At 44.2% G+C, this 70,517-nt stretch overlaps 3 protein-coding genes across 6 annotated transcripts in view; 2 read left to right on the top strand and 1 right to left on the bottom strand.

Annotated features, from left to right (window-relative positions):
• Positions 1 to 16,249: 16,249 nt before the first annotated feature.
• Positions 16,250 to 24,737, bottom strand: DYDC2 (DPY30 domain containing 2). 2 transcript variants are annotated; one of them, XR_006194652.1, is made up of 4 exons: positions 24,093 to 24,737; positions 21,433 to 21,516; positions 20,090 to 20,724; positions 16,250 to 16,750 (listed from the first exon to the last, which is right to left on the bottom strand). XR_006194652.1 is itself a non-coding variant. In XM_042908777.1 (3 exons), the coding sequence occupies exons 1-3, from the start codon at positions 20,733 to 20,735 to the stop codon at positions 16,616 to 16,618; spliced, it is 426 nt and encodes a 141-aa protein (XP_042764711.1). In that variant the 5' UTR covers positions 20,736 to 21,054; the 3' UTR covers positions 16,252 to 16,615. The 2 variants fall into 2 exon arrangements, 1 of the variants encoding a protein (XP_042764711.1); XM_042908777.1 differs by lacking the exons at positions 21,433 to 21,516; positions 24,093 to 24,737 and having other exon boundaries at positions 16,252 to 16,750; positions 20,090 to 20,212; positions 20,568 to 21,054.
• Positions 24,738 to 25,126: 389 nt separating this feature from the next.
• On the top strand, positions 25,127 to 40,875 carry DYDC1 (DPY30 domain containing 1). Of its 3 annotated transcripts, XM_042908775.1 has the most exons (9): positions 25,128 to 25,232; positions 25,384 to 25,457; positions 27,509 to 27,603; positions 28,195 to 28,357; positions 29,018 to 29,119; positions 35,555 to 35,647; positions 37,549 to 37,605; positions 38,257 to 38,361; positions 40,795 to 40,875. In XM_042908775.1, the coding sequence occupies exons 4-9, from the start codon at positions 28,211 to 28,213 to the stop codon at positions 40,822 to 40,824; spliced, it is 534 nt and encodes a 177-aa protein (XP_042764709.1). In that variant the 5' UTR covers positions 25,128 to 25,232; positions 25,384 to 25,457; positions 27,509 to 27,603; positions 28,195 to 28,210; the 3' UTR covers positions 40,825 to 40,875. The 3 variants fall into 3 exon arrangements, with proteins under 3 accessions (XP_042764710.1, XP_042764709.1, XP_042764708.1); XM_042908774.1 differs by lacking the exon at positions 25,384 to 25,457; XM_042908776.1 differs by lacking the exons at positions 25,384 to 25,457; positions 27,509 to 27,603 and having other exon boundaries at positions 25,127 to 25,232.
• A 25,334-nt stretch (positions 40,876 to 66,209) lies between these two features.
• The window catches only part of MAT1A (methionine adenosyltransferase 1A), an 18,246-nt gene continuing 13,938 nt past the window's right edge, over positions 66,210 to 70,517 (top strand). Inside the window, exons 1-2 of the mRNA XM_042908102.1 lie at positions 66,210 to 66,521; positions 66,619 to 66,988. Of these exons, the coding sequence (XP_042764036.1) occupies positions 66,895 to 66,988 (94 nt within the window). The 5' untranslated portion in view covers positions 66,210 to 66,521; positions 66,619 to 66,894. The remainder of the gene's footprint in view (positions 66,522 to 66,618; positions 66,989 to 70,517) is intronic.

The following is a 70,517-nucleotide window of genomic DNA, read 5'->3' as shown; positions in this document are numbered from 1 at the left end:
TATGATTTGCTCCGTGACTGGATCAGAAGTTCCCTGGAGACAAGGATGATGTTGGACCAATTTCTCTGTGTGTGCAGAGCCAAGCATGGTACGGACTCGTGCCTGGTATTGGATGGTTTTGTGTTACCTGTTACCACAGTGGCGACAGTGACTACCAATCGCCATACACTCATGACCTGTCTGGCCAGGTGCCGCATTTTACACACACCGTCTCAGGAATCCTCACCTCGGCTCTGTAAAGAAAGCTTTACGGGGGTGCCTGGGGGGGCTCAGTCAGTTAAGAGTTCGACTCTTGATTTTTGGCTCAGGTCTTTGTCTCAACGGTTTCCAGATCGGTCCCCTGGTGGGGGGCTTGAGCTGATAGCTCAGAGCCTGCTTGGGATTCTCTCTCCCTCTGTCCTCCCCCCCCCCCCCCCACTTGCATGCTTACTCTCTCTTTCTCAAAATAAATAAACTTCCGGAAAAACAAAAGAAGGCATTACTATCCTCTTTATTTTAAAAGGGTTTTTTTTACATGTTTATTTATTTTTGAGAGAGAGAGAGAGAGACAGAGCATGAGCAGGGGAGAGGCAGAAAGAGACAGACAGAGAATCTGAAGCAGGCTCCAGGCTCTGAGCTGTCAGCACAGAGCCCGGCATGGGGCTTGAACTCGTGAACTGTGACATTGTGACTTGAGCCGAGGTCAGATCTTAACCAACTGAGCCCAGGTGCCCCAAGCATTACTATCATCTTAGAGAGGTTAAGTGATCTGGTTAAGGTCATAGTGCAAGGAAAACATAGAGATAGGGTTATAATTCCTCTGGAATTCATGGATAGGTGCACGGATGGTCAAATGAAACACACTCGCAGATACATCATGGCTTTTGCAAAATTTCCATCTCATGCCTGAAACCAGCCACGCAGCCTGAGGACAACTGGCCTCTGCCAGACGACCTGGCATAGCATCCTGACGTGGTCTGCCTGTGTGGGGGCTGCCATGGGTCCAGATCCAGGCTGGGGCTGCTAATTTCATAAGCTACTGCCCTGTACAAGACGATCTTCACAGTGGCTTCGGTGCCTTCTCCAGCTTCATCTTCATGGTTGGCCTCAGTTTACTCTGTAAACTCCAGGAGAGCAAGGGCTTTCCCTCCTAGGACAGTGCCTGTACCTGGGAGGTGTTCAATATAGAGCCACTCTTATTTACAAGTTGACCCTTCTATAGTAAGGTCTACTCATAATTTCTTAAAAACATTTTGTTAATGTTTATTTATTCTTAAGAGAGAGAGAGAGAGAAAGCGTGAGCAGGGGAGGAGCAGAGAGAGAGGGAGACACAGAACTGAAGCAGACTCCAGGCTCTGAGCTGTCAGCACAGAGCCCAATGTGGGGCTCAAACTCATGAACTGAGAGACCATGACCCGAGCTGAAGTCGGACACTTAACTGACTGAGCCGCCCAGGTGCCCCTCTACTTATCACTTATTTTTTTATTTTTTTAGCATTTATTTAGTTTTGAGAGAGAGAGACAGGGCACAAGTGGGGGAGGGCAGAGGAAAAGGGAGACACAGAATCCGAAGCAGGTTCTAGGCTCTGAGCTGTCAGCACAGAGCCCCACGCGGGGCTCGAACCCACGAACCGTGAGATCGTGACCTGAGCAGAAGTCGGACACACTTAACCGACTGAGACACCCAGGGGCACCTGCTTAATAATTTCTTAATGAGAAATACAGAGGCTAAAGCAGGGACATTTTACACAAAATTAAGTGGTAAAGAAACCTCCATGGAAATAAATACAAAAAGGAAACCGGTCTGCAATCCATCAAAGATCTGTTCATCTAGGCCTGGTTCTTTGTATAAGCAGACGCGTGGGCCAGATCAGAATCCCCGCTGAAAAACCTTTCAGACGAAAGTTTGTGAAGTGCTTCTGACACCACATGGCTGTGGGAGGAAACACAGGCTGGGGCTTTTGTCAGCACAAAGGGGAGAATGGTGAGGGCGTGGCAGTGACAGTAGGTATCACAACTACGGGTTTATTCATTTATTATTTATCTATTTATTTATGATTTGTTTTTAGATTTTATTTTTGTAATGTTTATTAATTTTTTTAGAGAAAGCTCACATAAGCAGGGGAGGGGCAGAGAGAGAGAGAGAGAGAGGGAGAGAGAGAGAGACAGTGCATCTGAAGCGGGCTCTGTGCGGACAGCAGTGAGCCCGAGGGGGAGCTCAAACTCACAGAACCCTGAGATCATGACCTGAGCCAACGTCAGAAGCTCAACCACCCAGGCGCCCCACAACTACAGGTCTAAAATTACCTGAGTTTAGCATAACAACAACAACAGTAAGGGCAACAGCAGCTGATATATTATGCAGGAGTTCTTATGTGCCAGGCACACTACTCTGTGTGCTATATGTGAATTAACTCGTTTCAGTGTCACTGGGGCCAGTGGAAGCCAGAGGTGGATGTTCGCAGGTCGAATAACCAGAGACTGACTTCTTGACAATGAGACCTCTGAAGGGACTATGACTCATAGGAAAGAGAAGCTTTAGTTAATGGTGGTTACATTAGTGACCATAACGGTAGCCATGGGCAATGGATAATGGCCATTGCAAAGGCCGTTATAATAATTCAGATCTGAAGGGCAGCGTTATGACAAGAGAACAGTTTCAGTGGGTCCTCCCTGTATTTCAGTGGAGTAATGGTTCACTCCTGATTATGTTCAGAGGAATAGGTAACCAGCTAAACTGAAGAATGGGGTAATCTCCGTCCATAGAGACGGACGTTCCCCAAAGTTGCAGGTTGAGAAGCTGAAACAGAGAGGAGGAAGGCCTGCTGAGCCTCTGACACGTACCAACAGGTTCACAAGACCACGGGGGAGGACACCAAACAGTGTGACATTGGATGCATTCAGTCTCCCCAGGAGAGAAATGTGACACCACAACGAGCAGGCACATGAAAATCTCAATAACCAGAGAGGTCAGTTTTCCACCCAGAGAAAGGACTGGTAGAGAAAGTAGCCAGACAAATTACCGTCGCATTCTGGAGGTTGGTGCAGCAGAATCCTGTGGCAACACAAAGACTGGAGAATGGAGCATCCCATCAAACAGTCACGGAGAAGGCTAAGGTTATAAATGCATGTTTCAGGGATGCCTGGGTGGCTCAGTCAGTTAAGTGTCCGACTTCCCCTCCGGTCATGATCTCGCAGTTCGTGAGTTCAAGCCCCACATTGGGTTCTGTGCTGACAGCTCAGAACTTGGAGCCTGTTTGGGATTCTCTAAATCTCTGGCCTCCCCCAGCCTCTCCCCCTGCTCTCTCTCTCACTCTCTCTCTGTCTCTGTCTCTCTCTCACACACACACTCACTCTCAAAAATAAAATAAAAACATTCAAAAAAAATACTGTATATTTCAGACCTCTAAAAGTAAAGAAATTGAACTGCTTAGATTCATATGGATACATTTTACTTTTTTAAAAAAATAAATTTTATTTTCCCAGTGGAAATATTGCTTTATTTCTTTTTAATTTTATAAAGCATTCATAAAGAAGTTTAAGTGATACAGAAAAGTACTCAAAACATAAAAATTCAGCAGCGATCCTATCGCTCAAATGAGCGTCTTTCTATATAGTTCTCCCTGCACAGACACATAAACATATGCCCTGAGATAATACATTTGCTATGTCATGACATATGTTTCTACATGATTGCTTTTAATGGCTGAATTAGAGTCATAGCGGAATGTTTTCGTGATGAATTCGGTAATGCGACTCGTTCTTTCTATCTACCTATTTGAAATACACAAGATATTAAACACCAAATCAAAGCCCTCTTTTTGTGATCCTCTCTTAAAGATTGTCAGTCTATGTTTCTATGTGTTCTCTTTTGTTCTGTGAAGTTATTCAGGAAACGTTCCTATCTTTGTTTTACGAAAAAGTTGCATGCTAAGCATAGTGGAACCTGGGACACAATACCGCGTTCTGCCAGTTACCTAAAACAAAACCCTTAGAGGGGAAAGGTGGGCAGGCAGGGCTTGGAAAAGTTCCCTGAACCTGGAGCCCCTCCCCTGCACCTCTGTCCCGTCCCCATCCTCTGATACTGCCCCCTGGTGGTGGAGATGGGCAGTCAAACTTGTGCCTGGCAATGTCTAGTCTGTCTTTTCCTCCTTTTTCCCTTCACTTGGGTACTAGAAGGACACTAACCAGACAGGAGCAAGAAATACTAAAAGAGAGAGAAGCTTTATTTGTACTTATGTAGATTCTGAGCCTTATTTCATGAGTTTTGGAAGAAGGTAGAAGAACCTGATCCTTTTATAGCATCTTTTCAAACCCCACATCTTTCTCTCCCCCCACCCCATCTCTGTCTCTCTCATGCTCACACACACACACATACACACACACACCCACCCCATATGAGCATTTAACCATGCTACCTCATTCCCCCTATTGGTGGGCATTCTAATTGCTTTAGGTTTTTCATTATTATAAACACATTTTGCTGTACAGCTTTGTACCTACATCTTTACACATCTTGATAAATTAACAAGCTCTTTCTCATGCCTCACTTCCTTTGTAGGAGCAGAGGGACTGCCGGAGGCATAAAGTGGCAAGAAGTTCTTTTCTCTACTGCTACCAGAACTCCCCAAAGGCTCAGAGCTCTGCCTTGGGATTCTGGTGAAGTTTCAGCCCTTGGAGGTGGCCGTGGAGGTGGAAGGGAGGAATGGTTGGTGGCAGGTTCCTTCAAACCATTCTTTAGAGAGCAGAGGGAGCAAATTCACTGAGCAGGAGAGATACTACATGGCATCGTATGTGTGCTGATGTGACATATCACTAGGGATGACAAAAATAATCTAGGGAAGGGTCTGAACTAATCAGTGGAATAAGCGAGACCACTAAAATATGGGTAATCACTTTTAGTTAGTAGTTTTTAGAGGCCATATTGAGCTGGAGAAACGTGGCCCATAGGTACTGTTTATTGAGCACTTATGTATGTTGCCTCATGGAAACCCCAAAAGGACTTTACATGGGAAAGCTTACAAGCATCCTAATTCCAGGGAAGTCAGGCATCTGGGGCACAGAGAGATTAAGTAACTTGTTCACAGCCATATAGCTAGTAAATGCATGCCAGGGCTTGGATTCATACCCAAGTCTTGCTGAACCCAAAATTCTGACCCCTGATCATTATGTTATGCTTCTTTCCATTAAAAAAAAAAAAATTACTTGAGGAGAAAATCAAGTAGAAATGGACCGATCTCATGATCAATTCTCTATTTGTTGTTGTTGTTGTTGTTTCCAATCTTCACTGAGATAAGGGACTATACGCCTCTCATTTCCTTATTAGGTACCCATATAGTTATTACTTTTTCCTTAAAAAAATGTTTTTTTACCTTTTATTTAATTTTGAGAGACAGAGAGAGAGAGAGAGAGCACGAGGTGGGGAGGGGCAGAGAGAGACACACACAGGGAATCTGAAGCAGGCTCCAGGCTCTGAGCTGTCAGCACAGGGCCTGACACAGGGCTCGAACCCACAAACCATGAGATCGTAATCTGAGCCAAAGTTGGAAGCTTAACCCACTGACCTATCCAGGCAGGTGCCCAGTCATTTACTTTTTCTTCTGGAGTTTCTGAAGTATTTGATGCACCTTTAGACTTGATATTTTGTTACATTTTTTGTTGATAATCTAGGGAGAAACAGTTTCTTAGATGATTTCACCATCATTCTTCATGTCTAAGGAGTATCACTTAACCACAGTGGAAAAATGATGGTTGCCTATAAAATAACCACTTTTGAGAAGGAATTTGAATCCGAGTGGGGGGATATGACGAGCAGTCCAGTTTTCATGAACGGCCTCCAGGGAACGTAGCTCTCGTGATGGAACCTCCTGGCGAAGTGTGGCTGGATTTTTCTATCTCTTCTCGCTGATGTCTGTTACCTCCAACACCCACCTCTCCTGAGAGGCAATTTGGTAACATCCCCTCTCAGCTCCCGACTTGTTTCTGAAGGCAGAAACATTTTGGGAACTTCATCCCTTTTTAAAGGGAAGTCTTTGTGAATCATTCTTTCAGTACTGCCTCCTGATTGACCTTGTTCTTTGATGCTGACTTTCATTTTTGTTGGCTGAGAAGTATCGTCTTGGTTGATCTTAGTCTGGAGTTGTCTCCTGTGAAAACCTTTTTTTAAAAGTTTTTATTTAAATTCCAGTTAGTTAACATATAGTATAATATTAGTTTTGGATGTACAATATAGTGATTCAACACGGCCGTGCAACACCCTGCACTCATCATGACCAGTGCGCTCCTTAATCCCCATCACCTCTTTCACCCCCCGCCCCCCACCTCTCCTCTGGTAACCATCAGTTTGTTCTCCATAGGTGAGGGTGTTTCTTGGTTTGCCTCTTTTTTCCATCTTTGCCCATTTGTGTTGTTTCTTAAACTCCACATGTGAGTGAAATCACATGGTATTTGTCTTTCTCTGATTGACTTATTTCACGTAGCACTCTACTGCCTAGCTCCATCCATGTCCTAGCAAACAGCAAGATTTCATTCTTTTTTGTGGCTGAGTAATGTTCCACTGTGGGTATATCCCACATTTTCTTTATCCATTCACCAGTCGCTGGACCCTTGGACCGTTTCCATAATTTGGCTGTTGTAGATCTTGTGAGAACTTTCAAAAAGACTATTATTGAAGTACTAAAGGTAAGCAGATTAACCTTGAAGTGGCGAAAGTTCTTCATGCCTTCATGGCTTTCTAGAAAAGGATCATAGAAAACTGAAGGAAGAGCTCCCTCTACAGCTTTAGCTTGGGTAACACTGTCTACAGAGTTTGCACTTCAAGATGACATCTGTGGGAATATGTGGCCTGGACTTCCTTTACCTTGGTTCCCTGATTTTCCTGAAAAAAGATTAATTGAGATCATGGAACTTTTTTTTTTTATGTTTATTTATTTATTTTGAGAGAGACAGGGAGGGGCAGAGAGAGAGAGAGTATCCCAAGCAGGCTCTGCACTGTTAGCAAAGAGCCTGATGTGGGGCTCAAACTCACAAACCACAAGATCATGACCTGAGCCAAAATCAAGAGTTGGATGCCGAACTGACTGAGCCACCAAGCACCCGTCATGGAATTTTCGTAGGAGAGGCAATTTGCTGAGCACTTTCTCCTGAAGGGTTGCAGGCAGACAGCATTGTGAGCTCAGTGTCAGCTCAGACTTACTTCAAACTCTTCCCTATTCCTAAGACATTTGATCCTGGCTATCTTTCTCTAAAGATTTTTTTCCTTTGGTTAATGTTTTCCAGGGAACTTCGCTGAGTTGGATCCTCTCCATAGATTTTCTGACAGCATATGCTGGGGAGAATTGTCCTGGCTCAAAATATTCATTACTTGTTCCTCTTCTAAAGAATTACTTGAAAGATTTTTATCCTGACTAATCTTATACTTGAAACTTTTAATCTCCAGATGGCATTATTTGACCAGACTTACCTACTAATATTTGTGGTGACATTTGCTGAAGAACTTGTTCTTTATTTAGGATTTTTTATTTAGTAGTTTGACCCATGACAATGATAATTCTTTTGATATTTTGTTCCAAAGGGATATAGAGATGAATAGTGACGTGTCTGAATTCACGTCAGGATATTGTGCTACAGAACCTGGAAACCTGTTACTCCTGAAGAGTAATCCCAAGACACTTTGCCCTTATACATTGGTTTAATTCCTCCTGATGTCCAGATTTGCTTAGTTTTATCATTTCTCAGTGATTCAACAAACCATCTTTCAAGCAAGCCTCTTTTGAGGTTTTGTTCTAAACATCTTGATCGTTGGGGGTTATTTTTCTGTATGAACTTTCTGAATATCTTCTTTTCTGGACAATCCTATGCCATTTTCTCTGTAATTACGTCCTGAATGGGACCCTGGGAATGCTTCTTCCAGACCAGAATTTGGGGAAGGGAGGTGGATTTCTTTCTGGATTTCTATTAATTGAATTCAGCTGCTCCTGAATAGACTTGTAAGAGATCATGTCTTTGTCACGGTCTTTTCTACATGATTGCCTCCCTGAAGAAGCTGCTTGGGGAACTGGGTCTCAATCACATTTGCCCTCTGATGAGATGTCCACTGATGTCACTTGAAGAATGTGCCCCAATCATCTCTTTTTAAATTTTTTTAATTTTTAAAAATGTTTTTATTTATTTTTGAGACCGAGTGCGAGTAGGGGAGGGGAAGAGAGACAGGGGGAGAGAGGACTCAAAGTGGGCTCTGTGCTGACAGCAGCAAGCCCGATGCGGGGCTCGAATCCACGAACCATGAGATCGTGACCTGAGCTGAAGTCAGACACTCAGCCAACTGAGCCACCCAGGTGCCCTCAATCATCTCTTTTTTAAAAAATATGAGCTACACACACACACACACACACACACACACACACACACTCTACTTTTTTATTTTAAGTAGGCTCCACATCCAATATGGGGCTTGAACTCATTACCCAAGATCAAGAGTCACATGCTGTACCCACTGAGTCAGCCAGGTGCCTCCCCCCACCTAAACACTCCTTTTTGAAGAGGCTTGTCTTGAATATCTTTATCCAAGGATCTCAGGCCTCCAAGGGTCCCTCCTGGGCTACTTATTTGGTGGCTAATTTTATTCATGGAATCTCTTTATTCAGCAACTGATTTTTGAGGAGTCTCATAAACACTGATTTTATGCACTGATTGTGACAGTGATGAATATTGAGGAATTTTTCCCTGGCTAACTTTTCTCATAAAGTTGCTTTCTTTTGGTCATTATTCATGAAGGTTTTTTCCCTTGGTCAGGCTCATCTGTAGAATTTATCTCCCCTGGTGATAATTCTTGCAAAGTCACTTCTCAGCTATTTGCATCCATGTAGTTTCAAATGATCTGAAGATATTTTATTCTGGCCCATTATGGTTCTGGAATATGTCCCCAGCGGTGACTTTTTCAGAGAGGGGTGGGGAAGGATTGTAGTCTGGCTGAAAATAGCCATGAGTTTTACCATTAGGGGCCATGATTTGTCATCAATTTCTCCCTTCTTGGCATTATAGGTGGATTTTTCTTTTCTGGTGCCTCTTATGGAGCAAATTTTGTGCCAACAACCCTTATCTCCGAACTGTACGCTCTTTGATTGTTCCAATTCACTTTGCCTAAACTTATCTGCAAGTGTGGTATTTCCGGACAATGATATCTTTGGATCCTGTTTTATTCCTGAAAGTTGCCTTTTTGGACAATGGCAACCAAAGAATTGTTTTCTTTTCTAACCATTTCTTTGGAAGGGGGTATCTTTTGACCATGACTCTAGAGAAGACTCAAGAAACCCCATCTGGTGCCAGCATGACTTTTGACCATGGCATCCAAAGGTCTAGTTTCTGGGAACACTAACTGAGATTCTCTTCTTTCGGTGACATTTGGACTTGCCTTTTGCTGAAAGGCCTCAGAAGTTTCTTCTTGACAAACAGAACTCAAACATGAAAGCAGAAAGACCTGGAGGACTTTCCCTCTACTCATATGACTCAGCTGTAAGCTATCCCTGAGGAGCGGTTGGCTCAAGTATTAAACTGTCTTCATACAAATAATAAATTTTAATCCTATTATGAAAATCACTCACCAGTGTTTCTTTGTTGACAAGCATCTTCTAGCTACATTGTTAGTTAAAACTTATATTAACTTATATTAATACTTATATTTTCATTTTCATGTTCCAACCATATCTAGTTGTGACATCATAGCTTTTGTGTTTGTTCTCCAAAAGTCATTCTTCTCATTCTCTTTCCAAAGAGAGAAGAGGGGTGTTTATTTCCCCCATAGGATATTATTCCACCTTTTGAAAAATATTTACAATCTATGGAAAAATATAAGAATATCACTAAGTACGAGTTACTCAAAAGAATGTTTTCACTGGAAGATGTTACTCTGTCATTGGGAAAAGCTTTAACTTATGGACTTTATCACTTTCATGGTTATAAGTGGCTTTAAAGGATCTAACGTGAATTTTTGAAGTATCCTGTTTGGGATTGCAAATGCTTAGAGCGTTGGTTAATTTTGGCTGATAATCAAGACAATAAAATATACATGAGTGAGCTTAAATGCTTCTGGATAACAATGATCATTTGAAAGCTTTTTGAAGGTTTCATTTCATCTACGAGGTAAGAAAAAGACTGTAATTGACTTGGAGCAAAATGTCCACGGACAGGGGATTAAACTTCCTTTATCAGTAGGTGTGAGGCAGCACAGCCTGGCAGTCAAGTGTGTGAGCTCCTGACAGACAGACCCGAATGCCACCTCCTGGCTGTTTGACCTTGAGCCAACCACTAACCTCTGAGCCTTAGTTGTTTCCTCAGCCATAACATGGAGATTATTAAAGTGCCCAACTCGGGGAGGGGGTTGCTGAGAGCGTTGAATGAGACAATGTAATCAAGCCCTTAGCATACGGCCTGGCACATATTAAATATCCAGCATAAGTCAGATAGTATTCTTGAGAACCAAGATAATGCTTTTTAAAGTATGTTTCTTTCTTTAAACACAGGTGAAGGAATAAACTTAAGGGGTAAGTGGAAATTCGCATATTCCCTTTAGAAAGTATAGAAAGTCTGAGTGAGATCATATGGCATTTGTCTTTATTTTGCTTAACATTTTCTTCTGGCTCCATCCATGTTGGAAGTGGCCAGATTTCATTCTTTTTTATAGCTGAATAACATTCCATTGCATATATATATATATATATACACCCCATCTTCTTTATCCATTCATCTCCTCATATATGGAATTTAAGAAACAAAACAGATGAGCAAAGGGAAAATATAGGAGAGAAAGAGAGAGAGAGAGAGAGAGAGAGAGAGAGAGAGAAACCAAGAAACAGACTGTTAACTATAGAGAACAAACTGATGGTTACCAGAGGGGAGGTGGGAAGAGGTTTGGGTTAAATAGGTGGGGATTAAGGAGGGCACTTGTGATGGTGAGCACAGGGTGATGTATGGAATTGTTGAATCACTATCACACTGTATGTGAGCTACACTAGAATTAAAATTAAAACTTAAACTTAAAAAAAAAAAAGCAAGTATAGAAAGTCTGACTGAATACGTACCCTTTGGGGGAAGAAGTACTCCATCCTAAACCTTTACTCTTTGAAAATGGTTCTGATTTAAAAAATTTTTTTAATGTTTATTTATTTTTTTGTTTTTTTTTTTTTTTTTTTTAATTTTTTTTTCAACGTTTTTTATTTATTTTTGGGACAGAGAGAGACAGAGCATGAACGGGGCAGGGGCAGAGAGAGAGGGAGACACAGAATCGGAAACAGGCTCCAGGCTCCGAGCCATCAGCCCAGAACCTGACGCGGGGCTCGAACTCACGGACCGCGAGATTGTGACCTGGCTGAAGTCGGACGCTTAACCGACTGCGCCACCCAGGCGCCCCAATGTTTATTTATTTTTGAAAGAGAGAGACAGAGTGTGAGTGGGGGAGGAGCAGAGAGAGAGGGACACAGAATGCAAAGCAGGGTCCAGGCACAGAGCCCAACGCGGGGCTCAAACCCACCAACCCTAAGATCATGACCTGAGCGAAGTCGGATGCTTAACCAACTGAGCCACCCAGGCTCCCTGGGAATGGTTCTGATTTCAAAGTCACTTCAAAATCAAACATTACGGGGTGTTTGGGTGGTTTAGTCAGTTAAGCAACTGACTTGGGCTCAGGTCATGATCTCGCGGTTCGAGAGTTCGAGTCCCGTGTCAGGCTCGCTGTTGTCAGCACAGAGCCCACTTCGGATCCTCTGTCTCAATCTCTCTGCCCTTCCCCCACTTGTGTGCCCTCCCTCCCCCCATATCTCAAAAATAAATAAACATAAAAAATTTTTTTTTTAATCAAGCGTTGTTTTGGAGCAAATTTACTCAGCCCCTTAATTTCTTAATTTCTCCCTAAGAAAATAAAAGCTGGGGTCCATTCTAGACTTCTTCCCACTCACTGTGGATACCTCCTCCCCAGCATCTCTCAAATCCAGCCCTTTTCCTGCACCCTGAGCCCCTCTGGTAGTTCCTCCACACAAACCCTGCTGACGCTCTAGTGAGTACTCACTCCTGCCCCTGTGCCTTTGCACATGCCCTTCTCCCAATCTCCATGTCTTTCACCTACTGTCGTTTCTGCCACCATCTCTCCATGCACTGGGCTTACTGTGGTCATTGAACGCCTCCTCTGCCTGAATTACTGCTGCTGCCGGCCATAGCTGCCCTAAGAGGGCGACAGGACAGGTGAAGAGAGGTGCCAACCACAAGAACTAGGAGGCAAGGAAGGCACGGCTGCCTTTCTTCAGGTTAGTCTTCAGTTGCTCCCTAAAAGCAAAGCCAGCTTGGTCAGAGGTGGGATACATAATGTCACCTTAGTGAGAGAGGCGAGAAAGACCATACACCCAGTGGAGGCATCGAGCTTCCTCTGGAGAATGTGTCCATCAGAAAGAGGCAGCACAAGCATTGGCAGTGACCTCCAGGCACTGCCCTGGGGAGACAGAAGGGACTTGGCCATTTTATTTTGCCACTCAGTCCCTGGGCAAAACAAGCTTTTGGTAAAGCCTGTGAGACTCTGGTCACCCGTCTTGACTTTGTCCTGGGCTGTGGACTAGGGCCATCTCTGTTGGGAGAGGGATAAGTCAGGTTGCAAGCCCGTTCCCTTAACCAGTTGATTTCCAAGGCTGCTTTTTTTTTTTTTTAATGCCATGTTTATTTATTTTTGAGACAGAGAGATAGTGGGGAAGCAGCAGAGAAAGAGAGAGAGAGAGAATCCCAAAGAGGATCCATGTTGCCAGCACAGAGCCCGACACAGGACTCAAACCTGTGAACCATGAGATCACGACCTGAGCCAAGATCAAGAGTTAGACACTTAACCGACTGAGCCACTGAAGGGCCGCTCTGAGGCTACTCTTCTGAGGGCGGTGTTGATGAGTGAGGTCAGGCCCTCACTCTGGAACCAAACCGTTGGGGGGGTTTGAACACTGGCTCTGCCACTTCTAGCCACATGGACTCAGGCAGGCTACCTGTCTCTGTGCTTCAGTTTCTTTGTTGGTAAAATGGGGATAATAATGGTGTGTATTTGCAAAACAAGTATCTGATTAGGGGTCAGTATCTGGAATATCTATACAGAATTCTACTGTTTTTCACATATCAGATGGACAGAAAATAAAACTAAAATAACCAGCTCAGTGTGGCAAGAGTATGAAGAAATGGCCACTTTGAAAAAAAAAAATTTTTAATATTTATTTATTTTTGGGAAAGAAAGACAGACAGAGCATGAGTAGTGGAGGGGCAGAGAGAGGGGGACACAGAACCTGAAGCAGGCTCCAGGCTCCGAGCTGCCAGCACAGAGCCCGACGCGGGCCTCGAACTCATGAACTGCGAGATCATGCATGACCTGAGCCAAACAAAGTCAGCCCCTTAACCGACCAAGTACCCAGGTGCCCCAAGAAATGGCCACTTTGAAATGGGAGTGTACGTTAGTCTAGCTTTCTAGGTGGCAATTAGGCAAAACTGATTGCAATTCAACATAAAAGATAACGTTTTCTTTTTAAAATAAATAAAAACCAAAGTACATTATTGGGATAATTTGGGATATTTGAAAATGGAGCGTAGGTGAGAATTGTATGAACTATTAAAAAATTAAACGGTTTATTTTGAGATATGACAGATGTGCATGCAGTTGTATGAAATAACATAGAGATCCATTGATTCTTTACCTAGTTTCCCCAAATAGTAACATCTTGCAAAACTGTTGAGCCATGATATTGACACTGATACAACCAACCAATCAGATTCAAGATTTCTCCAGTTGACTTGTACTTGCCCGTAGGTGTGTTTATTCCAAGCGATTTTTTTTCAGATGTGCAGGTTTGCGGATCTACTACCGCAATCAAAATACAAAACAGCTCCATCAGCACAAAAACCCCTCTTGTTGTTTTTTAAAACGACATCATCCCTCCCAAACCCCTGCCCTAAACCATGGCAACTGCTAATCTAGCCTCCACCTTTGTGGGGTTATCTATAAATGAACTATAGAGTCTGCTGCCTTTTGGGATTAGACATAATTTCCTACAAGCTTTTGTGTCCGGCATGATTTCTCTTCAGATTCGTCCAAGTTGTTCGGGTATCACTCGTTCACTCCTTTTTAATTTTTTTTTTAAGGTTTATTTTTGAGACAGAGACAGAATGAGAGTGGGTTGGGGCAGAGAGAGAGGGAGGCACAGAATCCGAAGCAGGCTCCAGGCTCTGAGCTGTCAGCACAGAACCCGACGCGGGGCTTCAACCCACGAACCTCGAGATCATGACTTGAGCCGAGGCCGGACACTGAACCGACTGAGCCACCCAGGCGCCCCAGTTCATTCCTTTTTATTGCTGAGTAGCATTCTGAGATACGGATGGACTACAGTTTAACTGTTGACCCATTGAAGAACATCTGGGTTATTTCCAGGTTTTGTCTACCGTGAATAAAGCTTTTATAAACATTCACATACAGGTTTCTCTATGAATCTAAGTTTTTGTTCCTCTGGGACAAGTGTCCAAGAGTACAAATGCTGGCTTATGTAGCAACTGCATGTTGAGTTTTATTAAAGACTGCTACACTGTCTTCCAGAGTAATTGTACCACGTTACATTTCCACCAGCAAAGTATGAGTGAGTTGGGTTTTCCTCATCCTCACTAGTATTCAGTGTTGTCACTATTTTTTAGCTCTAGGTATCCTGACAAATGTGAGGTGGTGCATCATTGATTTTTTTAAGTTTATTTATTTATTTTTGAGAGAGAGAGAGAGAGAGAGAGAGAGAGCAAGTGGGGGAGGGGCAGAGAGAGAGGGAGACAGAATCTGAAGCGGGCTCCAGGCTCTGTCAGCACGAAGCCCGATGAGGGGCTCGAATTCACTAACCGTGAGATCATGACCTGAGCCAAAGTTGGACGCTTAACCGACAGAGCCACCCAGGCCCCCAAATATCTTTCAGTTTAGCAATCTATAAATCTATCAGCAGAGATGTTCTAAAATATGTGTACAGGAAAGTTCATTGTAACAACTTTCTGGTAACAAAATAATAACAACAACAACAAAAAGCCAAACTTGGAAACAGTGCAAAAAAAGATTAGTAGGGATTGATCACACTTTCATGGGCCAGGAACGTGATCACATACTGGGGCTAAATAACGGTCAAAGGCAAAAGTATGGGATCCCTTAAAGCAGACAAAAGTTACAACTCACCTCACATGGGTTGTGATGTCCAAGGGACAACCGCTCCCAGGCAGAGGACTTCACCTTCCCGCTGGGGAGCTGCAGATACCATCCCATCCACCGAGGATTCCACTGCGTCCTCTACGAAGCTCTCTTTGCTTCTGTGTGTGGGTTTTTGGATCCTCTGGCTTTTTCCCAGCTACTCTGGAAAGCGTGGCTGTATGTCTACCCACCAGGTGCAAAATTGAAGTAATGACCTCACCACCTGCTTTACTCAAAGACCGAGTGGGTCAAGGCCACTCCCAAGTTTCCCAGGTCTGCCCTCTGTGATAAAGTCTGACTCCACTTTTTGGCGTCTGACTGCCAACAGCTTTTAGGTTTCAACTCTTCCCCTTCCCCACTGTGCCCCACATCTGGGCAAACTGATAAACTCAGGTGCTCCCAACTTTGGCACGGCGGGAGTTTCAAGCCACACAAGCCTCTCCCCGAGGGCGGAACTCCTACTTGGGTCCACCCCTAACTACACTATAAAGCCTAAGCCAGTCTCCTCTTGATATCTCAAGCCATTTTCAAGCGAGCATGGGAAGCCTGTCCTCTTCTTCCCCAAAAGCCTCATCGTGGAATAACTATTCTATACTCTCTAGGTGTATGGGCACACCGAGCTCTACTGTCATTGGAGCTGTTTTAAAATACCTGTCGTCAGTGACATGGGTATGCTCTAGGACACGTGTAAACACTCGGGGACCTGACTGCAAAAATTCATCTAAAGTCAAGACACGGGGCTCCTGCATGGCGCAGTTGGTTAAGTGTCCAACTTTGGCTCAGGTCATGATCTCACGGCTCGTTGGTTCAGGCCCCACATTGGGCTCTGTGCCGACAGCTCAGAGCCTGGAGCCTGCTTTGGATTCTGTGCTCCCTCTCTCTCTGCCCCTACCCTGCTCGTACTCTCTTTCTCTCAAAAATAAAATAAACATTAAAAAAAAAATTTAAGTCAAGACATGAACACATGAAATGGATGTTTTTACTGTCTAAAAAAAAAAAAAAAAAAAAGATAAATCAAGAGAAAAAAGTCTTTTGGTTACTTATTTGAAATCTTCATGAGTTTATTTTATCCTATCAGTAGTTGAAATGTTTACATGATTAAGGGGTTTTCATGGCTATCAGAACAGAACTTTGGCTGGAGAGTCCCTGCAGACACCCCCCTCCACAGTCCCTCAAATTTTGGTTTAATTCACACAGTTACCATCTTCAGGTCAGAGCCCTAGCTGGCCCCTCTCTGAGCTTGTAGCTTTGAGAGAAGCATCATGAGAATCAGCCACCTTTTGATAACTTAAGGAGATTTGGAGCCAGGATGCATTCTGGGAGCAATTTTATGCCGAAAAGCCTAGGAATTTATTTCTTGTGGAGTTTCAACACTGCAGTCAGCCTGGCCAGACGTCTTTCAAGAAGGAATCTATTGAGGCATTCCGGGAACCATATTGGAAGTACCTGGCAAAGATTCTTGCCTCAAGCCATCCTTCTCAACGGGTTTTGTGTTCTCTTGTATGAATACAGTCTTCATTGTGGAGCTAGCTACAGATACCAATGGCTAAACAAAACAAAAAAGGAAAAGAGTTCATTAGCAGAGATTAAAACACACTCAATATGCCAAGAACACAACACTGCCATTTTCACGCCCAAGACTAATAAGAAAATTAAACAGATCTGCTCTCACAAAGTATAAAACAAATCAGATAGGATCAGGATGATTCACCAATAATTTTACTGCCTGCCAGAACAAAACTCAACACAATTTAAAGGAAAACTACATAATCTAGGCTCCCTACTAAGTATCATCTACAATGTTCAGCACATAAGGAATAATTACTAGACATACATATCATAATCTAGGGAAAAAGTATGTAATAGAAAGAGACCTTAAAATGACAAAGGGCTTAAAACACTTATCACAAATATTGTCAAGATTGAAAAAATAAATTCAGTCTCAGTGACCTATGACACAGTATCAAACAGTCTGGCATCTATGTGACTGCAGTCCCATGAGATCGAAAAGAACCTTCCAACTTCAAAGTGCTATGCGTCTACACAGCAAATGTATGTTTTTTTGTTTTTTGTCTTTAAACACAGAAAACATGGGGTGGGGAGAGGAGCAAAGGGAGAGAGAGAAAGAATCTTTTTTTTTTTTTTAATGTTTATTTACTTTGAGAGAGAGACGGGCACGAGCAGGGGAGGGGCAGAGAGAGAGGGAAAAAGGATTCCAAGCAGCGCAGAGCCCAATATCGGGCTCCATCCCGCAAACCCTGAGATCATGACCTGAGCTGAAATCAAGAATCAGGCTCAACCGACTGAGCCACCCAGGCACCCTGCAAATCTATGTATTGATTCCATAAAAATATAATTATAAAACATTTGTATGGCCACATCTTTATATAAAAGGGATCGTTTTCCAACATAGAAACAGAATTATGGTTTACTTACTTAAAACTACCTCAGCTTAATAAAGAGAAATACAAGGGCAACTTTTGCCAGCTTTCCTTTAGGCCTGACTCAAATACCACCTTCTCTTGCCACCTCTTCTTGATGGCTATAATTAGCTATGATCTCTACCACACGCAGTGCTGTCTGTACTCCTCTTTTTGACGCATCGACTGGACCAGGAGTATTCAATCTGGGGCACTCAAAGGCTTTCTAAGGTATATGCAAGCGATCGTGGTTTTAAGATAGTAAGGTAAGTTTAGCAAAGCTTTGAGTAGGTGCACAAAAGCCCATCGGCAGGCCTGCTGAAATCTTTTTTTTTTTTTTAAGTTTATTTATTATTTTTGAGACAGAGACAGAGCATGAACGGGGGAGGGTCAGAGAGAGAGAGGGAGACACAGAATCGGAAGCAGGCTCCAGGCTCTGAGCCATCAGCCCAGAGCCCAACGTGGGGCTCGAAATCACGGACCGCGAGATCGTGACCTGAGCTGAAGTCGGACGCTTAACCGACTGAGCCACCCAGGCGCCCTGAAATCTTACTCCACTCCTCCTGGGCCTATTTGAGACCAGATTTCAGAGTACTAGTGACTCAAAATCTGAAAATGACCAGTAGCCAGGAATAGTCTGCCATTTGCCTTGAGCCGGTGAGAAACGAGAACTTAGAATTTCACCTTATTTGAGGTATCTCCACTTCTTTGCCCTCTCTACCCAGCTCCTTCAATTCATACTCTGAGAGCAACTTGCTTGTGGATGATGTGGCTCTTCAAGGGAAGCGTTGTTTCCCGATCATCGTTGGGTCTCTCTACTTCCTTCTAACAAAGGGCATCACTTTCCATGATCACGATTTGCACACGCATTCTTCCTTGAAACTGAAAACTTGACACTTAGTCCTGGCATCATGCTGGCTCCCCCGCCCATCTTCCCTCACCATCGCCTTTGTCTCACACTTGGCAAAAGAACAGCATACCTTTTACTCATCTAAATCTTGCAAAGGAATATTGCTACAGGGTGTCATAGCTCCTGCACGCAACACAATGGGATGATTCAAAATATTCACGTGAGCAAAGTTTTCTTTAATAAAGGGATCCTAAAACCAGGGTGGAGTTTTGGAAGTCTTTCCCTGCCTTATATATTCATATTTCTATTAACAGGGAAGCGTGATGTTGGAAAAGGATGAGGGGGGCGGTAAGGGGATGACAGCTTCGGCTTCACAACCTCCGCACTACCATCTCCCAGCAACTGCTCAAAGAATGAAATGTTCCCCGGGGCATCTGGGTGGCTCAGTCAGTCAAGTGTCGGCTCTTGACCTGGGCTCAGATCATGATCTCACGGTTTGTGAGTTCGAGCCCCATATCGGGCTCTGTGCTGACTGCACGCAAAGCCTGCTTGGGGATTCTCTCTCTCTCTCTTTCTCTGCTCCTACCCCACTCGTGTGCTCTGTTCTCTGTCAAAATAAATAAATAAGCTTTAAAAAGTTAAAAAAAAAAAAAAAGAAAAGAAAAAGAAAAAGAATGAAATGTTCCTGAGTGAGAGTTCCTTTGGACTATTGACAAACAGGAGTATGAACCTACCTTTCTTTTGACTTGATTTACCTTTAAAACATCCAGACTTAAAAAAAATACATCTATTAATGATGAGGAGAGCTGAGCATATTAGCCTAAGTGTATGTAAGCTAAATAGTTTCATGTCTCTTCATCAAAGGTGGCTTTGGAAACCAGCAAAAGCTAGTGGATTGTACAAAACTGCACTAAAGATTTTAACACACAGGATATGGTGACAGGTGGAAAGACGTCAGATATCAAGCCCAGTAAGTCAATTTCCTATCCAGATATCACTCACTTTGAAGAAAGCGCAAAATAGGCACAAGATGTTTTTCGGAAGATTATGGCAAAAATCTCGGGAGATAAAAGATAAGCTTGGCAGACTAATGAACATACAGCTGTTTCCAACTACAAGAAGGTAACAATTTATGACCAGTATTAAAGCATCACAGAGAAGGCATCTGTGGTTTGATACATAAATAAGTAGTGCAGAGGAAATAAAATACTTAATAGTATATAATGAATACAATAATGTACTTGAAGTATATACTGATAACCATATTTGGTTTCTGGAATGCTGAATAATACTTGAAAAGGGTTCAAAGGATCTTGTAAGGAAACATATTTGTTCTAAGTGAGAGCAGATTTGTTTTTAAATCTGATTTTTTAAAACCAGTAACATCTAAGGCATTTCCTGAAATCTAAAATGGAATTGCCTTTAAACATTTTCTTTTTTCGTTGACAAGGATTGCCAATAAGACGGGTTTATACATAAACATATGAATAAGGAGGGAAAGGTAGGCTTACAGGAGCCGTGATGCACTTTGCACTGGGGCCTAGAGGACTTACAGATTTCCAGATATCCATCACTGGGATGCATACACCCCCACTGCTGAGTTCCTTCTCCCTACCTGGTGACACTTATCATACTTCTGTTGAATCTGACACTCTTCTTGCTTCAGCATTTCTGTCATCTCGGTTTCTTTGAGGCTATTATCATATTCTTCCTTCTGCCGGATCTTCTCTCGGCTATCCTGGGGTGATACGAGAGCTGAATCAGGTCAGTCCCTGGGAAGCCTGTACAAATAGGCCTGCCCTCGCTGGGATAGACCACAGACTCGGGTCCTGTAGGCCTCTGAAACTTGCTCCTGTAACTAGCTTTTGCCTGCTGGTACCTCCAAATCTACCAATTCCACAACTCCTCTGAGTTGGATTCCTTCTTCAGCCCCCAGACGCCCCAGACTTCAAGAATATCTGGGCCCAAGCGATCTCCCAGGTTGAATAAACCAAGAAACCTTTTGGGCTAGCTCTGGGATCCTGCTTTGGATTTCAAATTTCTGTGAGGAAGCTGAGAAGCCATCCCCAAGACGACTCCGTGCACACACATACCTCTTCTTTTGCTCTAGAGGTATTCCTGTAATGATAAAGCCAGTGAGCCAGGTACTCTATGGGGTCACTGGGCCGAACCTTCGCCACCTCTGCCAGTGCCTGGCCCAGGCAGTTTCCAAAGCACCTCTTCAGGTAGTCCGTTTCCATCCTTGTGGGCCTGGGAAACATCAAAGCAGAGTCACGCTACTTTGTGAATTTGATCTGATTTTAAAGATAGACACGTTCTAATCAATTCAGATTCATTTCAAGATAACTATGAGATTCTTTGGGACGCCACCCCTCCCAAAAGAGCCAATAAATACATATTTGCCTATCATTCTTATATTCAAATGGACTTTTTAAAAAGCTCTCCAGCTGTCTTAAGTCAGATAATAATAGATCTTGGGGGTCATCAGGCCCGAGAGGAGCTTGCTTTATTGGTGATTAGGGGAGGCTAAGGTCTCCATTTACCCCCACGTCTCTACCCTTGAGTAGGGAGGAAATAACTGAGCGGGCAGGAGGCCCCAAGAGCGGCTCTAAGGACCCAGCAAGCTGTGCTATTGTGAGGTTGGAAGCTACAGTCATCTGTGACATAGATAAGACAGACTTATTTATTTCATAAGGGACCACTGAGAAGCCCTGGGGAGGAGAGGAAGGGAAAATGGCAGGTGCCACAGCTACCCATAGTCAGGGCCCTGCCAGCACTTAATACAATATTCTGCTGTCTAGTGCTCAAGCAAGAAACTGCATGAGCTTGAGTTAATGCCCCGGTATTTGCTAATAGTCAGATTTCAAGAGCTGGGGCCGTGTAGGCTGAGTCAGATCATAAGTTAGGGATGGCAGTGTAGTGTAGCAGTCTGAACACAGGCTTCGGGAACAGACAGACCAAGTTCCGGTCCTGGTGCCGCTGTTTATTAGCTGTGTGATCTTCAACAATTCACCCGGTCTCTCTGAGCCTCAATTTTCTCATCTGTAGAACAGAATAATAAATGTATGTGCCTCATAATTGTGGGGATTAAAAGAGATAATAAATACATGTAAAGCACTTAGCTTGGCACACAGGAAGTGTTTAATAAGTATTAGCTATTACAGTGGAAGACTATAACATAAAAGAAGATAGACTGACACCTGGCCTATTTCGGACCAACTCTGTATTCCTGAAGTTTACATATCTTATGTCCCAAAGAGCAAATAATAAAGTGAATAATATTTTTATCTTATTTTTTTAATGTTTTATTTATTTTTGAGAGAGAGAGAGACAGAGTACGAGCAGGGGAGGGGCAGAGAGAGGGAGACACAGAATCCGAAGCAGGCTCCAGGCTCTGAGCTGGCAGCACAGAGCCCGATAAAGGGCTTGAACTCGTGAACCACGAGACATGACCTGAGCCAAAGTTGGATGCTTAACCAACTGAGCCACCCAGGTGCCCTGAGATAGGGCAACTAATAAACATAGAAGGAATAATGGAGTATTTAAAAAATCAACATTTTGGGGGCACCTGGGTGACTCGGTCGGTTAAGCGTCCGACTTCGCCTCAGGTCATGATCTCATGGTTTGTGGGGTCGAACCCTGAGTCGGGCTCTGTGTTGACAGCTCAGAGCCTAGAGCCTGCTTCGGATTCTGTGTCTTCCTCTCTCTCTGCCCCTCCTCCACTTGCACTCTGTCTCTCAAAAACGAATAAATGTTAAAAAAAAATCAACATTTTGTACCCATCACAGTATAACTTCATCAAGCCGAAACATCAGTGAGTGCTAAAACTCAGTGAATATTTGATAAACAGAATATTCATATAGCCTCAAAGTTTCTCCTCACAACTTGTGTATTAATTCCAAAAGGAAATACAAGAACTTTACAGTGACGAGACCTGCCCAATACAACTTTAATCAAGCGATCTAAGTAAACATCACTAATAAAGGGATAAAGTGACATCATGTGTCTCCTGATGTGATGCACTTCTTAGTGGGGTAAAATACATTTCTGTGGATCCTGCCCAAAATGGAAACCTCAAATCTAATTGAGGAAATAACAAACAAAGCCAAGTTGAGAGACAGTCTTGCAACTGGCCTTTACTCTTATAAATGTCAAGATCTTGAAAGACAAAGAAAAGAGGAGGGACCATTCCAGAGCAAAGAGGCCTAAACAGACCTAACAACTGCACAGAACACATGATTCTGGATTGAATCTGAACCAAAAAAAAAAAAAAAAAAAAAGAATTTCATAATTCTTTTGAATTATGTTGTTGGGGAAACTAAATAGGAATTGGACATTGCATAATAGAAGTGTATCAAGGTTAAATTTCCCGGTTTTGGCCATTGAAATATGAGTAAGAAAATGCGCTTTTTCTTAGTAGTAGGTCTGAATAATGGCTCCCCAAAGTGTCTAAGTCCTAATACCAGAACCTATGGAAGAGGTTACCTTCTGTGGCAAAAGGGGCTTTGCGGGTGTGATGAAGTTAAAGATTTTGATTTGGGAAGACGATACTGGCTTATCCCGATAGGCACACTGTAATCCCAAGGGTCTTTATAACAGGAACACACTAAGGTCAGACAGGGAACAAGGTGTGATGGCAGAAGTTGAGGGCAAAAATGTGATGTCATTCAGGAGCCAAGGAGCGTGGGTAGCCTGTGAAGCTGGAAAAGGCAAGGAAACGGATTCTCCCCTGGGGCTGCAGAAGGAGCCAGCCCTGCGGATGTGTGGGTTTTAGCCCTCTTAAGACTCATTTTGGATTCCGGCTTCAAAAACTCTAAGAGAATAAATGTGTGTTTAAAGCTACTAAGTTTGGGGGGTGCCTGGGTGGCTCAGTCGGTTAAGCGTCCAACTTCATTCAGCTCAGGTCACGATCGCGCGGTCCGCGAGTTCAAGCCCCGCGTGGGGCTCTGGGCTGATGGCTCAGAGCCTGGAGCCTGCTTCTGATTCTGTGTCTCCCTCTCTCTCTGCCCCTCCCCTGTTCATGCTGTGTCTCTCTGTCTCAAAAATAAATAAACGTTAAAAAAATTTTTAAAAAAAGCTACTAAGTTTGGGATAACAGTGGAAGGTGGGGGTGGGGGTACGAGGTGTTCTACTTCTGTTAATGTGCGGCCCACCTGAACCAATGCACCTGGATAAGCTATCTTCTACACCCCTTTTACTCAAAATTCGGCCCGTGATCTGCAGGACTGCATCACCTGGAGGCTTGTCGAAAAGCAGATTCTCAGGTCCCACCCCCACCTCCATATTCAGAGTCTGCATTTTAGCAAAATCCCCAGGTGATTCTGTTACAGCCCTGCTTGGCTTTCACCACTGGAGAGCTGCCAGAATCACCAACTCTGCATTCCGGGACCACTCTCTCCGCAGGAAAGGAGGGGCAAACCCTTTCTGGAGTGAGCATCTGCTGGACACTGCACCTTTTCAACAATGGTCTCAATGAAACAGGAGACCTGACAGTTACAAGGCCTTGCTGCAAAGGCAGTAGAGCCAGAAAAACAGAACCACCGTGTGAGGCCTCGGGAGGGAGAGGCCAAAGGGACGCCTTTCGCAGCCCTCTGTCCACAAACTCAGGGCACACTTACCAAGGGGGAGGGGGCTCTTTTTCCCAGAGCTCCTCTGAGGGTCTGCTTACACTGCGCCTCCTTGCTCACGGCCTTGCAACTCAGTCGGCATAGAGATGGTCTTTGTTGACACTCTTCCCAGTGCTAAGCACACAGTAGGTGTTCAGGAAATATTTCTTGACTTAATCAGTGAGGGCCCTGGCGCGTGCTAGCTCAGGCAAGAGCCCAAGCTCCCGTCCATAGGTCAGTGCCCAGTCTGGTACTTACTGCCTCAACCAACGTTTGGTGAGGCTTCCCCTGCCCAGCACTGCCCAACATAAATTAAAACAGAACCTGGGAGACGCTAGCAGAGCTCTGGGCCCAAACCACTAGGCCTGGGAAGACTGCAATGGCTCCGCAATGGCGTAGGTCGGAAGGCTTCCGGGAGGTGGGAGCGCCTGAGCTGGTTCTGATAGGAACCAAGCAGAGGTCACCGGCACTCGCAAAGGTGCGAAGTGTCAAAACATCGGGGCCGTCGAACTATGGCGATTGTCTCCTCTGGCTGGGGGCTGTAGGGGTTTCCCGCCCTTGGGGGACAGGTCTCTCCCAGTGACCGCGGGCCTGTCCGCCGCTCCACTCCTCCTCTCGGCCTCCCGCTCCTCCCAGCCTGCAGGTTGCAAAGTCTAGGCTCACCTACGGTGGCGCTGCCCCCTCTGCGTGGCGCCCCCGCCACACCCCGCGCGCGCCTTCTGCGCCCCAGTCTCGCGCAGGCTCCTCTCCGCCGCGAGCTCGCTCCCCCGCCCACCAGCCCGCTGGCGCCCGGACTCACCCAACCTGGGAGCGCCCGCTCACTGCCGCGCCCCGCGCCCCCGCGCCCCCGCGCCCCCGCGCCCCCGCGCCCCCGCGCCCCCGCGCCCCCGCGCCCCCGCGCCCCCGCGCCCCCGCGCCCCCGCGCCCCCGCGCGCCGGGGTCCCTTCCCCGCCGCAGCGCGCCTTCTCGCGTCCCGAGGCGCGCGCTCGTTGCCTAGCGACGGGAGATGCCTAGCGACTTTGAGCGCGCGGGCGCCGCCCAGACCTGTTGCTGGCGCTTGGCTGGGGTCCCGCGCGCGCGGTGGTTCGGGCCGTTGGACCTTGTGAGTGGTGTGGGGCTCAGGCGACGCCTGGGCTCCCCGAGCAGAGCGAGGTTAGTGCAGCGCCTGGGGGCGGCCGCCGTTGCTACCGCCTCCTCCTCCTCCTCTTACTTTCCCTCCCTTCCCCCTCAACCCCGCTGGCGGCACTGCGCCGCCGGGTGGAGAGGACTGGAAACTCTACCCGGGCCCCTCCTTTCTCACTAGGCCGGCCGACTTTCTCCTAAGCATGGGCAAAAGGACTTCTTTGTACTTCTTGTGACAACTTCTACGGGCTTGAGGTAGCTGTTTCTGTGGGAAAGAGCTTTCTTCTATTTGCGCCGATGCGCCCGTTGGTGTATATGATAAGTAACATTCCTTGCAAGAACACAAATATCCTTTGTGTATGGATATTGTCATTTCATGGACAGGAAACATGCCAAGCGAGGTAGCAGATGTTACCTGGGTTCTGCTAAGCCATGCCCATAGATCCGAGACTGACCCTCCATTGGGAGCCGCTCTTAGGCCAGAGGTTTCTTCTTTGGGGACATGGTCCCTTTCCCATTTATTTTCAGGAATCTGTTGCCTGTTTTGTGTTACTCCACTTCAGATGACATTGCCTGTCAATGTAGTTATTTTTGTCCTTAGAGTATATCCCACGGAAGAAGCACAGTGAAGATACCGCGTCTCAAACTATCTGTAATACTGTCATTCTCTCTGTATGGTTAAGACACCCATGCCAGCTCGATAGGGAATTAGGCTCATTTGTGCCAGTTTTTAGAGTTTAAGTTTTTATGGCTGCACTTATGTACGCATATTACACATTCCTTTCTCCACTGCTGTTGTTAATACAAAACATACTATATACAATTTTTGCACCTTGCTTTTTTTTTTTTTCTCCCAGTGTCCTGGAGGTCACTCCAGGTCTCTAAAATAGGGAGACCTTCCTCCTGTCTTTTATATGCACAGTAATTCATTGTGTTGTTGTATTTCGTCAGTCCCTTAATGAAGAAGTTTTGGATGCAGTGCCAGTTTGACTATTCTAAATAACGGTGCAAAATAACTATGTGTATGTATCATCACTCCATATTTTTGCAAGATAGGATCCCCAGAAGTGAGACTGATAGTTCAAAGGGTAAATATCTGTTTAATTCTCTAGATATTGCTAAATTCCTCTCCATGGGGACTATACCATTTTGTACCCTCATCACCATCAAATGAGAGAGAAGAGGTGGGGCTTATGGATGAACCTCAGGAGGTTGTTGTTTCTGAAATTTTATGCGGAATATTAGGTGCATCTGTCCAGGGACAGGACCAGACATGCTGGCATTCTCTGCTCTATAATTGCTCATGTCTGACATATAGGCACACAGTATATATTTGTTGAACAACGATTATATCTCATTAGATTCTCAGAAGAGACTGGACGCTGTGAGGGTAATTTGAGGGTGATTAGTTTTTTCAAAGCACCTGAGATGCAGTTGTTGCTACATTTCTTTCCTTCCCTTGTTCCTTCCTTCCTTCCTTCCTTCCTTCCTTCCTTCCTTCCTTCCTTCCTTCCTCCTTCGTTCCTTCTCTCTCTTTCTCTCTCTCTCTTCTCTCTTTTAAATCTGGTCTAAGATTGGGGCACCTGGGTGGCTCAGTCGGTTATGCATCTGACTTCGGCTCAGGTCATGATCTCACGGTTTGTGGGTTCAAGCCCCGCGTCGGGCTCTGTACTTATAGCTCAGAGCCTGGAGCCTGCTTCCAATTCAGTGTCTCCCTCTCTCCCTCCCCTGCTCATGCTCTGTCTCTCTCTCAAAAAAAATTAAATCTGGTCTAAGATTATTCCTGTCCCATCTTCATAACTGAATAGACTGGGACATTATTGGGAGAATGGAGAAACTCGTTCACTTGCTCCATGGGGAACCAGCATGTCTGCCCTGTGGTTAAAACACACTCCTTGAGGAGCTGGAGGAGTTTGTCTTCTAGAGGGAGGACGGACATGCGCGTACACAGATGATTCTCAGGTTGTATGACAGGTGCTGTGTGAGTTGCTTGGAGAAGGAAGAATTTCTTTATGGTGCTTGGGAAGGCTCAGGGAATGAGAGATGACCTACATCTTGCGGGTGAGGAGAGACATTTCCCAGGCTGGGAGATGGTGAGGAATCATTATGCACAACAGTCTTGGAGACTGAAGTGTGCAAGGGGTGACTGGCAGCATGGCAGAATGTTCAGTATAGTTAGAGCCCAGGATGTGCTGGTGGCAGAGGAGATGTCTGGAGGTGAGCGGGCGAAGAAATTGGGGCCAAAGCATGAGGAGCCTCTTATGCTATCCTTTGAAGGTTGAATTCTTTTTATTCTTTGTCCTTAGAGATTCATGGACTTCTGTGGTCTCTTGAGGTGGAGTATTGTGATGTTTTCTAAAACGGACCCCCATGGCTTGGGGGGAACATCCTAGTCATGAAGGTAATGGCTCTGGAATCAAGATTTGGGTATGAATCCCATCTCCACCATATGGACTTACACTCCTTGTGTCTGGGCTTCCTCATCCACACAGTGGGGATAAATAATACCGATTTTTTTACCCATGTTGTGAGGATTAAGTGACACATGCATTGCTTGGCATATAGTCAGCTCCCAACGACAGTGTCCCTTTTTCTTTTTTTGTCGTTGTTTTGTTGTTGTTGTTGTTTAGTTTCTGTATCATTTATTTCTGCTTTAATCTTTATTATTTCCTTCCTTTTGCTGGTTGGGGGTTTTGTTTGCTACTCTTCTCTGACTCCTGGACTCGAAAGCCCTCCAGGATTTTGAAAGCGTATCTTAGTGTTAGTTGTAGTGACATCTGTGGAGGCCTTTTGGAAACTGTGAGAAGTTTCCCAGAGCCAGCTTTTTTGTGTCATCCCTGACGGGGGGGGGGGGGGGGGGGGCGGGGCGCCCGGGGGGGGGGCGCCCACGACTGGTGACAGGATGTAACGCTTTGTTGGCCTCGCCAGACTCTACTTTTATTGTGCCTTACTGAACATTTCCTGCATTAATGCAAAAACATTTGCCTTTTAGAGGTTAGGGGTGAGAAATGGAGTCGACATATCTTCAAAAGTGCCTTGGGACGTGTCTAACTCAAGGTCTTGCAGAAGTGGCGAGAATTCGCCCAGTGGATCCGGTAGAATATTTAGCATTGTGGATTTACAAATATAAGGAAAATGTGACCATGGAGCAGCTGGTAAGTGGGGACCTTCTTGTAGAAAATTAGAAGAGTGAGGGAGGCCCCAGTTGGTTGAGCGTCCGACTAGGTCACGATCTCATGATTCCTGAGACCTAGCCCTGCGTCCGGCGGGCTCTGAGCTGACAGCGTGGAGCCTGCTTGGGATTCTCTCTCTCCCTCTCTTTCTCTGCCCCTCTCCTGCTCCTGCTCACATGCACACTTGCATGTGCTGTCTCTCCAAATAAATAAATAAGCATTAAAAAAAAGTAGAAGAGTCAAATAATTGGTCCGATTTGCTTTTTTAAAAAGTTCAAGTGTTATTTCTTTCTGTTTATAAAAATAGCATGTTTATTATAGAAAAACTTGGACAATATCAAAAACATAAAAAAATACCCAGAGAAGACCTCTTTCTTCTAGTCTTTTTTCTATACATTTTCTATACATTTGTAGTTTTTCTTTTTACATAATCGAGAACATACCCACTGTATGATTTTAATTTTATGCTCTTTGTTCAAATAAAACACACATTTCCCCAAATTGTTACACATTTTCCACACGGGTGAAGTAAAATTTGCTTACCCTTTCCCCATTGTTGGTGATTAACATGCTTTCAAGATTGTTTTCACAAATTGTTTTATCTCCGCTTAGTCACTTGATATTATTTTTGAACACTGCTAGAGACAGAAGGAAATGGCCAACCTGGAGCGTGAGAGAGAACTGGCTTTGATAGAGCAGGAAATGATGGAGAGGCTCAAAGCAGAGGAGCTCCTGATTCAGCAGGTGAGACAAGCGTGGGGGTTCAGGGGTGACTGGAATTAGTGGGGTCAGCCTCAGTGTGGTGCGACCCAAATGGTGAAAAACTCCCCATCGCTAGTCAGTTACGAATGGCTTTCTTCTATCTTCATGTTTCTGTGTTTCTGTATCTACGTCTTCTTTGCTAGAGAAGCAGCAGCAGCTGGGGTAGGAGGAAACCCAGGGAGTGTGTTCTCATGGAAGCCAAGGGGAGAGAGCGTCTCAGTGAGACCCGAGGAGTCAATTGCTGGTTGAGTGAGAGCAAGACTGTGAAGTGCTCATTCAAGGCCACTGGTGACCTTGATAGGAGCAGTGTGTTGGGGAGGGGGGAGGATAATGGGGGAGACAGTGAGCGGAGGTAATGCTTTCAAGGGGATTTTCAAGGAGGGAGGTTGGGGTTTTTTTAGGAGCAGAGGGGAAGGGAGTGGTTGACGTTAAGAAATGGGGAGAGGATAGTCTGGGTACATGTGGGTGTATAGGTTTTGTGGCACAAAGTTGAAAGCAGTTTCCGAATGACTCTTTCTTCTTTATGAAGTAGAGACCATGATCATCTTCCAAGAATGGGGCGATGAAGTGGGAGGTATGGGAAGAGCGGTGAGGGTTTGAAATGGTGGCTTTGGAGGATGTTAGAGTTGACCAGGAAACTTAGCATTGCTTGGTGGCATGGAGTACCCTGTTAGAGTTAGAGACCAGGCGTTTATAATATTGCCAGTTGGTTTGGTTTTATGATTATGGGTTTTCTCCACTTAGGCCAGATATTTGAGTGAAGATGTGGAAGGGGCAGACCTCTTGACTGAAGTAGGTTTGGGGTAACAGGATTAGAGAGCTGAAGATGTTGGTAAGAGAACGGTTTAAGGGATGAGTCCTGGAGTGTAAACAAGATAGGGAAAGTTCCAGAGTGGCTTCTGGACCGATTTAATTTATGAAGAGCCTCTGAACTAAATTTAGGTTATCCTTACCATTCTACCACGTAGTACTTAACTCTAGAGTCTCGAGTCACAGCTACACATATGTGAAAGGGAAAGAAGCCCGTGATTTGGGTGTGTGGATAAGAAGGAGAGTATAGACATGGCAAATAGTTTCTCTGCCTAAACTCTCATACCTGATACTTGGGTAGAACATTCTAGGCACCTTAGATATGGCTACTGAAAACTTTACTGCTTCCGAATCTTCTTTTTATCTAATCATTTGGCTAATTCCTATCAGGAGGTGGCAAAGCATTGAGTTGGATGTCAAACGATCATCCAAATGGGTGAGTGTCTGCTGTAGTTGCCCCAACTTTTGAGATGCTGCCCTTGTTCTTCAGCTTCTACAGCCAGTGTCTGCCCCCTTCTATCAGAATAAGGAGAACCTCTCAGCAGTTCTCCTTCCCCAAGGCAGTTACGTCACAAATGTAGAGGCACTTAACGTTCTTTGACTCATCCACTTTGTCTTACTTAGATCCAAGTTGGCCATACTAGAAATCAAGCACTCCTCTCGCGGTATCCTGTTGACCAGCGTGAAGTGATCCGCTGTGCATTGAACCCTGAGCATTGTATGGGGAATGGAAGATAACAGTAATAGTCTCCAGAAGATTTTATGACCAGTTAAAGAAATAGCTTGGTGGACAGAACTAGATGAGACGAGGAAAAGGGGCACATGGGTCAGGAGGAGGGAGCACCAGAGAAGAGCTTGGGAGAGAGTGAGACCGAGATGCAAAGAAACATAGAGGCGCTCGGAGTCCATTGGATCAAGTGAACTTGGGCTTCAGGACTCTGGTCACTTCCCTGCTCTCACAATTAGTGCTACTGATTTTTAAGCACTCTCCAGTAAACCCTGGGCCCTTGTGAACTGGGAAGTATTTTTACTGCCATTTTCTACTTAAGAGCTTACTGAGGAGGTATAAAAGCTGGTCTGTCTGTTTGTTTGTGTTGTTTTTTGAATACTTTTTCTAATGGTTTTACTCATGTGTGAAGAAGGGAATTAGGTTTTGAAATTTTCCCGAAAATGTTACACTGGTTCTGATGACCAATGTGGTTGGTATTTACCAAGTATATTTTGCATTGTTGTTGAGAGATTAGTTATCTCACTTCCTCTGCGAATATCTGAAAGTGGATTGAGTGATGTGTTCTTGCACTTCGGCTACCTACCCCATCACTTTTATCCTAGTGTGCATGATACAAAATTACCAAGAAATTCCCTTCAACGACCTTTCGTAAATAAATATTAACTCCTGTTTATTATCTCTTTATTTGTCAAAATGTATTATTTTTAAAAGATGTGTTTTAAAAACATAGCTTTAAAGTGCTCTTGGGGCGCCTGGGTGGCTCAGTCGGTTAGACGTCCGACTTCGGCTCAAGTCATGATCTCGCGGTCCGTGAGTTCGAGCCCCGCATCGGGCTCTGTGCTGACAGCTCAGGGCCTGGAGCCTGTTTCAGATTCTGTGTCTCCCTGTCTCTCTGACCCTCTCCCGTTCATGCTCTGTCTCTGTCTCAAAAATAAATAAATGTTAAAAAAAATTTTAAAGTGCTCTTAATGGGATATGTATGTATCATGGAGTATTATGTAGACATAGCAAGAGAGAACAAATTTCCACAAATGTTGTGTCAATGAAATAAAATAAAAAAAAAATAAAATTGAATGCAAAATATAACTTTCTTTTTGGAATCCGGCTTACTGCTTGGAAGACTTAAATTTTTTTTTAAAGATAATATTTCACTTAGTTGGAGTTCAGAGTTAATGTTCCTTATCATCAAAATTGATTGAAAATATTTATCTGTTAATGCTGATCTGTAATGAGATTTTAGTATTCCATCTTTGAAAATAGCTTAGAGATGCTTCCTGCCAAATACTGATTATCAGTCCATGTGCATATAATTTTGACCATATTTATCTCCTGGAATGCATTTGTAGAATTCTGTTAGATTTTTATCTTGTTTTGCCTTTTGGCATGTCATTACCTTGTAGATTAATCACTTCCAATTGAAGGTTGGTAAAAGCTTCTCAATCACACAGTTAAATGGATTTGGGGATATGGAAATTTAATTTGCACTTAAATCAAGGCCAAAAAAAAAAAAACCCAACTACAAAACTTTGGATCTATAGTTTGAGATTGGGAAATATACCTGCTGCAGATTTGTGTGGGAATGGGGGTCTAGTTTCTTGTTTTAGATTTTGCCTGCATGGGAAGTGAATGAGGCAGCTTGACATGGTGATTCAAGCATTAGGTGTTGTTGAAATGTCTGTCCTGCAGGGCTAAATTTTTACATGTTAGTGCTGTTTCACCTTGTATGTTTAGTTTGAATCGATTTTAAAACATTATTAGGTCTGTGGCAAAAGCTTATTTGCAAAGCCATTTACGGTTTGATAATAGTGACTGAACATGATTCTTCTCATTCAGAAAAATTTCAATCTTGGTCCTGAGCCCCAAAATTCACACTAAACTGTTACCGTGTTTTCATTTCATGATACATGGCCAGTATAGAAAATTCAAATTTCGGCTTCACGGTGAAGCCGTGGAACTGCTGTGTGGTAGGGCAAGCCTAGATTTATTCGGTTTCTGTTCCTGACCGAAATTCACAGAACTGATGATGGGCACGCTCGTAAGGGTGAAGGAAAGGTGCTGCTGGTCCCGCTGGCTCAAGAGCACGTGACGCTTCCTGCAGAGGACCTGTTGGTGGGCAATACGGCCACGACTCATAGGCTCTCCACGCTGTGTTTTCACAAGCTTGGTAAACGTGTCCAACTAAGCCTCTTTCCGTTCACCATTGGTTGTAACACATCTTAGCAGGTTTCGCTGCTGGTTGTACTGAATTAGTGTTTCTCGACTTCTTTGAAAATATTCTTGCCTGTAGTTGTCCCATGAAGACTGTTCATAGAGGCTGACCTTTCAGTCACTTCAGACTCAGCCCTGGGGCGCCTGGGTGGCTCAGTCGGTTGAGCGTCTTACTCTTGGTTTCAGCTCGGGTCGTGACCCAGGGTCGTGGGATCAAGCCCGAGTCAGGCTCTGCGCTGAGCATGGAGCCTGCTGAAGATTCTCTCTCTCTCCCTCTCTCCTGTCTCTCTCTCCAAAAAACAAAACAAAACAAAAACCCTCAGCCTTGATTCCAGTAAACAGTAACCCCTGAGCAGTGTTGGGAACATTAGTCTACCCATCAGGAGCCAAGGAAAATCGCTCAAAATAATTCGCCTTGTTTTTTTTTTTTTTTTAATTTTTTTAATGTTTTATTTATTTTTGAGACAGAGAGAGAGACAGAGCATGAGCAGGGGAGGGGCAGAGAGAGAGGGAGGCACAGAATCAGAAGCAGGCTCCAGGCTGTGAGCTGTCAGCACAGAGCCCAACGTGGGGCTCGAACTCACAAACTGTGAGATCATGACCTGAGCCGAAGTCAGATGCTCAACCAACTGAGCCACCCAGGCACCCCTAATTCACCTTGTTTTTAATTGCCTGTTGATGTTGCTCCCAAAGCCATCAACTCTTTGAGCAACTGTTTCACCAAAATCTTAATGTAAGTCCCCGCCCCCCCCCCCCCCACGCCACCCTCTGCCCCCAGGACACTGAAATCAAAACACGTCATTAAATCATCATTGGTAAGTGAGCGTCTTTGCTTCGCTAACAAAGGAACCACTTGGGAACTTGCTTCCATTGCAGTCTCATTTCTATTTTTAATTTTTGTGAAGAAATCCTGTGATGAAGTAATTCTGCTTAAATTTTCTAATACTTCTGACCTTTGTTTTCATGTGGGCTGAGAATATTGTGATGACACGTGCTTAGTCTGGTAGTATTGCGTTCTTTTTTTTTTTTTTTTTTTTTACAAAATGTGCCCTTTTATTTTACTTTTAAAAATTTACATCCAAATTAGTTAGCATATAGTGCAACGATGACTTCAGGAGTAGATTCCTTAGTGCCCCTTCCCATTTAGCCCATCCCCCCTCCCACACACCTTCCAGTAACCCTCTGTTTGTTCTCCATATTTATGAGTCTCTTATGCTTTGTCCCCTCCCTGCTTTTATATTATTTTTGCTTCCCTTCCCTTATGTTCATCTGTTCTGTCTCTTAAAGTCCTCACATGAGTGAAGTCACATGATATTTGTCTTTCTCTGACTGACTAATTTCACTTAGCATGATACCCTCCAGTTCCATCCATGTAGTCGCAAATGGCAAGATTTCATTCTTTTTGATTGCCGAGTAATATTCCATTCTATAGATATACCACATCTTCTTTATCCATTCATTCATTGATGGACATTTGGGCTCCTTCCGTATTTTGGCTGTTGTTGATAGTGCTGCTGTAAACATGGGGGTGCATGCATCCCTTCGAAACAGCACACCTGTATCCCTTGGATAAATGCCTAGTAGTGTAATTGCTGGGTCGTAGGGTAGTTGTATTTTTAGTTTTTTGAGGAACCTCCATACTGTTTTCCAGAGTGGCTGCACCAGCTTGCATTCCCAGTATTGCATTCTTTTAATAAAGTATCATTGCTTCGTAAGCACCATACTTTGCCATTTAATTTGATAATAAAATAATCCACTCTCCACTGTATCTTCAAAAAGCAACATTCCAAATCCACATCTTTTCTTGTTTTGACATGATGGGTGTGCACTGTTATAAAAAATGTCATGGTGTGGTGATACCATGCCACTCTAAGAACTGTTGAGATAAAATGGCATGACTGTGATTTGTAGTGTGCTGAGCAGAGCTCAAAATGATGAGAGTACCACCTATGGTCCCTGTTGCAACTACCCAACCGCCGTTCTACAAAACCAGTCACAGACAATAAGTAAGCAAATGAACCTGGCAGTGTTTCAACAAAACTTTTGTTTATGGGCACCGAAATTTGAATTTTCTGTAATTTCCATGTGTTGCGAAATATTATTCTTTCAGTATTTTTCAGTATTTTCATTTAAAACTGTAAAACCTTTCTTAGCTCATGGACTGTACAATACAGGACTGGGTTCAGATGTGGCCCACAGAATTTAGTTTGCTGACCCCTATTCTAGTGTGGCATGTCTGTTGACTTGGAACCAAATATGCTGTTGATTATCTGTGGTTTCAGATAATATACTTAAGGTTTTCTCATCCACTCTTCTGTAACCAAGGTTTGGCTATTTGAAGACCTATCTATGGATGAAGAGATTTTATCTGAAAAAAAGTACGACAATCTCATTTGTTGCTCTAAGAAGAACAGAGAAAATAACATGATTTTGCGCAAATTGTTCTTTTCTGCAAATTAGCAATTAAGGAAGCTTCCTTTTTTATGTTAGACTTCAGGAAATATTTGTAAAAGCTAAAGTATTAGGCGGCTGTGATCATTTATTCTCGTAAGCGTCTGAAATTTACGTAGGTATAAACTTAATTATCCTGGGACATTTCAGAGTGATTAGAGTTAATTCCTGGCAATTGATCTGACTTTAACATGACTTATTTATTTCTGAATATTCAGCAACAGCTGGCATTCCAGCTGGAGTTGGAAATGCAAGAAAAAGAGAGACAAAGAGTAGAAGAACTACACAGAGCTCAAGAACAATTAGAGAAGGTAATTTGAAGTTTTATACCTGCCCGCTTTATTTAAAACCTCTTAGAACCCTCAAACTGTTTCTTCCAGCTGTTATAACGTGGGATTCATAGACGTGCTACACATTAGCTGTGTGACTGACACAAGTCTTATAACCTTGTTAGTCTCCTTTTGCCTTTTTGAAAAATAAGAATAACAAGATATCACTAGCACTGTCTTACTGGTTTTTCACGAGGATCAGTCAAGACCGTATATGTGAAACTGCTTTGTGAGCAGTAGAGTTCTCTCTTGGGGATGTTAGCAACATTTTAGTCAAGGCACAGTTGTCCTTGACTATGGTAGCTGATGTTGAAGGTTAAGTTCTTTGTAACGTTGAGGGCGTTCTGATCTCTGAGACAGTCGCATATTTCTTCCTCATGTTAGATGTGTTATCAACAATATTTTTACGTTTCAAAGTATTTTTATATGGCTGTTTCATGTCTTTCATTCAATTACGCAGGGACTTATGTTAAAAAGTCTGTTTCGGGGCGCCTGGGTGACTCAGTTGGTTGGGCGTCTGACTTCAGCTCAGGTCATGATCTCACAGTTCGTGAGTTCCAGCCCCGCGTCGGGCTCTGTGCTTACAGCTCGGAGCCTGGAGCCTGCTTGAGATTCTGTGTCTCCCTCTCTCTCTGCCCCTCCCCTGCTCATGCTCTGTCTCTGTCTCAAAAATAAATAAAAAACATTAAAAAAATAATTAAAAAAAAAAGTCTGTTTCCATTGACTGTCTGTATAACGTCAGACCTCTAGTTTGGCCAATGTTCCCTGGGATCCAAAATGTATGTGTCACATAGACCAAACTTCTGAAGGACTGAGTTATACCTTTCAACTGGATTATTTTATATTCTATGTTTATAACCAGCCTCGATTTATTCCACAATTAAAATTAAAAATAGAAGTAGGTTTCATTGAATATGTCTATTCATGGCTTAGAATAGAGCATCATTATTTAGAGCACTTTTTTGAAAGGTGGAAGAATGGATTGAAATAAAAAATGAGATTCTTAAAAAGATAAATTAAGGGGACCTGGTGGCTTAGTTAAGTGTCAGGCACTTGATCTCAGTTCTCAGGGCTGTGAGTTCAAGCTCCTCATTGGGCTACGTGTTGGGCATGGAGCCTACTTAAAAAAATAAAATACTAAGATAAAACACAAACAAAAAAGATAAATTCAAAACCCTATACATAGTCTGAAAACACACGTAGTTAACAAAAACACAGATGCTGATGTTATCTCAGTCTGAATGTTGGAGGGCACGTGGATATACATGCATGTGCGCACACACACATAAATACATGGGGACGTTGGGGCGCCTGGGTGGCTCAGTCGGTTGAGCGGCCGACTTTGGCTCAGGTCATGATCTCACAGTCCGTGAGTTCAAGCCCCGCATCGGGCTCTGTGCTGACAGCTCAGAGCCTGGAGCCTGTTCCCCAACCCCCCCCCCCCCCCATTCATGCTCTGTCTCTCTCTGTCTCAAAAATAAATAAACGTTAAAAAATTTTTTTTTAAATACTTGGGAATGTATATCCCCTTTCTCTCTGGTGAGGATTCAGTGATGTCAAATGGAAGGAAAGTTTTTGTTTTGTCACTTGTCACCCTGACTAATAATTTGGCTTTCGGTTTAATGTCTCAGATCATTTCATTTTTTAAAGAGTCGTGTTCAATTATAAATAAAACATGGTTTTCTATTAGTGTCAAGTGTTAAATGAGACTGTGAGCTGCAGTTTTGTACTAAATGTATTCAGGTCACCCTTTTAAAAGTGAAGACATGTTTGCTGTTAAACTGATCATAGCACTATGTAAAAATAAACCTTCTTGAACATTAAACATGGAATCAAAATGGAAAGTATATTCAAATATTTTTCTTCATTTTTATATATTGTAGGAGATGGGAATGAATATAGAAAACATACCTACGAGTGAAGATAGTTCACATTCAGAGGTGAGAAGGAAACATTATTCTGTGTCACGTGAAATGAATGAGTGTCCTGGGGGGCAAAGCTTAACTTTGATGCATTAGGAGCTAAACTTTTTAATAAGGAAATTATCAAACTTGATAGTCCAAGTATGTGTTCTAGTAACAACAGTTCACAAGTACAGTGTTCTTTAGAGCAAAATCTCAAAATGGATAAAAATTGGACTTTTGGTTTGCGTTTGTATTTTTTATTTTTTTTAAATCTAATTCATTGTCAAATTGGCTAACATACAGTGTGTGCAGTGTGCTCTTGGTTTTGGGGGTAGATTCCCATGATTTATGTCTTACATACAACACCCAGTGCTCATCCCAACAAGTGCCCTCCTCAATGCCCATCACCCATTTTTAAAAACCAGAATGTCGTGAGATATTTATTGACCATATGTTTACTTCCAATGATACATGTTAATTTTCTGTATTAAATTAAATTTCTGAAATTTAAGTAAGTTTTAGCATTTATCTCTAGAATTCTCTCTCCATTAACAGGTGTTGGTTCATTCCATTAATTAATGATGCTGAATTTTGATGTAATTCAGAAATCTCCTACCAAAATCAGAGAAAATTAACGTATTCATTTTGAACTCATCTAATGTTAGAAATGAATTTTAATGATTGTAGGATATAACACCAGACTCAGGCAAAACGCTAGCTGAAATTAGCGATCGGTACGGGGCACCTAACCTGAGCAGAGTGGAAGAACTTGATGAGCCAATGCTGTCTGATGTAAGTATCCTTAAGAAAGTGTTTTGTGAAAAACAGATTTGTTTGTTTGTTTTGTTTTACTCTGGGAAAGCCTAGTGCCTATGAGGCCTGGGTTGGATGGCAAATGGGCCCTTACTGTCATATAGAAAGAAACCAGTTCCCCGAGTGCTGACCATATTCCCAATCGGCCTTCTGCCCTTTTGTGGACCTGTGCTGCTGGCCACCAGGGGCAGGCTGGGCACAGGTCTGGCTCCTTGCAAATGTGTCAGCACTGATGGGAAAGTAGCTGGAAGCTGGAGCTGAGGTCATGGTGTGCCATATGCAGAGGGTGATGTATATATATTTTGGAGTTAGGCTTTGAAAATCTCAAAATCTCTTCAAGATATATATTTAAAATCATTTGGTGAAATACATAATCTTTAAGTTAAATGTTGGGGGCCAGCTTATTGTTTCTCAGGAGCAAACACTAGAATGAAATAAATATCCTAATGAAAGTGCATGCTTTTACAGTATATAAGTACACATGCTTGTTTAATAAACACATGGTGTTTTCTAGGTACCAGGCATTGTGCCTGATGTTGTTGTGAATAAAACAGTTTTTTTTTTCTTTTTTTTACCTTGTCTAGGGGGGAAACAGGCGATTGGACAAGCAATTAATAGTCATTGTTAGAGGGAACAAGTGGTTTATTGCCCAGAGCAGTAGGCTTTGAGAATGAACAAGGGAGCTATTAATCTAAGCCAGACCTGCGGGTATAGACCAGGACTGTCCTGGCAGAGGATGTATTTAGTGACCTAACCATGCGCACTGACAAAATGGGACAGCCAGCCCAGCGGAGGAGCCCTGTCAGGGAAGGCTTCCTGAAGGAAGTTGGTGACTGATTGCTGGGGGTGCGAGGGGGAGGATGTGAGAGTACAAGTCAGCTAGAGACCTGACAGGGGAGAGTTGGGGGTGTGAGGCAGGGAGGAGGAGAGACCACGCAGGGGAGGGAACAGGAACCAGGCTGTGAAAGGCCTGGTAATTTGTGCCCAGATGCCGTAGATTTTATCCTAAAGGCAATGGAGGCTGATGCTATCAGCACTGCATTTTAGAAAAGCTCTCTGGCAGCAGCACGGAGGGGAGGATGGAGAGAGAGAGGTGAGGACACCCATTAGGAGGCTAATGCAGTAATCGAGAGAGAGATGGCATTGGTGGCCTATTCACAAGGGGGAACTGGAAGGGCTTGGTGCTAATCAGTTAGTAGAGATGTTCCATTAAATGTCTGCTGTGTTTTGGGACCACGCAGGGAGGTAGCGAAGACAAATGCACAGAACAGATGTGGCTCCTGCCCTCGGGGCGGGTGGGGGGGGCGGCGTGGGCCAAGGGCAGGTGCTCTAAGAGGACAGACCTAGCCTGAATGAGTCTTCCTGAGGAAATGAAACTTAAGGGGTTAGTCTGAGCTCAGCCCAGCAGACAGGGAGAGCAAGACGCTCCCACAGAACGGAATGGCCCAGCTCTGACGCTGGCTGGGTTGTGCGGAGCTTGGAGATGGTGCAACTCCAAGCTGGAGAAGTGGCTAATGGCCACATCACACTGTGCTCTGTATGGCAAGTGCAGTGGGATTCACTGAAAGGGTTTATGTGAGGACTGGAGATGTGGCTTTAGAGGGGAGAGAGAGGATTTGAGTGGGCATGCGTGGAAAAGAGGGACCACTTAGGAGGTTTTATAATTGTCCAGATGCAGGATGACCAGGGCTAGGATCAGGGTGTAGACAGCAGAGATGGGGAGAACCCAGTGGATTTGATATTGGCTGGGAGGATAAGGGACAGAAGAAAGTCAAGGTGATGCCCAGGTTTCTGCCATGGGCAACCAACCGGACTCAGAGCTTAGCCATTTGTTGAGGTGAGGAACGTAAGAAGAGGAAGTAGGTTTTGTGAAAATGATGGCTTCCGTTGTGGACATGCTGAGTCTCAGGTGACCCTGAGATACGGAGATGTAAGTGGCCAAAGACCAGTTGATGTGCGGCACAGGTTCAGAGGACAAGAGAGCTGTCCAGGCAGGAGATAGGAACGTAGCAGTCGTCGGCATATGAGCTAGGTGAAGCTAGGAGAGGGAGTCGGGTACCTAGGAGAATGTGCAGAATGTTCAGGACGGGGCTCAGGCACATCCATTACACATTCCATCATTTAAGGGGTGGACACAGGAGGAGGACCCCTACAAGAATGATAGGGATAACAGTAAGAAAGGGGGGAGGGGAGCAAGAGAAGGAGAAGAAAGGATGGGTTGATAAACACTGTGCTTGAGAACACCATTGTTATCATGCTGAGTTTGGATCTTACTTGAACTAGTTCGAAAACTATCGAAAAGCTTCATTTACATAGTCACATAGAATTGACCCCAACTCTGATTTCTTTGGCTTGTACCTTTTCACAGTTCTGATTGTATTAAAGTATATTTACTTTTTATTCTGCTTTTAGGTTGCATTAAACATTGATCAAGATTTGTAAAATCAACCACCGAAGAGCAATACATTTTTCTGCTTGTTTCAAGTTTCAAAACATGAGGTTCCCGACTGTATTTTTTCCCTCCAAACCTGAACTCTGCTTTTTTTTTTTTTTTTTCTAAAGACAGCTGTATAAATGGGCTTTCAAGGGTAGCCTTAACAGGTTGTTTTGGATTCTCCGATGCAACTGGTTGTTTGTAGGATTCCTCAGAGAGCAAGAGTGAGAGTTTGCCCAAGCAACCGGAAGGCGCAAATGGGAGATGAGCTGAAAAGACTGTGTGCATGTGTGTGTGTGCGCGCGCGCGTGAGAACAAGATTGCCCGAGGTGAAGGTTACGGTCTGTGAAGAGTGAAAGGGGCTGCCACTGTGCAGGACTTGGGAGTGTTCGACATGCCTTAGATCTGAGCTCCCCCCTGGAAGTGGACTGTGAGGATTTCTCCAGTTTGCTCGGCAGTGATACTTTGTAGGACCATTAATTCACGCTTACTGGTAGGGCTGGATGGGCAAGGATGCCAAGTTCTGGGGTACCAAGACCCAGCATTTCTTCTGGGTCAACCAGTGTGAGCAGACGTCCTGGTGATACTGTTGGAGAGACGCTCTCGCTGGACACAGGCCATGCAGGGGGCTTCCTCGGGTGGGCGCTGGGTGGTCCACGGGCCCTGACTGCTCTCCTGGCCCCTTGGAAGTTTCACACCCAACCTTGAACTTTAGGGAGAACTTTGCTTCCTTTTTAAAATTCTTCCAAATCTAAGTCTTTATTCTGAATCCTTTGTTATTTAAGGAAGGGTATAGGCATGGAAACATAAATGCCAGGAAGAGGATTCTTAAATAAAATTTTAGGGGCTCCCTGGTGGCTCAGTAAGTTAAGCATCTGACTTCAGCTCAGGTCATGATCTCGTGGTTTGTGAGTTCAAGCCCCAGTGTCGGACTGTGCAGACAGCTCAGAGCCTGGAGCCTGCTTCAGCCTCTCTCTGCCCGCCCCCCCTTGCACTCTGTCTCTCTCTCTCAAATATAAATAAACATTAAAACAATTATATAAAAAATAAATTAATTAAAAATTTAAAAGATCTGCTTTTGGTCATCATATATCTTTCCTGAGGCAATGAGAACAGAACAGCCTAGTTGCTTAAATGGGAAGAGAGAAAGGGGGAAAAATAATGGGGAAAGCACTGGTTTCATTAAAAAGAAATGTTATCTCGTCGTATCAGTTCTGTATATTCTTTAGAAAGAAGTCCCAGGTGCCCTGGAGAGATGGTTTCCGGGTCAGTTGGGCCACCAGGCACTGTGTCCCCAGCATGGATGACCTGTCTCAGTCTGCCAGGCAGGTGTCTAAGGCAGAGAGAGAGCACGTGTCCCCCCACCCCCCAGCCTGGGCCTGTGAGGGCACCCTTGTGGAGGGCTGGGGGTGGAAGGGTGGGCTCAGGGGGCCCTTGGGCTCAGCGCAGCCCAGGCAGTCTGGTGCTGGGGCTTGACAGCAAGAGTCTGTGAGTGCCGGTTAGTCGTGGGGTGAATCACTGTGGCTCTGGGACACAGGGTAGCCCTCTTGGAAGCATCCCCAGCCAGATCTGAGCATAAGAGGGAGGAGGTAGAACGGGGTGAAAAAGGAGATGACGCTTTTTCTCTCAACCTTCTTCTATGCCGAGTAATTTTGGATGAGATGTGAATTCTATCTTCTTGGGTGTTGGATATTTTTATCCCTGTAAATATTTGTGAGCTTTGTTTCTGGATGCTGTTAAGGTACTCGGGAATAATTTGATCCTTTCTGGTCTTGCTTTCAAGAAGCTTTGTTAGGTGGGACCAGAGAAGAATTGAGTCTAGGGCAAGTTTTGTCCCACCATTAAGGGCACACACTCTAGGGACGCTGTCCCATGTTGAGTGAATTATGAGAACTGTCACTTTGGCTGTGGAAAGAGACACTATCTTCATTGTATTTTTAGACCACTTTACTGAGGTATGGTTGACAGAAAGGTAACTTATTCCCACCTCTCTTTGAGAGAGCTCGTGTGCCCTCCAGTCATCTGAGAGTTTCTTTCCTTGGCTTCTTATCACTTCTTCCTCCCCATGCATTTATTACTCAGCTGAGGACTCAGGGGGACCCTCTGGAGGTACCCCTGGACTCCGGGCTCTGAGACCACTGGGCTTCACCCACAAGGCAGAGCGCTGATGCGTTTGCAGGGAACACTGTTTCCCGTTCCTCAGAGGTCTTTGTCCTCTGTTGCCTCAGGTTCACTGTCCCAACAGCTGTTGTTTCGCACCAAACGGTGCTGGTTTTTCGTCGTTTCACAGGTGAGGGCAAGGCCTGTCTCTGTTGGTCCACCTTCGCCTGAAACCAGAGTTCAGATGCCACAGACTTTTTCTCATGAAAATCCCTGTTCCTTCGCTTCTTCAACTTGCCTAATTTGGCGAAATTTAATGTGGTTACTTTCTGAGAAGAATTTAGGGGGTTTGGGAAGTATCGAATGACTTGTGTCTCTTAACCTGCTTGGAACCAGGCCGAAAGGGCCAAGCGGGAATCAAGGAATCAACTTTACAGATGCTAAAAGGCCACCAGAGAGTGCAGGACACCAGGCCAAAGCTGAGTATCCTGTTCCTCTTGGCTAGTTTGAAGAGAAGCCTCTGGAGAATGATAGTTCTCTCTGTGTCAGCTGAAGAGCCCGCCTGATCTGCTTCTCACGTGGAGGACCGAAGCACGGCGGGGCTGTGGCCAGTCCTGATCCCCGAGGCTTTCAGGAGCGAGAGCTCGAGAGGCCAGGTTGAGCGTGGGGCCTTTACCCCAGACCCATTCACCCATCTCCTGAAAGAAGGAAGAGAAGAGGGTGCAGAAATTGCCTGGCTCCCTGTTCTGCCACATGCTTCTCTCCTGGGAAATGACACTTCTCAGTATTATTTTGCCTGACGTAAGTGACCAAAAACCCTGACTTGGAAACAGGCTGACACCCTTGATGCAAGTGGCTTAATGGATCAAATGATCTCTTGTCTCCCACGAGAAGTCCAGAGAATGGGCAGGCCGCAGACGCGATGGGTCAGGGCTCCGGCACCCTCTCTCTTGGCTCTGCCTTTCTGGTCTCCACCGGTCTCATCCTTGGGCTCTTCCCAGTGTGGCTGCCGTCAGTAATTCCAGGTGCTATATTCAGCCATGACAGCATCTCATGGAAGAAGAGGGGAGAGTCCTCCTGGTGTTTTTATTTATATTCCTAGAAACTCCCCGGCAGACTTGCCTTTCTGTCTCACTGATTATGAGTGCATTCTACATTTACTCTCTCCAATTTCATTCACAAGGAAGATAAGGAATCATTACACTGTCGTCTTACTGATTCATTGGTTTATAGATTCATTTATTTTTAATCTATGTCAAAGGGTCGTAAGTAGTCACCAGGGTGGCATAAGTGTGGCCCCTAGAGAACCAAATCTAAGTGCCATCTCTGCAGTTAACATGAACCTGAGAATGAGCACCTCTAAAATTTTGCTATGGGGGAACTCTGATTGCCCTGCCCTCCTCCTGGCCCTGCCATTTACTATGGGGAATAAGAGTAGGGCATGACCTTTGCCCTACAGCACTTTTGGGTCAAGTACAGCTTGTGTGCACATATAATAGGAACTAAGTACCTGGTGCAAATAGAAGCTAAGAATTTAGGGGAATAAGATTGGAGCCAGCTTCATGAAAGCGAGGACATTTCGAAAGGAACCTTAAAGGAGAGGTAAGTTTTCAGTGGGTGAAATTCATGGAAATGCGAAGGAAACTGGGCCAAAGACAGACGGGTAGGAACCTGACTGGGGAGGGTCTGAACACCAGCCACCAAAGTCTACACTTGACCCCAGGGAGGGATGTGTGGGAAGACCCAGGATGGCCTTTGAGGACTTTTCACAGTTTCCTTTCAGGATGTGCAAGTGAAATTCAGATCATGTGGCTAAGGGCACGGATTTTGGTAAGGAAAGGAAAAAGACTGAGATGATCTTTTGGAGAAGTTTGGTGATGAAGAGAGAGCGACTGGAGAATGTAGCAGGATTGAGCAGGGATGCCCTCCTTGGAAATGAGGCTTTGCTTGTACTCTGGCAATAGGAAATAGGAAAGTTGGTGAGCCCAGAAGTAGAGACTGAAGGTGTGGCTCAGGAGGGTTCGAGCAGGGATCCAGGAGTACTACATGTGGGTCAAAACTGACAAGAGGGAGGAGAGCACTTCTGAAATTATGTTTCCCCCCCAGGAGGGGGAAAATGTAGAGAGGGAGACATTTTAAGTGAAGGGGATGAACATTTGAGGGTAGTGGAGCAGCACACACAGTCTAGGATTCTCTACTTCTGATCCTTTTGGTAAAGAAGGAGAGAAGGGCAGAGGCTGGTCAGGTACATGAGTGAGGATGCATGTAAAACATGTGCTGGGGGGCGGTGCCTGGGTGGCTCAGTCAGTTAAGCGTCCGACTTCGGCTCAGGTCATGATCTCGCAGTCCGTGGGTTCGAGCCCTGCGTCGGGCTCTGTGCTGACAGCTCAGAACCTGGAGCCTGTTTCAGATTCTGTGTCTCCCTCTTTCACTGACCCTCCCCTGTTCATGCTCTCTCTCTGTCTCAAAAATAAATAAATGTTAAAAAAAAAAACAAAAAACAAAAAACGTGCTGGGGACTACTGACAATAGCCAAATTGTGGAAAGAGCCCAAATGTCCATCAACTGATGAATGGATAAAGATGTGGTGTGTGTGTGTATATATATAAAGGAATATTACTCAGCTATCAAAAAGAGTGACATCTTGCCATTTGCAACAACATGGTTGGAACTAGAGTGTATTTAATGCTAAGCAAAATAAGTCAGAGAAATATAAATATCGTATGATTTCACTCATATGGGGAATTAAGAAACAAAGCAGATGAACATAGGGGAAGGGAAGCAAAAATAAGATAAAAACAGAGAGGGAGACAAACCATAAGAGACTTAAATACAGAGAACGAACTGAGGGTTGCTGGTGGGGTGTTGGGTGGAGAGATGGGCTAAATGGATGATGGGCATTGAGGAGGGCACTTGGGGGATGAGCACTGGATGTTATTATGTAAGTGATGAATCACTACATTGTATTCCTGAAATCATTATAACCCTGTATGTTAACTAACTTGGATTTCAATTTAAGTAAAAAGGAAGAAAGAGAAATGAATAAACAGCATGAAGTGAGGAAGTGGGTACAGATTTATGAAAAAGATGCTCTAATGTGCGTTAAAATCATTTGGATGGAGTGGTGAAGCTGTTAAAATATAAACATTTCTGGGTCTCAGTCTTAGAAGTCCTAACTTAGTTTTAGCAAAAACCAGAAATGTGCATTTTAAAGAGCATCCCAGTTTTAATAAAGGCTGGACTATATTTAAAAAATTGGCAATGAAAAAGAGGAAAGGTAATGGGGGAGAAGCCTTTTGGCTGGGGGGTGGGGGGCAAACACCTTGTAATTTTAAACTTGCTTCCCCTAGAAAACTTCTTTCCTGTGGCAATAACGTGTCATCCAGCCAACACAAAGACCAGCCTACTTAATAGTTGTTCTTTTCATTGTAAATTGTATAATTGCCTTTTGGTATCATTGCCTTTTGGGCATCTTGACCTAATATATCCTAGGGCCTGATGACCCTTGGATAAACTCAACTTTGATATTTTAGCCTTTAATGAATATCTATTGTTTAATGCTTAAAAAAAATAAATTAAAAAAATAAATAAATAAAACATCTGCCAGGGGAATGGACCACAGAATGATTGTTGGACAACTCTTTGGGCCCAACGGAAGTTCATGCAGTCACAAAACACTTGATAGGGGCGCCTGGGTGGCTCAGTCAGCTAAACGTCTGACTTTGGCTCAGCTCATGATCTCGTGGTCCATGTGTTCAAGCCCCGTGTCAGCCTCTGTGCTGAGAGCTCAGAGCCTGGAGCCTGCTTTGGATTCTGTGTCTCCCAATCTCTTTCTGCCCCTCCGCCCCTCTCAAAAATAAACAAACATTAAAAAAATAAATTAAAAAGCACTTAATAGATGCTTACTCTCTGCCTCAGTTTCCTCATCTGGATAATAAGTAATAGTGCCTGCCTCTTAGTATTGCTCTGAAGATGAAGTGACTCAATTCATGTGAAGTTTTCATAGGGGTGCCTAGCCCTTAGTAAGCACTCAACAGGTAGTGAAGTTGTCTTACCTGCCAGGTACTGTGCTAGGTAAGTGGAGTCTGCATTAGAGCTCTTCAGTCCTATTCCCCAGTGCCCATAACAAACTCAACGGTAGAAGAGCATCCATGGGTAATGGAGGCACGCTAGAATTGAGGATTGGCAGACTGTCACAAGACCGGCGGGATCTGAAGTCAAGTGCGAGCAGCAGTGGAGTGTGTGGCTACCATGTTCACCATTAGCTGGGTGTCGGCACTTGGCTCTAGGCCAGGAGGTAAGTGGCATTGTTCAAAGCAGATTCCCAGCCAGGGAATGGTGGTGATGGGGGGGGGGGGGCGGTGCTCAAGGTAGGCGAGGAGACAAGAAGGGGCATAACTCATGGGAGGCGTCTGCAAGAGTTTGGCCCAGCCAAGCAGTCAGTGTTTAGGAAGGCTGTGGCCCTTACAAAGAACTTGACCATAAATTAGGAACAGGGTCAATGCCCATTGTCCAGCTTTGATCCCAACTGGAAGGGCTGGGGCAAGACAGAAGGGGGCTTATGACTGGGTGAGAAGGCTTGAAAATGGTGGAGAGGGGAGAGGACTAACAGGGAGCATTTTTTAATGCCGGAGGCTCTATCAGGAGTTCGTGGGACTGTGGGTATGAGCTTGCGTTTGAATGTCTGGAGGAATGAAATTTCAGAAAGTAACTACGCAGAGTTGTTCACTAATGAGCCTTGGAGCTGGCCTTGCTGCCCCATGCGATTTGACAGAACTACTGAATGTGTGTGGGATACTAAGAGCGTTAGAAAATAGCTTTGTCTAAAATAGAGTTGACTCTAGTTTCTTAGTAGCTTTTTCCCTTCCTCATTTCTTCAGCACGATAGGTAGCTTTGTTACTAACCAAGTGCCCAATCTAGAAGGTGGGAGTCATCCTTGACCCTCCGTGCTGCTTATACTTCGAGCCCAATACAGGGAGCCTGATACCGGCTCCTTTTTCTCTCATGTTCCACAGCCACAGGTGATCGGTTTCTTAGCCAAAATATAAGAGATCAGCTTGTATAACACATTGTTCAGAGTCCTGTGCCAGCTACCTCCAGATTAAAGATTGTAAGGGCTTATCCCAATTGCAATCAATGGCCATTCACCCTTTATCTAATTCTTCTCATTTCCACAGATCCCTCTGAGCTGGCTTCCTTCTGAGGACTATGCTAGTTTCCGAGAACACAAACCAGTGTGAGAGGCGGTCAGTGCCATTGAAACGCACTCTTCCAGATGGCGGGCAAAGGCACAAGCAAGCAGATAAATCAGGACACAAGCTCCAAAGGGCCAGTTTGGTAGGTAGTGCCATTAACTTTTTACATGGAGAGACGCCACCTAGAGACGCATGGAAGTGAAAGACTCAGAGCAAACGACACCCACACAAGAACAAAGGTGCAGAATTGATGGTGGGTGGGCAGGAGGAACATGTGAGCAGAGCAGTGAAGATGGGAATGCCCTCAGGAAGCTTGAAGAATAGTAGGTCTGGGCAGGGATCTGGGGGAGGGAGGTTGAGCAACGTCAGGTCTGGACCAGGTTGTGAAGCACATTACATCCCAAGCTAAGAAGTTTAAACCGTGTCTGCTGACAACGGGAGTGGAAATGAGATCTGCACGTGGACAAACTTCACTGGGAATGAGGGATGAGGATGTGGCCCTCTGTCACAGGGAGAAGTTTTAAGAGGTTTTAAAGGATGGTATTTAGGCTGCCGTTGTCCTAGTCTAGGCCTGAGGTAATGAGGGTCTGAGCCTGGGTCGTGGCAGTGGAAATGTACTCCATGAACATTTGTCTTGGGTTGACCACGCACGCGCCAAGAACTGAACTAGGTTCTTATGGGGAACATGAATGTGAGCGATTGATGGTCCTGCCTCCCGTCCCTCACAGGGAGAAAGTGAGTGATGGGTCTGACACATTCCAGAGGTGGACTTGGAAGCTGATTGAATGGACGTGGAGGGCACAGGAAAAACCTGGACCTGGAACCTTGACAGGGCCATTGAGGGCTCGGGGAGATGAGGCGGGGGCACTGGTGTGAGGTAGGGATGGACACCTGGCCAGCTGGGTGTGTAGCTCGGAGCTCCTCTCTGCTGCTCTCACTGACCCAGGGAGTGGGGTGGCAGGGCCGGGTGGGGGCGGGGGCGGGGCTTGTGTGGGAGACAGTGGAAGTGACATAATTGATGTTTTTTTAGGAGACCAGAGTCTGAGCCCCATGACTGATGTATACAAGACAATACCATATTCCAAAGTGTCATTAAAGATACTCAGGGGTGCCTGGGTGGCTCAGTCGGTTAAGCGTCCGACTTTGGCTCAGGTCGTGATCTCGCGGTTGGTGAATTTGAGCCCCGTGTTGGGCTCTGTGATGACAGCTCAAGAGTCTGGAGCCTGCTTCGGATTCTGTGTCTCCCTTTCTCTCTGTTGCTCGCTCACTCTCTCTCTCTCAAAAATAAAGATTACAAATTTTTTTTTTAATATTCAAATGTGGTCCACTAAGAACACAAATCAAAACAAACAGCACAAGCTTTAAAAATTTTGTGAAAGGTTAATTAAACCAAGAATTCAGGTATCTGTGGTATGTTGAATCCAGTTTGTTTCTAAACGTGTATTAGATTGTAACCTTCTGCTGCCACTAGGTGTCACAAAGATTCAGTTTTTAAAAGCTCTACCTCTTGAGGCTGAGGCTTTACAAGATTTCTTTTTGTACAGATAAGGTTTTCCAGTATTCACAAATATAACGAACTTCAAATCTTAAAATCAGTATGATGAAATACTTAGAATATGCACAAGAGCACACACATTAATATAAGCCATATGTTTTACCCCAACTCAGGTTTAACAAATATTAACCCTTTACCCTATTTGACAGCTTAAAAAAAAATCTTACAGTTGATGTTCTGTTTGTACTCCTGTATCCCATCCCTCTCGTATCTTGCCCGCAGATAACCACTATCGTAATAAGATCAGCAGGCGTACTTTCCAGACATACATCCCTGATGTCTTCATACAAGGGTTTGTGTGTTTCTCAAAAGACAATGTAGATTTTTGGGTGAGATTTCAACTTAATGTTATGTGGTGTCCTGCTGTAGGTGCCATTCTGCAACTTGTTTTTTCTCGTTCAGCATTATATTTTTTTTTTTTTAATTTTTTTTAACGTTTATTTATTTTTGAGACAGAGAGAGACAGAGCATGAAGGGGGGAGGGGCAGAGAGAGAAGGAGACACAGAATCGGAAGCAGACTCCAGGCTCCAAGCCATCATCCCAGAGCCTGACGCGGGGCTCGAACTCACAGACCACAAGATCGTGACCTGAGCTGAAGTCGGACGCTTAACCGACTGCACCACCCAGGTGCCCCTCAGCATTATATTTTCAAGATTTATCCCTGCTGATTCATGTAGATCTCATTAATTTTAACTGCTCTATAATGTCCCATAGTACCTACTCTTCTATTGGCCACTGTTTACACTGTTTTAAATGCTTCATTTTTTATATGTTCATCCTTGTACACATCTCTTTGTGCAAATGTGTACATTTGAGGAAACCTGGATTGCTTTCACAGTGTCCCTTTACTCTGTCCCAGTAAAGCCAAGATCTGTCAGACCACCTTTGTAGACAATGTATCCAGAACCATGACCCCAGTATTCTAGCAATGTCCTGTTGAAACAGGTGGGAGCTGAGGTGTGAGTTTTTCTGGGGCAGCGGTTCTGAACTTGGGCATGGGCCGCAATGTGCTGGAGGGCTTGCTTCTTAAAATGCACCCCCAGGAAGGAAGGCAGTCTTGGGCTGGGACTGGAGAATTCCATTTCTTTCTTTCTTTCTTTCTTTCTTTCTTTCTTTCTTTCTTTCTTTCTTTCTTTCTTTCTTTCTTCCTGTTTTGTTTTTTATTATTTTATTTTTTTAATTTTAATTTTATTTTTTAAATTTACATCCAAATTAGTTAGCATATAATGCAACACTGATTTCAGGAGTAGATTCCTTAGTGGCCCTTACCCATTTAGCCCATCCCTCCTCCCACAACCCCTCCAGTAACCCTCAGTTTGTTCTCCATATTTATGCGTCTCTTCTGTTTTGTCCCCCTCCCTATTTTTATATTATTTTTTTCCCTTCCCTTATGTTCATCTGTTTTTTTTCTCTTAAAGTCCTCATATGAGCGAAGTCATATGATTTTTGTCTTTCTCTGACTAATTTCACTTAGCATAATACCCTCCAGTTCCATCCACGTAGTTGTAAATGGCAAGATTTCATTCTTTTTGATTGCCGAGTAATACTCCATTGTAGATATATGCCACATCTTCTTTATCCATTCATCCATCGGTGGACATTTGGGCTCTTTCCATACTTTGGCTATTGTTGATAGTGCTGCTATAAACACGAGGGTGCATGTGTCCCTTCAAAACAGCACACCTGTGGGGTGCCTGGGTGGCGCAGTCGGTTAAGCGTCCGACTTCAGCCAGGTCACGATCTCGCGGTCCGTGAGTTCGAGCCCCGCGTCAGGCTCTGGGCTGATGGCTCGGAGCCTGGAGCCTGTTTCCGATTCTGTGTCTCCCTCTCTCTCTGCCCCTCCCCCGTTCATGCTCTGTCTCTCTCTGTCCCAAAAATAAAAATAAAAAATGTTGAAAAAAAAAAATAAAATAAAAAAAAACAGCACACCTGTATCCCTTGGATAAATGCTTAGTAGTGCAATTGCTGGGTCATAGGCTAGTTCTATTTCTAGTTTTTTGAGGAACCTCCATACTGTTGTCCAGAGTGGCTGCACCAGCTTGCGTTCCCATAGAGAATTCCATTTCTTTTTTTTATGTATTTATGTATTTATTTATTTTTTAACATTTATTTATTTTTGAGACAGAGAGAGACAGAGCATGAACGGGGGAGGGGCAGAGAGAGAGGGAGACACAGAATCGGAAGCAGGCTCCAGGCTCTGAGCCATCAGCCCAGAGCCTGACGCGGGGCTCGAACTCATGGACCGCGAGATCGTGACCTGAGCCGAAGTCAGACGCTCAACCGACTGAGCCACCCAGGCGCCCCGAGAATTCCATTTCTAACCAGCTCCCCAGCAGTGCTGCTGCCAGCAATCATACATTGGAAAACACGCGCTGACGTAGCCATGGCCAGCCTGTGCTCTGCCCGGCGCCCACTTTCCAGCCACTAGACAAAGCTAGATTGCTTTCCAAAGGGGTCACGTGGGTTTCCTAGGTCCTCCTATTGGCAGGGCACGGGCGTTCCTAGTGTGCCATTTCCTTTCCAGTAGTGGGTAATGTCGCACTGGATATTTGATGGGCACTGGATATTGCCCATCACAGATGTCTAATGCGGTGGCTTCTTTAGGGTTAATTTGCATTTCCCCTGATTAGTAGCGAAGTTACAAATCTTTTTGTGTGCCTTGGACAATGGGTTTGCTCTTCTGGGAATTGTGTGTTTGTATTATTTGCTTACATTTGCTATCGATTTGCTTGTCTCCTTTCTTATTGACTTTCTTTGTCCATTATATGTGTTGGGAAATCTCCCAGGTGGTGGGTTGTCTTTTAACTTGGTTTATGGTGTTTATTGTTGGGCAAAAATGTTAAGTTTTGTTTCAGTTAAATGTACCTTTTTTCCCCCATTTACGCCTTGTACTTTTTAAAACTATCTTAACAAATTCATGAAACGTTATTAGTTGTCAGTCTGATTTAAAGATTATCTTTATAACAATGATTTCACATATTTTAGAGTTCTCAAATTAATTGCTTTCAAGTATAGTCAATAATCAAACTGACAATTTAAACATCAGGTAAAGCATGGGGTCCCTGGCTGGTCCAGTCAGTGGAGTGTGTGACTCAGTCTCAGGATTGTGTGTTGGAGCCCCACCTCAGGTGTGTAGAGATTAGCTAAAAATAAAATCTTAAAAAAAAACCCAGGGGGCGCCTGGGTGGCTTAGTAGGTTAAAAGCCCAACTTTGGCTCCAGGTTATGATCTCGGGGTTTGTGGGTTTGAGCCCTGCTGTGCTGACAGCTCAGAGCCTGGAGCCTGCTTTGGTTTCTGTCTCCCTCTCTCTGCCCCTCCCCAACTCATGCCTCTGTCTCTGTCTCTGTCTCTGTCTCTGTCTGTCTCTCTCTCTCAAAAGTAAACCAACATTTGGGGTGCCTGGGTGGCTCAGTCAGTTAAGCGCCCGGTTATGATCTCACGGTTTGTGGGTTCGAGCCCTGGGTCGGGCTCTGTGCTGACAGTTTAGAGCCTGGAGCCTGCTTCGGATTCTGTGTCTCCCTCTCTCTGCCCCTCCCCTGCTCACGCTCTGTCTCTCTCTGTCTCTCAAAAATAAATAAAAATGTTCTAAAAAATTTAAAAAAAACAAACATTTAAAAAATCAGGTAAAGCATAATTAATCAGTTAGAATAATAAAAACAATTCTAGTTCATTGCTTGCACATCAGCGATAATGCTGGAATGATTTTTTAAGTGCTAAAAATGAATCTATTGCAGTCTAAACATCACAACCTATTTTTCCCCCCAGTTAATATTTTTGGCCTTTTAATTGAATGATTAACACTTTCTTCAAGGACACAGGAAGAAGAGCTTTTGGTCAGAAGTCTCCAAAGTCTAAGTTAGTGCAGGAGAAGTTAAAGGGGGAAGGGTACACAGGGAGTGACTTCCAGCATAGCTAGGCTGATGGTGGTCCGCAGATGCGATTTTATGAGTCACGAGAAATGCTGACCCGTTTCAGGTTATCTCCTTGTGCTCACCCCGGCTGGGGCAACACCAGCTAGACATTTATTTGCATCAACACTATTTTGGAATTCAGTTAACTGTGATGTTATGGTTTATTTGTTCAAAAGGAAGAGACAGCACTTACCATGTGCCCTGCGTGGTATGCAAAAAATGCTTTGCATTACCTCTAATCCCTTTGTAAGGTAGATATTATCCCCATTTTACAGAAGCAGAAATGGAAGTTCAGAGAGCTATTTAAGCTTCTGAGATTCTCCAAGCTGATCATTGAGAGAGCTGATACGCAAACACAGATTTTTCTGGCTTTAAAATTGTCTTGTTACCTCTGTGTTCTCTCAGGATCATTTCTCCAGAGCCTACTCTTTGTAGGTATTATTAGTTACTCATATTTTAGTGTAAAGTATAGCCTAAGCTGTTTTGATAAACCATAAAACTAGTTGAATTGGATGCATGAGGGGAATAGCTGAGCAGGTGGGCTGGTGCTGGAGGGTTTGAACTTGGCCTTAACACCTGCTGAGAGCCTAAAGAACTGGTACCTGCGGACGGCACGGGGGGAGGGGGTGGGCAACCAGACAAGAGGAAGTTCACCTGCTTTGCCCTTTTTCCTAGGGTGGTGCTTCCAAATTTTAGTTTCCCACAAGTTACTGGGGACTTTTGTTAAAGTATAGATTCTAATTCTCAGGTCTAGGGTGGACCCCCAATTCCCGGGTCTAGGGTGGACCCCCAGATTCTGCATTTCTTTTTTTTTTTTTAATTTTTTTAACGTTTATTTATTTTTGAGATAGAGAGAGACAGAGCATGAACGGGGAGGGTCAGAGAGAGAGGGAGACACAGAATCTGAAACAGGGTCCAGGCTCTGAGCGGTCAGCACAGAGCCTGACTCGGGGCTCGAGCTCACGGACCGCGAGATCATGACCTGAGCCGAAGTCAGCTGCTTAACCGACTGAGCCACCCAGGCGCCCCCCAGATTCTGCATTTCTAACAAGCAAGCAGGTGAGGCTGAGGCTGCTAGTTAGGGGACCACACTGAATATCAAGGGTCCGGGTCGTACTTGGCCATGTATGGTGGAGAATGTGCTGGACAGGGGACGGGGTGGGGGGGGGGGGAAGGAAAACTGTTTAGACCCTTGGGTGGCTGGAGGAGTTTGAGGACAGAGCAGCTGTGCAGCAGTTCTAAGGAAGGTGGCTCCCATCTAAGGATGGGAGGGTCTGTTTGGCCCCTGGGTGGTGGGGTTGGGTGGGTGGTGGGCACAGTGCTGGCAGTGCCTTTGGCTCACGCTGTAGATTCCGAGCACAGGCAAAAAGCGAGCAGCGTCACTTTCTCCTTTATGGCATCTGATGATTCACTGGGCGCAGAGCTGCAGGAGACAATCCCTCATGGCTCCAGAGCCAGCGGAAGCAGATCGCACCGAACAGTGGAATTAGGGATGTGTTTGCCTCACCCTCTAAGGACCCTTTGGGTATAGTTCTGGAGCACTCAATAGCAAGCTTTCTGCAAATGAAGCTAGGAAAAACTTCTTCTAAGCTCTGGTAGCAGGAAGCATTAGAGCGGCTGGCAGCAGATAAATAAGTAACCACAATTGTTGGTAATTTTTGTTATTTTGAATTAGGAAAACATTGAAGCAGATTTAATAGGCATCTTAGTGTGGGAAAAGGAGAGGATCCTTGGAAGAGCCAAGTTTGAGTGTGGTGTCACTTAGCACTTATGACCCAAAATAAATCATTGAATCTCTCTGGGCCTCAGCTTCCTCCTCTGTTAAATGGGGACAGTACCCTGCCTGAGTCATCGTGAGAGCTGAATGACATTTGTAGAGGAGTGCTTTGTAAACGGCGACATTGTCTATACGTGTTTATCAACATGGAAAATTGGTATCGGAGACAGAGTAGGGATGGAAGGCAGCCCCTACATAGGTTTTTATTTAATGTTTAAAAATCTTTTTTTATTTTTTAATAGAGAGTACAAGCAGGGGAGAGGCAGAGAGAGGAAGACAGAGGATCCAACGTGGGCTCTGTGCTGACTGACAGCAGTGAGCCTGATGCGGGTCTCAAACTAACGAATCAGGAGATCATGACCTCAACCAAAGTCAGACGTTCACCTGACAGAGCCACCCAGGTGCCTCCATGTAGGCTCCAACCCCCAAATGAGACAATGTTATAGACACTTCCAAACGTGAAACACTTCTGGTTAAATTTTATTTTTGAATGGGAGGGTCTGTTTGGCCCAAATGACCTAAATAATTATTTTAGTTTCTTATTTCACTTAAAATATTTAGACCCCACTAACATCATTCGTGTGAAAATATTTTTCTAGGGCCAATAAGGGAAGGCAAAATATCAAGAGAAAACTAAAGCCAGCTTATTTTATGACTCTAGTTTTCTTTCTCTACGATTTTTGCCTCTAAAATGTTCTGCCTCCAGTTTACTTGTTTGGGACAGAGATTTGTTTAGTGAAGAAATTGTATTCTGGGGAAAAGACAACCTGACTTCTGTCTCTACCATAGCCTTTGTCTGTATTGTGAAACCTCAGGTCCGTGATTTAACCCCACTAAGTAAAGTGTGGACTGACGTCACATGGCTCTCTGTCAATCCCAAATCCCAGATTTCCTACCTGTGCTGTTGAATTGATGACGATGTTGAACTGATGTGAATTTAACAAAGTCGATTGAGACCACCTTCAGTTTTTAAAATAAAACGGATTCACACGGACTGGCTAAGGCCATTATGATTTCATTTCACAGTGGAAAGTGTGTGCATACATGTGGTCTTTAGGGGGGCTGACAAATGTCAAAGTGCATCCTAACCATGGTCTAAGTTTAGAGTTGAGGGGTGATGGATTCCTTGAAGCCCTATACGCTATATTTGACATTCGTGTTGTTGGCTACGAGTTGCCTCATATATTTGATTCAGGATCTTTCTACTTTAAAAATACTAAAAGTCATTGTACAGCAAAGCTCTTACCAGCCAAGTAGAGGATTCTGTAGTACTCACAGGTGGTGATTTCCCACCTAAGGACAACTGGGTTTGTGTAATCCACCCCTGCCTTCCCTGCCACCGGGGTTATCCTGCGTTGGGAGACCAACTGGCCAATCACACGCTGCCCTCCCATCCTACCCAACTTCCTGCTTTGTCCTCTGAGATTACTGGCTAATTTGAAACACACCCGTGTTGGCTCCATTTTTACTTCAGTTGGATATTTACCTTGGTGAGTGTGTTTGCTTATGTAAAATAAGTCCTGTTTACTTAGTGACGACAACCGTCAGAGTATTGCATATATAACAGAGAATCCCGTATGTATAGAAACCCTTACAGAAATCGCCGTATTTATCAGGGTATGGGATCCTTTTCATGTTTCTATATCTATAGGAATGTTTACTTTAAACTTCTTGGATGCTCATTGAATCCATCCTGACCTGTTGAGCAAGACGTTTACTTGGAAGAAGGCCTGGGGGTGCACATAAAAGGCAGCACTAGTATTTGCTGGGTGGGGGACCAGAGTTCTCCCGAGGGCGCCGGCACCCACTCAGTTAGACTCAGCGTCTAACACACCCTGGGAACACATAGTGTTTGTGTTCCTTGTCATCATTACTCTACCCTGGCATCTCGAGTATTCACCTGGGGCCAGAAACATAGACGTCACCTGGGAGTCCTCCCACTGCTCTCTTCCTACATCCAGTGAGGTCTCAGGTCCCGCCTCCACCTTCTGACTGTGTCATGTACTCTGGGACTCCAGGGTGGATCTATCTAGTCCGGTCTCCACACGACAGCAGTACCTTGCAAAATGGTTTCGGTAAAAGTCTACATCTGATCACATGTCCCATCTGTGCACATCATTTGCTTTTGAAACTCTTCCTTGGCTTCCCTTTGCCATTAGCAAAAAGTCTAAACTCCTTGCAGGACCCTCCGAGCCCTTCATGATCTGGCCTCGGCCACCACCTCCAGTCTTCCCTCTTGCCGTCCTTCCACCCAGGCTCCGTGCCCCAGCCTCACTAACAACTTAAAGTGTCATGAAGCGGGCCCCTGGGTGGCTCAGTCGATTAAGTGTCTGACTTCAGCTCAGGTCACGATCTCACTGTTCGTGGGTTCAAGCCCTGCGTCGGGCTCTGTGCTATCTGCTCAGAGCCCAGAGCCTGCTTCAGATTCTGTGTCTCCTTCTCTCTCTACCCTTCCCCTGCTTGCGCTCTGTCTCTCTTTCAAAAATACATAAACATAATAAAAAATTAAAGTGTCATGAAGGCTTCATGCCCTTGCTAGCTCGTGGGCCTCGGTAAATGTTCTTCCAGTTGCCTGGAACATTTTCTCCCCGTATCGCCTGGCATATTTGTTTTTGTCAACACTGCAGAGGGCCTTCCCTGTTCTCGGCCTACAGTAGGTGTTTAATTCGTGTCCAGAGAATGAATGAGTGGAATGTGAGGATGGGAGGGTGGGTGGATGTGTGGAGCCCTGTGTGAGTGGGGCACGGCCTGTCCTACCTGTGCAGCTACCGCTGAGATAGCACCCAGCAGGGCACAGTGCTTTCCAGTCACATCTCTCTCCCGGCACTGCTCTGCCTTCCGGGGAGCCGACAGGTAACCTGGCTCTGTGGCATAAGCCTAGACTCAGGGTAGATATTCTTGCTCCTGCCAGGAAGCCGGGTCTCCTGCTAGGGATTGGCCTTATTTGGCTCCAGAGCCAAGCCTTTTGCCCCTCCTTGGATACCCTGCTCCTTGGTTGTCGAATTGCCAGACTGTATAGTCTTCAGCTCAGGTTTTTAACTTCTCAAAGATTGTTCTTCTATAATGATTCGAGAAGATAATTTTTAACTTTGAAAGTAGAGACTTCTTCCTTCAACCCCTTAATGTTGTTTGTTTCATTTTCCACTGCACTGTAAGCTCCTTGATGGCAAGAAGCCTGGTGGGTTTTGTTTGCTGTTTGTATTTCCAGAGACTAGAGCAGTGCCTGGGACACAGTAAGTGCTCAGTCCACAGTTCAGTGAGTTACATGAATGAATACAAGAATGAATGAGCCAAGGCAAATATTTCGTTTTTTAAAAGAAAAAATTTAGGGGTGCCTGGGTGGCTCAGCCGGTTGAGTGTCCGACTTCAACTAAGGTCATGATCTCATGGGTCGTGGGTTCGAGCCTCCTGTTGGGATCTGTGTTGACAGCTCAGAGCCTGGAGCCTGCTTCTGATTCTGTGTCTCCCTCTCTCTCTGCCCCTCTCCTGCTCACTCTCTCTCTCTCAAAATAAACATTAAAAAATTTTTTTTCAAATAAAAGAAAAAATTTAGAACAGTTTTAAATTTTCAGAATTATTACAATGATAGCACAGTGTTTCTGTATACCCTGGACCCAGTTTCCCTTATTATTAACATCTTACGTTAGTATGGTATAACTATAGTCATGGGATCCTTTTCCTGAGCTCTATCTCTCTGTGGGCTTCCCACCTTTTTCCCACTCTGGGCCTCCCCTTTTTGGTCCTTTGTCCAGAGGCTGGGTTTCAGTTACTCTCCTCTGCTGCACACCTTCCACGACCATGCCTGCATCCGTGGCCAAGTGGCAGGAGACGCATGGAGAAGAGCGGTAGGGATTGTCACCACTTTCTTGAGAATCACAGCTCCTCTGATGAGAGAATTCCCCCTCCCTCAGAATTTTAGTTGCTTGCAGACCCCCACTGCCAATTTTGTCACCAAGGAATTGTCTGGGAGCTGGGGCTCAAGAGAATAGAAGAAAGAAAAAGAAATACAGAGGATTTCCCTCCACTCCCTGCGGTCAGAGAAAGGGAGCCTCTCCTGCAACTTTCTTTGTGTGGTCAGATGCCCACTTCTGGGGTGGCATGCCCTTGGATCCAGGATATGGGAGGAAAACAGTGGGACCCTCACTGCTTTTTCAGTGTCCCTTTGCATTTTTGGTCACCCCCCCATTTGCTTACGACTGCTTACTTTTCAGAGTCTGCAAAGAGTTATTCCATGCATTCCGTCCAGGTTTTATGGCTGTATTCAGTGGCAGAGTCGAGGTGGAATATGTTGTGCTCATTCAATCCCACCTGGAACTGGAACTCTAAATGTTTAATTAACTTTAAAATTTTTATCTAAATAATACACACAGGGCCTATCCCTATATAAACATATGAATCCGTTTCCTTCAAGAGAAAAATACACCATGTTAATTATGCTTACCAATCTATGAATGGAAGGACCATAGTATTTTTTTTCTTCCATTTTCCAAATTTTTCCACAGTTACCATAGATTACACCAGCATTAGACCCAATAAATGTTGTTTTTTAAAAGAAGCCCAATACAATTGAATGTTGTAGTTAGAAGCTCTCAGCACCAGTTAACACAAAACATTTTACTTTCATATTTATTTTAGAAACCAGCCTCAGGAAGCCCAGAGGTTTCGGGATGTTTAATTGCTTTCCCATTTGGATAACATTTTGCTTATGCCAGTATCCTACAGAGGTTTGTAGTAAGTTTTGAAGTTGGAAAATGTGAGTCCTCCAACTTTATTTTTCCTTTTCAAGATTGTTCTGGCTATTTGAGATCCTTTATAATTCCATATTAATTTTAGGATAAACTTCTACATATTTGGAAAAGAGGCCACTGAGATCTTCATAGAGATTGCACTGAATCTGTGGATCACTTTCAGTAATATGTAATTTTAGCAATATTGTCTTCTAATCCATGAATATGGAATGTCTTTTCATTTACTTTGGTTTTATTCATTTCAGCAGTGTTTTGTGGGGTCCAGTGTACAAGTCTTGAACCTCCTTAGTTAATTTTTTCTTAAGTATTTTACTCTTTCTGATACTATTATAAATGGAATTTTCCTAATTTCCTTCTCGAATTGTTCATTGATAGTGTATGGACATCAACTTATTTTTTTGTGTGTTAATTATGTACCCTGAAACTTTGCTGGATTAGTTTATAAGCTCTAATAGTTTATTTTGTGTGGATTCCTTAGGATTTTCTTTATACAAGATTATGTTATCTGCAAATAAATAGTTTTACTTCTTCCTTTCAAATTTCAGTGCTTTTTTTTTTTCTTTTCTTGCTGATTTGCTCTGGCTAGAATTTCCAGTACAGTATTGAATAAAAGTCATGAAAGTAGGCATACTTGTTTTGTTCCTGATCTTAGAGGGAAAGCTTTCCATTATTTACCATCGAGTATGATGTTAACTGTACATTTTTCATAAATGTCCTTTATCATGTTGAGCAAGTTTCCTTCTAGCCCAAGTTTGTTGAATATTTTTACCATATAAGAGAATCAGATTTTTCAAATGCTTTTTCAGCCTCAAATGAGAGGTGTGTTTTTCCCCCTTCATTTTATCACTATGGCATATTACATTGATTTTCTTATTTTTAACTAGCCTTGCATTCTTGGGATAAATCCTCTTTGGTCATGATGCATAATCCTTTTAATATATTCCTGAAATTTGTTTGCCAGCATTTCATGGAGGATTATTTCATCTATATTCATAAGGGATATGGGTCTATAGTTTTCTTCTGATATCTTTGTCTGACTTTGGTATCATTATAATGTTGGCCAAGTAGAATGAATTAGGAAATGTTGCCTCTTATTTTTTGGAAGAGTTTGATAAGACTGGTGTTAATTCTTCTTTAATTAAGTGTTTGGGAGAATGAATTGGTGAAGCCATCTGGTCCTGAGCTTTTTGTTAGAACGTATTTTAATTGCTGATTCAATCTCTTGACCTGTTATAGTTACATTTAGATTTTCTATTGCCACTTGAGTCAGTTGTAGTTCGTGTTCTTCTAGAAATTCATTCCATCTAGGTTATCTAATTGGCATGCAGTTATTCATCGTATAATCCTTTTTATTTCTGTAAGGTCTGTAGTAATGCCATCACCTCTATTTCTGGTTTTAATAATTTAATCTTCTTTCTTAATTCCCTGGTATCCATGGTAGCTTAAAAGAAAATCCTGTACTTTCCCCATGTATCTCTTTTCCAACCTCTTTCTTTCCAGGCTTTTTGGTCTTTTTATTACTTGTCCATGTATTATCCATTGCCTCAGTCGCTTGTGGCCAACACTTTTGCCTTGAAATGCTTTCTGCAGATGACAGCTGGGAGCTGCCCCTCACTTGGGAATGTTCTGGATTGGAACAAAACAAAAGCCAGCCCTTGTACCAGTCCTTTAGGGAGCTGCTAGACAGGTAAAAAGGCAAACAAACAGAAAACACAACCTCAGTTATTTGAGAATAAGGTTTGTTTTGCTCCCTTTGTACTAGCAACCTGCATTGGGGGTATGGGTTACCATCTTCATGGATACCATCAATCTGGGGAGTGAGGGACAAGGTGGGAAATTTAAAATATAACAGCATTCTCTTAACTACAGTGTGACAATACAAAGTATCACAGTAAGTGTGACAGCCTCTTTCTTTAGTAAGCTTCCTATAAATTCTTGACTGGATTCCAGAGTTTTGCAAAAGTTGATTCAAACAGTTTTTTTCCCCCACATTATTAGTTGATCTTTGTGGCAGGATGGAAGCTTTGGGTTCTCTTCTCCACCATTTTCAGTGATATCACTTCCTGCTTTTCCTTTTTGAATCCTTTATTGAACCTTTACCTATTCCTAAAAAGTAAATGTTACAAACCTTGTTTTATTTTTATTAAAAGGGATATTGTATATTCTCTTTTGGCCCCTGCTTCACTGAATATTATTTCAATTCATCCATATTTTTGCAGGTGACATCGTGGTTAATGTTTTGACAGCTGAGTGGTATCCTAGCATAGGAGTATTTCTGGGAGATTGTCTAGCTCTTCTTGTGTAAATATTTTGTTTGCACAGCTTAACTGAGGTGAGGTAGTGTGCGAGACTGCTCATTTTTTTCTAGGTACCAATTGGCAGGCTGCTTTAAGGCACCTACTATGTGTAGCATGGTACCACCACTGAAGGGTATGTTGGTATGGGAGGGTGGGCCCAGCTGGTGCCTAACTCAAATGTGAGATGTCAACAATGGGCGTAGAGGTGACTGTTTGTGGACATGAAAATGGAAGGGGAGAATTCCAAAAACACCACTGAGAAAGAATCGTTGGCAAGCTTTGTGGGAAATTGGATACAGATGATAAGCGATCGGAAATTGAAATAAGCTGTCAGGATCACAAGTCTCAGAAGCTGGGGTGTATGTGTTTGGGGGAAGGGATGATTCCAGTTAGAAAAGCAACAGGGTTTTGAACAATGACAATGCATAGCAAGATTCACATTATATCAATATCTGAGCATTTGTTCCTCTTTAGTTTACTCCTGGATCCAGGCAGGAGTTTTACCTCTTCTCTCTGATCTTGGAATCCTTTTCCTCTATAATCTAGCTTTCATTCTTGTCAGATAGAAACTCCCGTTCTCTTGCCTCTCTGCATGGCTACTTCCTGCCCTGAACCCCAGCTCCTGGCTTTCCCGGCCCTCCCCTTCCCTGCCCAGTTACCCCATACCCCCCAGGTAAAGTTGGGGCAATGCCCCACTGCACCAGCTCTAACCCACACTGTGGCTTCTTGGCTGGTAAAGCCCCCAGGTCCTTACTGCCTCCCTGCTGCCTTGGGGTCCAGCTCAAGTTCTGCTTTTTCCATGAAACCTTTCTACATTTCTTTCTTCCTTTTCAGAAGAGCTGTTGTATACGGAGTGCATATGTGGATTTTTTACTGAACCAAAGTCATATAGTGTTGAAATTACCTAAAATTAAAAAAAATATATACAGTCTGAATCTATTTATCTCTCTTTCGTAAATAAGTTATTCACGTTCCGGATGATGTATGTGGGAAGACTTTGTGTTTAAATTAATGAGGGCAAAAGTAGTAAATCCTTTGGAAATATCCCATGTGGTTATTATGTCATTGATGTTTAAGGGAGTTTCTCACCAAAGGTCAGAAATGTTTGCACTTGGGTGGTTCAGTCGGTTAAATGTCTGAGTCTTGATTTTGGCTCAGGTCATGATCGCACAGTTTGTGGAATCGAGCCCTGCATCAGGCTCCGCACTGTGGCATAGCCATCAGGCATGACAGTGTAGGAGCTGGCCAAAGGCACTATCAGACCAGGTGCTCTCCACTAGTTACCTGGGGGTCGGGTGCCCTCCAAGCCCCTTCATGAAACTGGTCAGTGTGGCTTACACAGACTGCTCATTGGAAACACAGCCGTTTGCTTGGTATTTTATATTCATTTGGTATTTTATATTTTAGTATCAGGGGTAAATCTGACCAAAATGTTATTTGTTTTCAAAGCCAAGTTTCTTCATAGGCTTGTCAGCAAAGCTTCAGAGTTGAAGGTTGCTGCATAGAGGTGAAATCAACTGTGGGCCTTTGACACCTTGAATTGGACTTAGGTAATCAGTGGGGGTGGGGGGACATTAGGACAACTCATGCGTAAGGGAGAGCGGGACAGCCTGTGCGTCAGGGAGGTTTTAATTTGAGTTTATGACGGCAAATTAGGGATACAAAGTCCCCATAGATTCAGTTTTCTAAGTAATTAGATCTTGGCCAAGGTCTGCCAGTTCTCTCTAAAGGGAGCAGATTGAAACCACTATTTTAACTCTGGGTTCAAGTGCTATTTCTTTTAGTACATTTAGTACAAAATCAGGTAACATTTAGTACAAAAGGGATATCTTTCGACTGATTCAGCACTATTAGGGCCTTGCATTTTATCTTTTTACATAAGAAGATCATACATTGGGTCGCCTGGGTGGCTCAGTCAGTTAAGCGTCCGACTTTGGCTCAGGTCATGATCTCACGGTTTGTGGGTTTGAGCCCCACGTTGGGCTGTGTGCTGACGATTCAGAGCCTAAAGCCTGCTTCGGATTCTGTGTCTCCGTCTCTCTCTCTCTGCCCCTCCCCCATTCACCCTCTGTCTCTGTCTCTCTCAAAATAATAAATAAACATTAAAATTAAAAAAAAAAGAAGAGCACGTATTACGTACATGGAAGGTGCTTAAGGAATATTTTATCGAAGTCTTATCGTGCACCAGCTCTGTGCTCAATACTCATCCTACTGCAATGGCCACATCTGTTTCTCACAATGATGCCTACTTAACCTGCTTTACAGATGAGGGAGGTTAAGAAGCCTGCCCCACGGTGGACAGTGGGTTAGAGGTCACACAGGACTCCAGCCCTGAAGCCCACACTCTCATCCACGGTGTTCTGTGTGCTGCTTGTTAACTAACCTCTGTCTGCTGAAAGAATATAAGGTGGCCTAGATTTCGTGGGGATGTCATACGAGACTCACATATAAGATGGGGACTGAACTCCGTGCTTCCAGATCCTTCCCTCACTCTGAATTTGTGTCCAGGCTACAGAAGCCTCCTGCATATGTTTCTGGAAACACCACTTCTCTGTGTAGGACATGCCCCTCCACTCCATGCTTTTAGTCATTCTGGAATTCAGAGGGCAGTTGGGCTTTGCTCTCTGACTTACTGCCAGCTCTAGGACCCTGTTGAGTACTTGCTACTTAAACCCCATCTTGCTCTTAAAGCAGAGTTAGAACGTAATGGCTATAGTTCTAGCTGCTAGGCTAACCTAGGTCTACAGTTCACATTAAACATTAGCTCATATTGCCTCCAGGTTTGAAACCAGTGTACCCAGAAGAAATTTACAAAGGGACAGCGATGTTGAAATATTTTAAGTGCAAACAGGAGGACGCCTGTGTGCTGACAAGGACAAGGCTATGTTGTCTAAAGTCCTTGTTTGATCCTCATTTTTCCATCCCTTCCCAGTGGCTTTTTCTCTTTGAACCTTCAGCAGTCTTGTGCCTGAGCGGTCCAGCTCGCTGTTTGTTAAATGGTGAAATATGTGTATGTAAAACCTCTTACTTTATCCCGTGAGGAGGTCACTTTAATATAGTTTGAATGCCCTGGATAGTTGGTGCTGCTGCTACTGACCAGGTGGCAAAACTCAAAGTTTAGAGCACCAGGAAGAGAACTGTAATGCTCACATTCTAAGTAGAGAGGGGATTTGGGGCCACCACATCCTACCTTTTGCTTCCCACGGTCCAATATTTTTGATGCATGAGCTTTTGGCTGCTTACATTTTATTGCTTTCTAGTGGGAACTGGTTTCTCCACCCATTCTCACTGTCTGTGATCTCAGTTCCTCACTCTTCCTGCAGCCTGAGGTCTGAGAGTGGGAGGGAAGGAAGAGAGAGGCACTGTCATGTAGAGCATGAATTTGGCTACAGATGTAACCCAGTTCACTTCTTTTCTTGGTCAAAGCAAAAAAAAAAAAAAAAAAAAAAGTGTGGGAATCATGTGATCAGAATGTTGATCAAGTGTATAGGACTGAATAGGTCGAAGTTTAATGTATCTTATGGAAGCTGGACTCGGATAATTTCCCTGTAATGAATCCATCTCTGAAGAGTCTTTTTCCAAAAACAAAAAACAAAAAGTAAAAAAACATTGTCTTCTGTAACCTGTCCAGATACTTTTTAATGTGACCGCTGGTGTCTTAGAGAAGCCGACAGCTTAGGTGCTTTCTATCAGCAGAGAAATGTGGGCTCGAAAGCTTTTCCCCTAAACAAACGTGTTGTGTAACGTCCACGCTGACTCAGAATACAGGTGCGTGCTCTAGCTCTGAGAAGGTAGAAGAAGGGGGAGAGCCCAGCCCAGACAAGGTGTGGGGGAGGAAAGGCAGCACCCAGTAGCAAAGGCCACCCTGTGCCGCAGCCTTAGCCGAAACCGCATCTCTGGGAAAGGGCTCCTTGCTGCCTGTTTGTATCCCTGAGTCACCACAGACCCCCACCCTCCAACGTGGGATGTTAACCTCGGCCCAATATGGAGATTAGCTGCAGAGCCGAAGCAGAGTCCCAAAGGAGCTTCGGTTCTGCAGAATCTGTACAGCCTTCTTCACCGTGCACTGACCAGACGTTGGGGCTCGGGAAATCCGAGCTGAGGACCGGAATTCCTCAAGGTAAGAAGACACCCCTCCCCCCCCCCCCCCCCCAGGAAATGGACTCCTCCAATTTTCTCACATGATTATTCAGGCCCTTTCACTTTTCCATATATAGGAGTCACTCAGGAGCGAGCCGTGACCAGCCGGAGAGAGTGACACGTCGGTACTCAGGCCCGCCCTCCTCACCATCCTCACCTTCCCCACCTTCCCCTCACGTGCGCACAGGCAGTTCCCCAGAAGCGAGCCCTGTAGCTCTGCCAAAGACAAGCCTGTTGGGTTCCCGGGGGAGAAAAAAAAAAAAAAAAAAGGCAACCACACAAAACCACTTCAGGCAAAGTCAACAGCGTTGAAATCGTTACCTTGAAGAAACCCAGTGGAGAAGCGTGCAAAGATGAATGGCCCGGTGGACGGCTTGTGTGACCACTCTCTAAGTGAAGAAGGAGCCTTCATGTTCACCTCGGAGTCTGTAGGAGAGGGACACCCGGGTAAGTAGGTGGCTGTGGACCGAGGACAGCCTGTGCCAGGGGAGCCATTTTCCCCGGGGCCTTAAAACCAATCTGTGTTCGTTACCGTGAGGGGTCTCTGGAGGCACCATAGGAGGCGTCTTTTAATTCTATTAATTTACTAGTTTTGGAAAACAGTCACTGATTAGGAAATGAGAAGTTGTCAGTTAATGAAGCCAAGCGTTCATGCTGCCACCCACAGCCAGCATCTCTGCACGATGAGGCCGCTACAGGGAACACACGTTGGGTTGACTAAACATATTACACGTCTAACATGTATCGGATATCAGCTTTATATATTGGGGGGCAAGACAAAGCTTTATCATTGAGCGACTTAAATCAACAGAGAATGTTCCAGTGTTCCCTCCAACAAGACTGTGGTCACTAAGTGTTGCACGTAAAGCATGTGTATAGTCTAGGAACGAACAGCACATTCCAGTAGTCGCTGAGACAGATCTCCCGGTCCTGAAAGCCTCAGGTATATTATCTATGAGCAGTACAGATGACCTCCTGAAGAGGAAGAACATTTGAGTATTTTCTGGTGCTGTGCGGAAATGGGAGAGGCTCGTGTGCGAACGTGAGGACCATGATCAGAGCCTCAGGCCGTAGGTCAGTGGTTCTCAGACATCAGGGAGCATCAGCATCACCCAGTAGGCTTGTTAAGGCAGAGTGCCGGACCCCACCCCCAGACTTTTCTGATTTCGTAGATCTTGGGTGAGGCTCAAGGTTTGCATTTTTACTAAGTTCTCAGGAGATGCTTTTGCTGCTGCTGCTGTGGGAACCACACTTTGTGAACCACTGCTCAAGAAGAATCTTGGGAGCTGGGCACACTGACTTATTCTTTATGCACTTTTTCAAAATTCATCTGAGAAATTAAAGTTTTGGTAACTTATCACCAAGGCTACCTTCTTTTCATCTGCCTCATCCATGTTATTTCAGAGCTTGTAACTCAGCTGTAGACATCTCCTTCCATATGCTGTAGCTGGTGGTTCTCAACTGGGGGCGGTTTTGCCCCCTTTCTCCCAAGAACATTTTGTAATGTCTGAAAACATTTTTCGTTGTCTGTCATAACTCTGCTGTGAGGGGTTGGGGGTGCCACTGGCATTTAGTGGATAGAGGCCACGTGTGCTTCTAAACATCCTGAATGCACAAGACCATCTCCCCTGCAGCAAAGAATTTTCTGGCCCCCAATGTCAGTAACAGTTTCTCACTGCTGTTAAGAAACCTTGGTTTAAACTCAGTTTTGTATGTGACTTAGCTCAGTTCGAAACAAATAGCCCCTTTCATTGTGTGTAACTTTATAAAGTCTCCGGGTGCTTGGGCACGCGGTGGCCAGAGGTCCCATAGTACACACCGCGGTGTGCTCAGTGGACAGAAGAAAAATTCTAGCCAATCAAATGGCCGTGTTGTCTATTTAATGATAGCCTTTCAGTCTGTCTGACTCTCCTTTCAGTTGCCACAATCAATTAACTGTCCACGTAAGTCAGCTTCCTCTAAGCTTGAGGACTTGTTGCTTGTCATTCCAGTGCTGAATTCTTCCACCAGCAGGATAAAATGAATGCTTTTTCAACTTCCAAGAAAACCACCTATGAGCTATCTTACAGCTACTGAGTGATACTAATAGAAATTCTGAAAGCCTAAAGAAACAGTTCAGAAAGAGCCTCCTTACACGTTATTTCAGTCTGCGGAGCTGTCTCAACACCCTTGCTCATCTCGGCTTTATCCCTAATACCCCTTATCCCAGTCCCCCGTGTGGACTGGGGACATGTGACCTGCGTCCTTGAAACAAGCAGAGTCATCCGTGGTCAGCATGTGAGTAACCCTAGGAGTCCTGATGGAGATATTTTAGTAGCAGGCTTTCATTAGTAGGGGTGTGCAGAGGCCGTGGCATCAGACAAACCTGGATTTACAGCAGGGATCTGTCACTGGAGTGGGGTGCCTAGAAAGCCCGAAAGTTTAGTGGCAGTTTCTCAAGGAAAGGTTAGAGAATTCACCTTTAATGGCAGATTAACATTTTAAGTTACATTGACGTGAATGTTTTAAATGATGCGCTTAGGACAGCAGAGCGCTTGATTCTGGATCTAGATTCTTCATATAAAAACCAAAAAACAAAAACAAAATAGGAGGACACAAGGAAACTTTTGGAGGTGACAGATATGTTTCTTACCTTGTTTATGGTGATGATAACGTGAGAGTACTCACATGTCCAAACTCCTCAAATTATATACTTTAATTTTATGCAGGTAAGTTTTGTACACCAATTATACCTCAATAAAACTGGGAAAAACTGTATTAATTTATTAAGAGCCAACTCTGGAGACGCCTGGGTGGCTCAGTTGGTTGAGTGTCTAACTTTGGCTCAGGTCACGATCTCATGGTTTGTGGGTTTGAGCCCCGTGCACTCTGTCAGTGCAGAACCTGCTTGGGATTCTCTCTCTCCCTCTCTCTCTCAGCCCCTACCTTGCTCTCTCTCTCAAAAATAAGTAAATAAACATTAAAAAAAGTCAACTCTGCGGGTATTTTGAACATTAAATGAGATGTAATATGTATAAATAGGTGTCGCTTTTATTTCTGAATCTGTAAACATTGACTGTTTGCACAACCCCAAAGCAAGAGCGGACTTTTCCAGAGTGCCACTGAGGGGTCTGCATGCTCAGCCATGTGGAATTCTTAAGGCAAGTAGTGGAAAAATAAGGTCAAATCCCTGCTTCTGTTGAGCTGTGGTCAGCCCCCACCTTGACTGAGGTCAAACCCAGCTAGAACATCTAGCCTTCAGGGGGCTGAGTGGCAGTGGGGATGATCTGAGAGCTGCCTGTGGAAATGTTCAGTAGAACAGCAATGATGTGTAGAGGTTCTCTTATGGAGTTTCTACAGCTGGGGTGGTGGATTCGGGCTTGGTGTTGTGTACACAGTATATTTCAGCTCATGGAATCTGCAGAGAAATGTATCTGTTTGTCCCATCTGATTTTACGTGTTGGCACCTAATCTTACTGACATCATTAGCTATTTTAACTTCTTTTTTTTTTATAATTATACATTTTAATGATCATATCCACTTGTTAAATATTTTTATATCTATATCTATATCTATCTATCTATGTATATATGTACATATTAATGTTTATTTATTTTTGAGAGAGAGAGAGAGTGTGCGAGTCAGGGGTGGAACAGAGAGAGAGGGAGACAGAGGATCTGAAGCAGGCTCCTCACTGACAGCAGACAGCCCGATGTGGGGCTAGAACTCAGGAACCACGGGATCATGACCTGAGCTGAAGTCAGACACTCAACCACTGAGCCACCCAGTCCCCCCAGCTATTTTAACTTCTATTTCTAGGAGCTTTCTAGATTTTAGACTTAAAGGGAATATCTTAAAGAATGAGAGACTTTTTAGTAGGAGAATGTGTGTGTGTGTGTGTGTGTGTGTGTGTGTGTGTGTGTGTATCTGTGTGTGTCTGTGTAAATTGCTATAGTCTTTTAGAACTGATTTTGGAACGTATGTCTTTTTTGGGGG

Source organism: Panthera leo, chromosome D2 (genome assembly GCF_018350215.1).
Source record: "Panthera leo isolate Ple1 chromosome D2, P.leo_Ple1_pat1.1, whole genome shotgun sequence".
NCBI lineage: Eukaryota > Metazoa > Chordata > Mammalia > Carnivora > Felidae > Panthera > Panthera leo.
The sequence above is the reverse complement of the archived record's forward strand: the minus strand, read 5'-3'. Positions and strand labels throughout refer to the sequence as shown.

Excerpts from the sequence above, each read along its gene's own strand:
- DYDC2 (XM_042908777.1), bottom strand. The coding sequence starts at position 20,735 with ATGTTTCCCAGGCCCACAAGGATGGAAACGGACTACCTGAAGAGGTGC. Across the intron at positions 20,213-20,567 it reads CCTCTAGAGCAAAAGAAGAG|GATAGCCGAGAGAAGATCCG; the intron begins GTATGTGTGTGC and ends GTATCACCCCAG. Across the intron at positions 16,751-20,089 it reads AGTATGATAAGTGTCACCAG|CCATTGGTATCTGTAGCTAG; the intron begins GTAGGGAGAAGG and ends TGTTTTGTTTAG.
- DYDC1 (XM_042908776.1), top strand. The coding sequence starts at position 28,211 with ATGGAGTCGACATATCTTCAAAAGTGCCTTGGGACGTGTCTAACTCAA. Across the intron at positions 35,648-37,548 it reads CTCAAGAACAATTAGAGAAG|GAGATGGGAATGAATATAGA; the intron begins GTAATTTGAAGT and ends TATATATTGTAG. Across the intron at positions 37,606-38,256 it reads AAGATAGTTCACATTCAGAG|GATATAACACCAGACTCAGG; the intron begins GTGAGAAGGAAA and ends TAATGATTGTAG.